Source organism: Condylura cristata, unplaced genomic scaffold (genome assembly GCF_000260355.1).
Source record: "Condylura cristata isolate star-nosed mole 26May11 unplaced genomic scaffold, ConCri1.0 scaffold00031, whole genome shotgun sequence".
Lineage (NCBI taxonomy): Eukaryota > Metazoa > Chordata > Mammalia > Eulipotyphla > Talpidae > Condylura > Condylura cristata.
Window position 1 is genome coordinate 19,225,446 of NW_004567132.1, and position 72,089 is coordinate 19,297,534.

Consider the following 72,089-nt stretch of genomic DNA (forward strand, 5'->3'; position numbering starts at 1 on the left):
CTAACTACACTATTGCCATAGAAAGCTAGCAAGTTAGCAACATTGGCTCAATTCTGTCAAATATTAAATTTGCTATATAGTAGAAACAATGTTGAAGTAATGTGAATGAAAGAGACTAAATATGAATCATTATTTTCAAAAAGATTACACTCTACCAGAAATTACAAACCATCAACATTACAAGTCTAAGACAAAATCTTCTAAGTATTATGGGAAAGTTATCAAAATATAGAGGAGCAGATTACAAGGGAACGTGCAAGGAGATTTTCTCAAGCCTTGTCCATGAGCCCCCTTCTTTATGTTTCCTGCCTTCCCCTGACCCCTCACAAAATAATATGATCACCTTCTTTTCCACAATCTTAGTCATCTTTGTGTTCCTAAATGCTGTCAGGTTTAATGCCACAATTAGCATCAGCAAAATATGGGAACAAGGTAAGATGGTAGGTTCCAGTAATTTTCCAGAAAGTGCCCTGGGAGAGTCTATTCAAGTATTCAAGCCTTGGGGTTGAATTCCATTCCATTTTCACATCAGTGTATTAGTTAGCCAATTCACAGTTTTACTAGTGGGTAAAACTGCTTGACTTTGAAAAAAAAAGTTCACCTTTATCCTTGAGGAACACAGGGACTACTGATAACCCTATCTTGGTTATATATTCTCTAGTCATGCTGTTGCTTTGCTTCTCTCCCTATATTCAGGAATGAACTTCAGTGGCATCAGCCCAGATACCTTCCTCAATCCTTGTCCCCTCCTAGACTGGATTGCTATACTGTTTCTTTAAGAGATGAGTCCCCTGTTTCATAAACTCACAAATTGAAGTTATCTTTACCTTAATTATTTATCGGGACCTCCAACTAATCCTGGCATAAATGTCTTCTCAGTATAAGAAATGAGAGACTATTGGGGTGGATGATGACACTAGGCAGAGCATCTACAGGCAGCATTTTAGATTGCAATCCAGCTAAGATTCTAGCAGAATATCACCTGGAAGAAATTAATTTATCTCTAAACAAAGACTACCAGACAGTGGAAGAAAAGTATCCTCTTTTAATATGTTCCAAGCCTAAATTTTCTCCAAATCTCTATAACATACTACAATTGCATCTGTTCAGCCACCTAGCAAATATTCCGTATTTGCAAGCATTTTGCAAGCAGCTATCAGTGTTTAATCTTAGGATAATGCCTTCTTGATGTGCTAACCCCAAGAGTATTTCAAAATGCCTAAATGTGAATTACTGGTTGTAAAAAGGAAATTTGACTGCTTCAAATCATGCCTTCCTGTAAGTGAAGACATAACAACATTGAAACTTACAAGGTCATGTCTGTGAAATCAAAGCCCATAAGGGTAACTTTGGCTGCAGGAATATCAAGAGGAAAGTGTGTAATAATTAATCAGAAGCTTCCATGATTAAGGAAATATAATTTTGAGATTTATTCTATAAATTTACCATTTGCATAGAATTTGAATTTTCTTAATTTAACTTTCTACGATCTAGCTTTTAAACTTCAGTTTTATTAAAAAGAAGGCAAATAAGTTCATCATGTGAAGTAGTAATTCTATGCCCTTTATCTATGCTTACTAACCTACTATTTGAAAAGTATTTTCACATGCACAGTCTCTATTGAAACTAGTAACAGTATTTTGAAGTAAACAGGGAGATGTTTCCTGGTTCCTTTTCTTTTCTTTTTTTTTTTTTTTTTGTAGGCAGTTTTCTCAACCATAGAGATGACTTATTCCCAAGTGCAATTGATAGCAAGACCATTGACTCAAATATCAAACACTGTAATTCCTAGTTTTACTGCTTATATCATTAAGGATTCCTCTGCTTATAACTGAAAGAAATTCTGACTCACATTGTACTAAACAAACAAACGAACAGAAAAATGAATTGACTCGTAGACCAGAAAATATATAGGGTAGGTCTGAACCTATTTGCAATTAAGGTTCCAAGTAGGTCATGGGAATCCACATCTCAAGTCTCTTTATCAACTTTGTTTGCCATGTCCGTCTTCAAACAATGATCTACTCTGAAACAATTATGTATGTAAGATGGACAGTCCAATGTATAGGTACAACTGGTATTTGAGAAAACTCTTCCCACTCCTGAGACATAGATGGGAATAGGAGAGATAATTAATACTGAGAAACAAAACAAAAATGCCCACTGCATGGCACTCCCTTATCTAGCCCTCTACCCAGGAAAAAGCCCACTGCCAACTACCTGGAGTGAAATTATATGTTTATATATGGACCTATACTTCATAAAAATAGAGCACTAGGCAAAATCAATAACATTGCTGTCCAGTTACATGCAGGGTTGTGTTAATTCCTTCAAAGGTATTCCTGACTACGTAGATGGCTGAGGTCATTGACCCTCAATCAGCAGGCAACTTGTTCACCAAATGTCAATGACATCTTTCTCCAAGCACAGCTTATCAGAAAACTGTCATTATAAAGAAAAATGGAGAAATGTTGGTGATATTACTGACAAGGTGCTTGAGGGTTGGAAGAAGATTAGCTTGCTACCTACTATAAAAATATATTCCGTATTCTACTTGATTTGTCAGGTTTCTTTCACCTTCTTTTCTTTCTCCACTCCTCTTTCTATCACTTACTTCTTTCTTATTTTTCTTCCACCTTTTATAAACTTTACAGAAAGGTATAAAAGTTTCCCTAAGTGTGAATCACTTAACTAACAATGAAGATAAAGTAAGATCTTTGCCTTTAAGAGAAGAGAGAAATAATTATAATATATTCAAATATATATTATGGAAAGAGGATGTCAACTGTTAAATGAAGAGCTTCTCTTCCAGATTTAATGGTCCCTAATCAAGAAAGCCTTGTATTACCTGTTCTCTAATTCTAGTTTGATCAGTGACCACCTTCTGAGTTCCCAAAAAGCCTTGTTCATTCTTCTATTTACCTCACAGTGTTTGAATTATCTCTATCTCTTTGCCAACCATAACCAGCATTAAAACCAATCAGAAACCATGAATGCCTTAAGGACAAGTTATTAAGTATAATTTGCTGTCAAGAAACGGTGTACTTTTTTCCTATAGATTCTCACAGTGATGAGGGACTATTTTGATCCAATAATGCTTTCTCAGAAAGACGAAGATTATTAGAGAGGGGACAAGAGTGAAGTCAGTGGACTAGTGTTCAAGTCAAAAATCCTATACTTATTGAGCAATGTGATCTATAAATAAGTCTTGGTCCTCCCCACACATATTTTATATGCTTTTTCTCTTAAACATACATACCACCAATAATGCATCACCTATTCATGAGCTACTTGGCTAGAAAATCAAACACCAAAACATTAAAATTAAAATAAAGATGGATAATTTGCCAAGAGAGTAGATCTCAAAATTCTCATCACAAAATAAAGCTAAAAAGTAGTAACTTGTGAAATGATGAATGTTAGTTTGATTATCACAACCACTTCACAATGTATATAGTTCTCAAAACATTACACTGTCACTACTGAATATATATAATTTTTTGTCACTTTTACCCCAGTAAAATTAAGGGAGAAAGTTGGAATTTGACTATTTCTAATGACCTTTATTTCACATGTAATTTGAAGAAGTTAGATGACATATTTTCTAAACTCCTATTGAAATCCAGTTATCCCATAACCTGTTTATAAGATTTAATGGTAATGGTCTTGGAAGGAAGGAATATTGATTATGGTTCTAAATTGCATTGAAGTGTTTGCATTTCAGTATATTGCAAATCAAAATCACTCTAAAATCACTAAAGAAGGTATAACTACATTTGCCCATGTCACTCAAATGTGATACATATTTAATTTCTGAGAGAACAATTACAGGAAAATCATATTCCTGTATTCATACTTACACTAAAAGAATAACTATATCTTAACTATGTACAATAGACTTTGCTTCATGCTAATAAATGAACTAAACATTTCTCTTTATAATATACAAGAGTTGCACTTTTTCTTAAGGTGCAAAAGCATATTAATTATCCCAAATCACTCTTAGACTTGTAGCCATCAAGATTTCTTGCTGAACTTGAAATATTTCCATACAGCCTTAGTTTCCACATCAGCCATTTCGAACTACTTTTACTTTTTGTAAAATAACATGTCCTCTTCATTAGCCTATGAGAGTGTTTGTATATACACTGTTCTGACTGCATACAATATCCTATCTTCCCACTTGTCTACTTAATTCTTTCAATATGTTTTCATATGTAATATATAAATGTTTTGTACATTTTTTTCATCTCGGGTATTATCCCCGGGGACTTCCCACCACCAATTCAACCATGTATCATCACCACAGGAGGTATCATGCTTAGTGAAATAAGCCAAAAAGAAAAAGAAAAATAATGGATGGTTTCACTCATAACAGGAAAAAGAAAAAAAAAAGCAATTGTAATAAAGTAAAAATAAAAATCAACAAACAGCTACAAATCAGAGACATTCTACAGGGCTGGAGAGGGGAATAGGTTCAACATATATTTTTATCATAAATATTACATTTTTTAAGACTCCACTGCAGAATCTCCTTATGGATAGTTTTGAAAAGACTTCATAGTATTTTGCTCTTTGCTGTGCTATTAGCTCTTTTTATCAACCTGCCTTAATCTCATGGAGGGAAATATAATTGTGTATCATAGACTTTAGAACAGTGCTTGGTACATCACAGGTATTCCATGGGGATCTGTGACACGTGTGAATAAGTTAAAATGAATAAATGTCATTGGTTAAATACTAATCATATCCAAATGATTTTTTATTCTAGATTACTAACTTACCACCAAAATAAATCATTGGGTAGTGTTTCTCCTTATTTATATTTTAGAACCGGGATGTAGTAAGAGAAAATACAAATATTTCTTTCTATAGTAATGTCTCTTTTCCTTTAAAATAAAATATAGTTTGTATTTTTCCCTTTCTATAGTGAAGCTATTTTTCCAAACCTGCCTTACTAAAGTGTAGAATAGTGCTTCCTTCACTTTGTCCCATAAATCTTATGACATTTTAAATATTGCTACATTATTAATAATTAATAAATAGTTAACAACATAAATATTTGCCTTTATGGGAAAGCATGATAATAAATATTTTGGGATTTAGTAACAAATATTATTATGTGGTTACTTACATTATATTCCATCCATCTAGAATTTTTTATGAAATTAATACATAGCTATTAATACATCGCTATAATGTGAACAGAAAGATTTGCCTTTAACAGCTGTTAATGAATGCCTTGGGCTACTTCAGAAGTATATGCCAATTTTATAAAGGTTTATAATTGTCAAATATTAAATTTGGTAGAAATACATCCTCAAAAAATTCAGCTTTTTCTAACATTAAAAGTCACAGAAAATTACTATTATCAAAATTATCTTTTAGTATGAATATTTATTAACAGAATCTTAGTAAAAACATACCACTTGAGATATAACTATATCTCTGAAGTAGACATCCCATGTTTAATAAAACACACTCATCCATGAAAGAAAAATGGTACATAAAAAAGTTTGCAAGGTAACTAAGTATTTGGGTCTCAAGAGCCAACATATATTAGATCAAATTAATTCCCATCAGACATTCACTAAAGCTCTTGTGTGCCATCTCTTCAAACCTATCTTTTGCATCACTATTGTGTCTTAGAATACTTCCTAAGAAGTATTCTGGTTCATTGATAGGAAAATACTGCCTCCACAAGATTTATTCAAAATTTTTTTAAAGATTTGTTTTTATTTATTTATGCATACAAGAACTGAATGTACGTCAGAGGTGCAGGGATGAATGTACGCCAGAGGTGCAGGGGTATGAGGATTCACCAGAGACAGAACAGAACAGGTTCTACTGAAAAACATTGCTGAAGGGAGCACACCATTGCTCTGGTGAGACACGAGAGGTCTGCTATACCAGGTGGGTTCTCTATGGTCAGGGATTGAACTCAGGCCTCATTGGCTGACAACAGCTTGACATTAATGAAAATTTCACCCCTTTGCCACCAGGGAAGCCCAGATTCATTCAAATTCTATCTGAGGATCAGAGGAAAGATATTAGTTTCTCATGGATAACTGAGGAAATCAATATAACACTTGACCACACTCTATTTTCTTGTAATATAGGTAGTCATTTCATATAAATGTAATTATTATTGGTGGTACATTGTTTAGCATGTATAAAATAAGGCAAATGTATTGAATAGAGTCAAAGGAAACTGTACTTATTAGATTAAAAATGCATACACTAAAGCAAATTGAACCAAGTTGTATCTGAACTTGATTTTCTTGAAAGTTTTCTAATCACCCTTGCACTTTCATTTATTATCGCATTTTATCGCATTTGCTTAGTCTTGACATAGCTTAGGTAATGGTTTCCACCCACTCACAATCCTGACTTCCTTTAAAATTGCTTCTAAATTTACAATAAATCTCCTGGTGAACACGAAATTTATTCTGACCACTGCAATTTTGTATTTCCATAGGACTATATCAAAGTCAGCAAGAGGTGATCCCAGGCTTATTTTAATCATCTCTGTTTAATTAATCATGTCTAAATTTCTTTATAATACATTTATGAAGGTCAATAGATCTCTTTCAATTCTATTATTTATCAAATTCCAAGTACCAAATACCAAATTGTATAAACATCAACAAGAAATCAAATAATTGTTAAATTAATATTTAGTAAATTGTTGAACTGTTTTCAAGAAAATAAACAAGAACAAAAGATGCCAAAACTTGAGCTAGACTCTGACCTGGAGAAGAATTAGAGAAGATAAAGTCAAAGAGGTACTGGGGAATCAGAGGGAGTTCTGGCTTTTTCAGAGCAAAGCAGGCCATGGAACATTGTCTCTACTCTGCTATACCCAGGTAGGCTAACTTACCTAATCTAAATAGCAGTCACTGATGGGGCGAGGTCTCATGAGATGGCAGACTTATTCATTTTGGGTACTGAAGTACCCTTGTGTTCAGGGATCAATGAATCCTATCTGCTGACCACCAGTTAGCCCAGGTATCCCCCCAACATAAGGGAATGGATTCCCTCTTCGTGCATTTTTGTTAGCATATGGGGAAATTTGGCTGATCTTGCTGTCTGGGCTGCTCTACAGTAGCTCTAGTAAAAAGCGGAATTATTTTTTTATATGCAACTAAACGACATTTACACCTCCTTCTCTTATCAAAGACCAAGAGCCTCCCATACCTTCTGAGAGTCAACTCTAAATCCCATTTTCTTGAAACTGTAGGAAAAGATCTGCTTTAGCTTACAGAATCTTATATGTCCAATTGTGGTTAAGATTGATATAGATGAATGTGACATATGCAGATAAAGGGACATTTTTGTTTGCCAAAGGAGCTTGGTGATTAGATATAAAATGTTCAAAATGACAAATAATTGTAAGTGATTTTCTCTGAAGAATATTGAACAGAAGCAGATTTCAGTAAAAATTCAGAATTTGAAAAAATATATATATTTTTAAAGATTATATTGTGAACAAGTAAAAAAGACAAATAACTGCAAAAACATATTCTCCATACATTATAAAAGGTTAAAAAACCTAAAATAGGCCCTCCCTGGTGGCACAGCGGGTTAAAGCACAGCACTGAGAATCTGAAGCCACTTCCGCATGAGTTCGATTCCTGCCTGCCGCCTGCCCCGGAGGAGACCACATGGCGAGCCAGACCTCTCCTGACCCGCCCGCTGCTTCCCTCAGCAGTGTACTTCGTAGATCTGCCTGTTCTGCTTCCCACTCGTCTCTGGTGAAGCCTCTCACCGCCCCTGAGCCTCTGGCTTGTACCCCAGTTCTGTATGCACAAATAAATAAATAAATCTTTAAAAAAAAAAAAAAACTAAAATATAAAGAGGCCCTACAGGTAAAAGAAAGGAACCAACAGAAAGGCAGAGAACTGGATAGTTCATGGAAAGAGTTAATATATGAAAAATTGCTGAGCTTCACTCATAATAAGAGAGCACAAGTGAAAATGATACTGAATTAACCTTGTCCCTATCATATTGGCAATAATTTAAAAATATTTTCACTGGAGTGTTGATAAACAATAAGGTAGAGGGAACAGGACTAAAAGCTTTAATTTTGTGACTATTTGTTGCTTGTGAACTTAACTATATAAACACTTTAATAATTCTAGAAATTAAAAAAGTAAATTTAGAATAAAGAAAAGCAAAACAAATTAATGAGCCTAGTGGTATTTTGGTATTGAAATAGTGACATAATCATATAGATGGGAATGGTATTCCATGAATTTTTGTGTGTGTTTGTGTGTGTGTGTGTGTGTGTGTTTTGAGATCCTTTTTTAAAATTTCATGTGAATTTTAAATACAACAATTTAACTATCTCTAGTAATGTATGTATTATGGATTAAAAATTAAAAAATAATTATTTAAATATATTTTATGTATGCAAAACGTTGGCTGTAATTTCTTCTGAGGCTGTGCTGTGCATTTGTGTGTGTTGTGGAGATGTATTACTTTCCAGTTGCTGCACTCAAGTCTGAGGTTAAAACAGTATTTATTACCTTATATTTTCACAGGGCCAGGAATATGGCAGCAACCTAATTCGATGCCTGTACTGCAAGTTTCTCAAAAAACTTCTAATGAAAGTGCTGCAGGCATTAGGGTCAACTCAAGAATCAACTGTGAAAAGATGTTTCCTAGTTTCCTCACAGATTATGGTAGAATTCAATTTTCCTTAGTCTTTGGGATGAAAACCTCAGTTTCTCTCTCTGTGTGTTGGCAGAGGCATTCCACAGTTCCTTCATACATGAGCCTCACCATAAAGCAGCTCATGATGGTGAATAGAGATTTCTTCATAGCAAGCTAGCAAGAGAACTGAATAAACCTACAAGTATGGAGTCATGCTTTATAATCTGATCTGGAAAGTGATGTTCTTTCACTTTTATTCATTAGAGGTGAGTCACAGGTTCAACCCACATTCAAAAGGATGAGGTAACACTACATGAGTACCAGGAGGTGAAACTTAAAGATATTATGGCTTTTGACTAAAAATATAAAGTAAATGTGCGGTTATGTAGACATCACTGGTATTTGGACTTACAGAAGGAAAAAAGATATAGGCCTAAGGTTAAAGGCTAAGTATTCTGAGAGTATAATCCTATACAGTGTTGTAAATCATTGTTGCTTAAATAAAAAGAAAATTTTAACTGGTCCTGTAATTCAGGTTCCACACTTGAGAAAAAAAAAATATTGACTAAGTCCATTAAAAAATCACTTAAAAATTAAATATCTTGTAGTCCTCAATTTGAATGCAAGTTGCATTTAAAATCATCATTTTGTGGGCCCTGAGTTAGGACTCAGCACTGCAAGCTAGCAGCAGCTGCTTCAGTGTGAGTTCAATCCCTCCCCTGGAGGTGACCCACATGGCACGGCAGATCTCTCCTGTCTTGCCTGCTACTCCTCTGAGCAGTGTACTTTGTGGCTCTGTCTGTTCTGCTCCCCACTGTGTCTCTGGTAAATCCTCTCACCACCCCAGCACCTCTGGCTTGTAACCCATTCCTGTGTGCATAAATAAATAAAATTTTTTTAAAGATTTATTTATTTATTCATAGAGAACTGGGGTACAGGCCAGAGATGCAGAGGGTGGGAGGAGCCACCAGAGACAAAGTGGGGAGCAGAACAGGCAGATCGACAAAGTACACTGCTGAGGGGAGCAGCAGGTGGGTCAGGAGAGGTCTGCCGCGCCATGTGTTCACCTCTGGGGCAGGCGGGGATCGAACTCAGTGGAAGTAGCTTGAGCTTCTTAGTGCTGTGGTTTAACCTGCTGCCACCAGGGAGGGCCAAATAAATAAAAATCGTTAAAAAAATCATTAACTTGCATGAATATTTTCTTTTAAAATCCATCTATCTGTTCTTCAGAAAACTTGAGAATGGAAAGAAAAAAAAAAAAGTATATATCCTACTTTCATATATGAACATTAGGTTAACCCAGTGAACTGGGAGTGATATTTTTGGTTTTGTTTTCACTGGTAATATAAATTGGTAAGGATTCATTCACAATGTTTGCATATGATTCAAAACTCACCCAAAAATTACATATATATTCATATATGCATTAATATATACTAAAGTGCAAGAAAGAAACCTTATAATCATAATGAAATCATCCCCAGCCAGGGAGCTGACCCACATGGCATGGCCTCTTCTATCCCACCTACTGCTCCCCTCAGCAGAATATTTTAGTAGGTCTGCCTGTTCTGCTCCCCACCCTGTCTGTCTTTAAGAAAAAAATATGTATTTTTATTTATGCATACAAGAACTGAGGTGCAGGCCAGAGGTATGGAGGGTGAGAGGATTCACCAGAGACAAAACAGGGAATAGAACAGGTGAGTTAATGGAAATACACTGCTGAGGGGAGCAGCAGGCAGGACAGGAGTTCTGCTATGCCATGTGGGTCAACTCCCTGACTGGGGATCAAACTCATGTTGCCTTGGCTGCAGATAATTTCGTAGTGCTGCACTTTAATTCACTGCACACCAGTGAGGGCCCTAAGAAATTTATCTTAAAAATAAATAAATAAATCAAATTTGGGCAACATCAGAGACACGTATCATTCTCACTAATGGAGGAAGGCTGCTACTGACATCAAATAGGAAGAGGCTGGGGATATTATCAAACACCCTACAGTGCACAGAAAAAAAACAATCCAGTGTAAAAGGATCAATAGTAGCTAAACTGATAAGCCTTAGGATAGCCAAGACTGAAGAGATGAAAATTGTTTTAGTTAATAAACAAAGCAAGGGCACTTAAAGAAAATACCACCCTTTTGCAATCTCTATAAATGTGAATTTTGGTGTTGATCATCAATGACTGCTATGATCACATAAACACGAAAGAACAGAACCATCAACATAGAATATTGTCAATAAATTTAATCCATAGATGTGCTTTGCTAAATCTATACTTTATGAAATGCCACAGGATATCAGTTTTACTGAGAAGTAAATATACCGAAACAATAAAAGACAAAGGAGACATATCAACCAATTACAAGAGATGGGACATTTTTGGATTTGAATTAATACCAATAAGCAGAGAAATTTGAAAAGAAAGCAAATGTTTGACTATGATATGAAGAAGATAGAAATTTTTCTAGGTGAAACAGTGATGTTGTGGTCATAATATTCCAAAGCTTTTTTTTTTTTTTTTTTTCATTGTGGAAACACTGGTTACATATTGCTTGTGCATTAGAGGAATAAGATACTGGTTTTCATGTATCGTTACTACACAACAGCCGCAATCAAAGCATCCACAGTCCATCCCATAGTCCACTGAATCCCCTCCCCACTTTGTTCTTTCCCTCTACTTTATTTTCTTCCCTCCAATAGCATCAGTTCTATCATCAGGTTTCTAGGGTTTGTTGCTAGTTTGGCTGTATCTGAACCCTTGTTTTGCTTCACTAAAAAAAAAAAAAATTCTTGGGCTCTCCCTGGTGGCACTACGGGTTAAAGCACCACATTATGAAGCTCTCTGAAGCCACTGCAGCACAAGTTCGATCCCCATCCTAGAGGTGACCCACATGGCGCGGCAGACCTCTCCTGACCCCGCCCGCTGCTCCCCTCAGCAGTGTACTTTGTCAGTCGGCCTGTTCTGCTCCCCACTCTGTCTCTGGTGAATCCACTCACTGACCCGGCACCTCTGGTCTGTACCCCAGTTCTGTATGCATAAATAAATAAAAATTTGAATATATATATATATATATACACACACATATATTTATAATTCTTATTTTTTAAAGATACAGGTTGAAATTGTTGAGAAATAATGACATGATGCTCTCATTGTTTCAAAATAATCTGGAATAGAAAAAGAGGACATGAATACAGGTGAAATAACTTAAAGGTATGAATTCATTATACCATTCTTTCTACTTTTGTGGTAGTTGAAAAGTTTATCTGATCTATTTATGTATCACTAAGATATTATTAAGAAAATAAAATAACAACAGTGTATTATGCAGTGTATATCAACTTGTAACAAAACTGAGCTCCATATTACTTTAACATAGCATTATAATCATACTGTATATACTATCAAATCTTAATTTTTCACTTTTTATTTATTATAAAATAAGATTTCCCTTAACATCATTCATTTTCAAGAGCTATTTTATTGCTTATTGTTAGTCACTTAATTTACTTTCCAACCCCTACTTACCATTAAATTTTTTCTACATTTTCATATTATAAATATTGCTAAAATGAACACTTTTGCAAGTAATAAAATTTCTTATCCAAACTCATTCATTTTAGGGCATATAGGTCTGGTATAAATACTCTCCTTGGAATAGTTCCCAGAATTTCAATAACTGAATATAAGGTCTCATCATTCTAAAGATTATTGAGACATAAAGAGAGATCACTTTCTGCAGAGATTAAGAAAGCATTTGGCTGCAAAGAATTAAACATTCTATAAAAATTACTTCAACAAGAAATGTTTTGTTTTTCTCACATAAAAGTTCAAGGCTAGTGTACAGAGGCACCAAGGAGTACGTAACATTTTTTTTTTCCCTTTCTGTTGTCTTTAATGCTGCCTCATGGTCAAGATTGCTTTCCTGTGGTATCATAGCTAGGAACCAGGCCTGGAAAGTATGAGAAGGTTAGAGTTCAAGGTTTTTTGGTTTTATTTCCCTTTACCTATAAATGGTCAAGTTGTTCCTGGTAGACTTCTTTTGAATTCTCAGTGTAAACCATGTTGCAAACCCATGCCTAACTATGTGGTGCAGGAAAGTGGGTGTATAATTTTATAGCTTGTAGTTTCCATATTTTTGAGTTGCAGTTTTTACCCATCTTCATTATACAGTGCTTCAGCTCTGGATATTTTGATCTACTCTTTGTGCTTCAAAATTCCTCCAAGAAATCTCTAATATGAGCTAATGTCAGCTCACTACCACTTTTGGTCGGATTTAATACTAAAATATGAATAACAGGCCCTTCCTCTGGTGGAACAACAGGTTAGGCTGCAGCACTGCAAGCTGGCCACAGCCACTTCAGTGCAAGTTCGATCTCCGCCCCCAGAGGTAATCCACTTGGTGCAGCAAGCCTCTCCTAACCCACCTGCTGCTCCCCTCAGCAATGTACTTTGTCGATCTTCCTGTTCTGCTCCCCACTTTGTCTCTGGTGAAGCCTCTCACCGCCCTGCACTTCTGGCTTCTACCCCTGAATAAATAAATTAATCTTAAAAATATATATGAATAATAGACTTGAGGTAATTTAATATTATCCTAAGGGGATATTTTAATTTTAACCAAAACCAGGCCCTTATAAATGTGTACATTTCACAGTGTGTGATCTCTGTTAACAAATTTCTGTTGGAAAAATATTTCATGAAAAAAATACCAAAAATCATCAAATAATAACTTACAGAAGACTGTATAAGTTACTATCCCTTTAATATGAATTTCTTAAGTCTGCTCAACTAAAAATGCATCAGAACAAACAAATATTTTGGGTATTTTCTATAAATGGAATAAATTTCAAATTTAATCACACACACTTTGGGTGAAGTCATACTATATATGGCTATGCCTATGGATGTCAGAAGCAAGTGTTAATGATTCCATTATTAGTGTTAGTTGTTTTTATTAAAATGTCTCAAAGCTCCAGGAGGAGAACTAATATATTCTTTTTTTTATTTTAGATTCTTGATATTTTAAATGGAATATGAAACATCTTTGAATCACAGTGGCAGATTCTTAAGGATGATTAAGCATAGTGTCTATTAAAAACCTATGCGAATTACAAAAAGACCCATGCTAAATAAAACTGCATTCATATCATGAGAAATTTAGCATTTAATAATCTTCATTTATATTTCTTCTACATTTAATATTTTCATTTATATTTCTTTAGTTTATGTTCTTCTTTTATTTGTTCTAAGAACTAAGCATGTTAGTGTTACTGAAACTAAAATGTTTCTGAACACTAAGGATGTTAGAGATATTCCAGTTTTACAGGAAAACTTCTTGTAAGCCCTATCTCTGTCTATTCTCTACATTTTCAGACCTTTTTTATAAATCTTAGCTTAGTCATTTTAGGTTAGTCCATCATTCTGCTTTACAATATTCATGATAGTCGCCAATCAAACCCATTTTTCTTATTTTATTTTAATTCATTGCCTGTTTTCCTACCATTATATTCTTTGGCCTTCAAGCAGCATTCACTTTTTTTTTTTTTGTCCTGGGCTTCCTGGTCATTCCTCTTCTGTGTCTCTCCTTTTAACCTGGTTTACCCATTCTGCTCCTACTTTTGAAACTTTTACTTCTCTACTGATTGAAATTCTTTTTAGACTCAGTCTAAAGTTGCTCAACTTTACACTGTATACTGTTTCTCTAGGTAATCACAGTAATCGTGTGTGTGTGTGTGTGTAAATTGATGCCCATAAGCAGAAACGCAACAAATTTGTATTTTAGATGTCACCTATTTCCACCGCTTCTTTAACAATTTCTGTTGGCTATCTCAAAGGCATTGTTATACACAGTCTATATCTGCTTTCAAATCTTTTTCTGTCTTCTCATTTAATGGAACTTTTCTATATCTAGTTAATTAAGATGGTAATTAAGAGTAAACCACTGCCTTCCCTGGTGACACAATGAGTTAAAGCACAGTCTCTGAAGCTATCGCAGCCACTGCATGAGTTAAATCCCTGGCTAGGGAGGTGACTCACATGGTATGGCAGACCTCTCCTGTTTCGCCTGCTGCTCCCTTCAGCAGTGTATTTGAGTACATCCACCTGTTCTGCTCTCCATTCTGTCTCACCTCCCACACCTCTGGCCTGTACCCCTGTTCTGTATACATAAATAAGTAAATATTAAAAAAAAAATAAGTAACCCAAAATATACATCTTATTTTTCCTATTCATTTGAAATACCTGGTAAATGTCATTCAAGATGACTGATTTCTGAACATTTCTATTGATTATACCTGTTTTTTTTTAATATTTTTAAGGTTTATTTATTTATGCATACAAAAATGGGGTACAAACCAGAGATGCAGGGGCAGTACAATGATTTGCCAGAGACAGAGTGGGGAGCAGACCAGGCAGATCAACGAAGTACATTGCTGAGGGGAGCAGCAGATGGGTGAGGAGGGGTCTGCCACGGAGCAGCAGGTGGGTCAGGAAGGGTCTGCCACTCTATGTGGATTGCCTCCCAGCTGGGGATCTCGCACTGAAGTGGCTGCAGCTATCTTGCAGTGCTGAGTCCTTACCTATTGTGCCACCTGTTGGGGACCGAGGCTGGCATCTGGCGTCTGTCAGCAGTCATAAAAAGGTGAAATGGAGTCCGGATAGAGAAAAACATCCGGGTTGTAAAAGGCATGTGAGAAGAACTCCCTGCCCCCACCTTTTCCTTCTCCTCTTTCTTTTCTCGCCCACCTATAATCAAAACACTGCTCCATTCTCGCCCATTTTCGCCTCTTGCGAGAACCATGTTATCAAACACTGCTACATGTCTAGTGTCCATTGGCTTTCTCCCTTCCCGACTTCTGCATCCCCCATCTCTTGTATTTTATATAAACCAGATAAAAACAAAATAAACTCTCTCTCTCTCTCTCTTTGTTCTGATACACGCGTGTGACTGTTTCTTTTTGTTCGCCGGACCTGGGGCCCTGACTCCCGGGCCTTGCAGGTCAAGGCCCCCCGCAGCCACCAGAGAGGGCGCTGATTATACCCAAGTTATCTCCTGTCCTAAATCAACAACAGAAACCTTCATGGCTATCCACATGAAAATTCCATGATTCCCCTACACGTTGGTCTCCACTTCAGTGAGAGCAATTATTTCATCATATTAATATGATAATGATTTTCAGGGAAAACATTTATAGATGTCCCCTTTCTCTTAAAACACTGTTATCCTTAGCAACCATTCACAGTTGCCATTAACAAGTAGCTAGTAGCTCATATTAATCTGTTGTCATAAGGTCTCATGGCCTTTGCCTCTTCCTAGATCTTGAATTTCCTTTTCATTAATTTCTACTTATTATCAGAACTATTCTATAGTTATCCTGTCTGTTTTCAAAGTCATCAATTTGTATTTCCTTGTAAGACTATAGATGATAAACCCTTGAATCCCATTATTCTTAAGTCCCATAAGGACAGGAACCATGTGTGGTTTTATTCCAGCATCTATCAAAGTAGTTGGGCCTTGTTAGTATCTAAGAATTGTTGGGGGGGGGGGGGAAATAATGCGTTCAAGTGATATATCCTTACCTTAATTCTATCTTAATGGATATATTTTTTTTTTAACTGATGCATTTAATAAGTTAAACGTTTTGCTCTTGGGAACATTCTCATTAAAATGAATATGCATTTTCTAGCACACATAAATAAATGCATGCAGCTATGATCTGACTATCACAATACAAAATAGAGAAAATTCTCCTTAATTGGTTGTTTGTAGTTAAAATTCTTAGAGCATTATGAGATAATTAAGCTCTGTTTTGAAGATGAGTCACCAATGTAAAACAGTTATGTAGATGTTCTGTTGATTTAACACATATTTTCACCTTCAATTATATAATAAGTCTGCCATTCTATACGGACAGAGGGCAGTGAGGAGAACCTTGAAAAGTTTTGGATATGTAATATTTACCTCAACACAGAAACCAAAGCTCACATGAAATGCCTTGCCTGTGGACTACAAATCAATGTTCTAATATTTTATATGCCATAAAAATTTTTCAGAAGTTGCCTAATTTTGACAACTTTTACACTTCTGAGTAATATTAAGACTACCTACAATACTTGTTCAAAACAATGTCATCAGCCAAGAAAGACTTTGTTTCCTTCACCAAAAGAAACAAATTTCAAAAGGACATAACACTTTTGATGAAATAAATACAACATTTGTTAAATTGCGGTGAATGTCCTTTTTATCATTTACCCTTACCTCTTAAAATTGCCATCAGGAAACTGGCCCCCGTACATAATTTGACATTTGGAAATAATTCATATAATATAAGTGAGAAGGCTTCTTAGCTCACAGTAAAATATTTTCTATTCCTATTTTCCAGGACTAGATTCCAAATAATTTTAGTAATGACTGAATATTTAAAACTGAGAAGGAAAGGTGAAGCCATCCTGTGCATTGTCAGTAGGAGACACAGATAAGGCCTTTCATTAATGGACAAATCAGAATAGTAAATGGTAGACATAACTAATGTATGCTGTTAAGCAATGTTTCATCAATGAGAATTGTTAAAAAAAAAAAAAAGCAAATAAAGTTTGCCTTGTGATTAAGTAGAATCCCTTTAATGTCTCTGAATTCATCAGTATGCTCCAGGACTCTGGTGTACTTTTAAGCACATAGTGTGCTGTTTAACAAATATATACTGATTGTAATGGATAACGGGTAGACAATTAGAAAAATAACAAAGCTAAATTCATTCTCTACTGGGTGGGAAAGTGTAACAATGTCATTCTCGAGGTTTGACAGTAATTTTATTTAAAGATTTTTATAAATAACCTAACAGTGGGAGTACACAGTAAATTATCCCAGCTCTTCTAAGCAAAAGAATGCTGAGTCAGTGGGAGTAAAGTGCAGAGAGAACCCATGAATCTGTGTGGGGTGAGACAAATGGCAATTGAGTGCCAGTGTGGGAAAGTGTGAAATAACACATTTAAAGAACAATTCTAGATGTGGAATGATAGAGTATGAGATACCATTTATGATTCCAGAAAATTATCTAAGAATTACAATACACTCTTTCATTCAAAAAGTCTTTGCCAAAACTTCACTCGCGATGGACTCCTTAAACGTTGGCAAATTCTTTAGAGCACTCCAAGAATACAACCTTTCCCCCTTGTATACCAGCCACAGTAATATGCTTCCAAGGCTATGATTTTAATTACCTTACCTAATGGATATCTCTCAATTGTTTTTCCTAATTGTGTTTAGCCAACATTCCATTCTCCCTTTGTAATATGTTTCCTTGAGAGAACCACCACGTTCTCTGTTCTTCACTCAGTGTTTCAGGTGAATTTGGTGCGTATGGAGCTCCACATAGATAATATTAGCCTAAAACAATATGGTACCCAGTCTATGGTTATTGGTTCAGAGAAAAGCAAATAACTCAGCCTAAATAAAGGAGATACAGAAGTATAGTGGGGTTTTTAAAAGTGGAAAAGGCAGAGCCCTCCCTGGTGGCGCAACGGGTTAGAACACAACACTGTGAGCTTACCACAGCTGCTTCAGTGAGCGTTCTATTCCCAGCTCAGAGGTGACCCACGCAGCAGACCTCCCCTGTCTCCCTGCTGCTCCACTCAGCAGTGCACTTTGTTAATCTGCCTATTCTGCTCCCCACCCTGTCTCTGGTGAGTAGTCTCACTGCCCCTGTACCTCTGGCCTGGATCCCAGTTCTGAATGCATAAGTAAATAAATATTTAAATAATAAAAAAAATACATTTCACAAATGTTTTAAAAAAAGAGGAAAAGGGATACCTATATTTCAGTGACATAAAAGAGTAGTCATTGTTTAAGAGAAAACTAAAGACTGATGAGTCTGAAAATGCAACAAGCCCAGAAGAAATACAGACATTATATTTTTGATTCCAAATGAATTTGGATCATAAAATAACTTCATATATCATATAAGTAAAAATTATTTTTTTACATTTTTTGAATTGCTATCAAATGATGACAAATATCATCTAAATATTGGTATATATTGGTGAACTATTTGAAGTGTAAACTCTCTTCTAAAGTCTAACCACATTTTTCAACTGAATGATTACATCTATAGGGGTATTATTTAGTAATATCATAAATTATGCACCAAGAGTGGAAAAAACTGTTTTGTTCCCTACACGACATAGCTTTTCTTATATACTATATTTTCAGAGTAAGAGGTACATCATCTTATAAATAATTACCATTAACTTAGGAGTCATTTTAGCTTCATTCTCACTTAGCCTGACACCTATTCAATTACAAACTCAAAAGTTTTGTTTTCATAATTGTGATTTGTGTACTTTTTATCTCTTCCCATTGTCATTACTTTAATTCAGCTGCTATTATTTCTCATCTCAACCAAATGGCCTTTGCATAATGTGAATGCTACCCTCACTATACTAATTAGTATTTTGACTTTGATAAACTAAAAGTACTATGTTATCACTTCCTTACTAGAAATACTTTAATTTCCAGAATTTTTGAGATAAATTTGAGTTATTTTGCCTAACACGTTGGGATCTTTATTTTCAACTCCTCCCTCGTTCAGTCCAAGTCTTAGGGCCCGTACTCATGCCCATCACTTGATGAGCACCAGAGGGAGTGAACTGATTCAGGTTTCTCAGATAGTCAAGTTTTCTAGTAGAGTGAACATTTGCATTCTAAACTTTTGTTGTTACTCTAATATTTCCATTATTCTATCCACCACAACTCAGTCGTACTGAGTGGATACCTTCTTTGAATCTGACTGATGTTAGATACACCTCTTCCGGGCGTCTATATTCTGTGTACCATGAGATGAGCCTTTTTGTACAGTACATAGGCTCTCTGTCATGCATTTTCAGATTGCAAGTCACAGAACAAATGCTCACTGATACAGAATAAATTCCTCAAAGATGGATGAGTGAATGGGTGTTGTCTTTTTCCAACTAATTGTATTATTATTATACTAAATACCTCAATTAAATATTTTATTTTAATTAAAAGACATGGAAAAATCTAATACTCAAACTCTGGGTACAGAAACCTTATTGGTTTATCTGTTTCTGTTTGATTTTGCTAGACCTGTCTTCCCTAGAAAAAGAGACAATGGAGATAAATGAGGCTTTGTAGGAAAATTTAAGTATCTTAAAATCATGAAGGAAACATTAAATAATCATTAAATTTGCATTTGATGCAGATAAGGAAACATTTTATTAGGAAACAAGTATGCTGACTAATTTGTATCTAGCAAAGGAGTTCAATGTTTTGAAACATGGTTTAATATTCCGCTTTTCCCTAGTTTATATTGTCAATTTATTACCTTTCAATTTATTTATTTTTATGCTTGCAATTTTAAACAAGCATTATATTGGGAACTATTTTTCATAATTTGAGATCTAATTAGCAATCAAAATACTCATTCTATTAATAAACACTCAACCACATATTTTCCCATGTACATACTTCTCCAAAATTCACAGATTTCTAGTGCAAAAAAACTTTGTAATTCATGTGTGAAAACTCCAATAATGTTCATGAAGATAAATCAAGTTAAAGAAAAGTTTTTGTTATATTTTTATGGTAAAATAGATTCAGATTACAGTTAGTCATTTACAATAAAGTATGATTTAAAGCTTGTTACTGTGCCCGCTTCACATTTCCAGTTTTAGATGTGATTTTTTTTTCTTTTTCTTTTTTAAAAATATTTATTTATTTATTCACAAAGAATGGGGGAACAAGCCAGTGGAATAGGGTGGTGAGAGCCTTCACCAGAGACAGAATAGGGAGCAGAACAGGCAGAGATGAAGTACACTGCTGAGGGGAGCAGTGGATAGGTCAGGAGAGGCCTGCCACGCTATGTGGGTCACCTCCGGGGCCAGGGATCGAACTGACACTGAAGCAGATGCGGCTCACTTGCAGTGCTACATCCCAACCCATTGCACCACCAGGGAGGGCCCACATGTGATATTTTTCACCTCTCTAAAGCATTGCCCTTCAAAAAATTGTAGTTACGGCCCTCTCTGGTGGCTCAGCGGGTTAAAGCACTGCACTGAGAATCTAAAGCCGCTTCCTCATGAGTTCAATTCCCGCCTGCCCCAGAGGTGACCACATGGCGTGGCAGACCTCTCCTGACCCGCCCGCTGCTCCCCTCAGCAGTGTACTTCTTCCATCTGCCTGTTCTGTTCCCCGCTCTGTCTCTGGTGAAGCCTCTCACTGCCCCTGAGCCTCTGGCCTGCACCCCAGTTCTGTATGCATAAATAAATAAATCTTAAAAAAAAAAAATTGGTAGTTACATGCCCCACATAAGCATTAGAAAATTAGCTAATCTCTTGCCGTTTTAGGTTGATATCCATTGTTATTTTATATTAATCAATGTGTGAGATATATATTTTGGCAAATAGCATAGGGTACATCCTTTAATATATTTTATTAAAGTTATTAATAAACCTTAACCGTAGACTACCTTCTTTCAGCAAAAAAAATATTTTTAATGAAAATTAGTATAAGGCATTTGTCTTTGTAACAGCCTTCTCACTATAATTTTTAAATAGAGAAAGACAGTGATATTCAGAGATAAACACACATGCAGCACATATCATATATCAAGAAAGGGCTGGTAAGAAGTACTGAAGAGATACTTTAGATAAGGGCAAGAAGTATGTAACTATGATAAAATAAGATTTTTGAATATATATTTATACTTTCTCTGCTTCAAATCTTTGGCTCCTTCAGGAACAAAATATTCCCCAATTTGTCTGTTTTGTTCCCAGAAATTTTTATAGTTCTTGTCAATGGAAACATGGCAATGAGTGACAACTTTGAATTTCTTCTGTCAAATGGGTGATGGGATAGTGTGAAAAAAGTGGGAATGGAAAAACCAGCAGCCAGTATATAATTTTTCAGGTAGGTCAGTTTTGAGAAATAAAACAGGTCGATCTTGAAATTAAATTCTTAAATCTGTCCATGCCATGAGTCTATTTTCTGTGCCACAGAAAGCTATTTAATTGAAGACTGTTGCCATGCATAAGAATTCACTTATTTAATAATGCAAATAGTAGAACATTGATAAAGAGAAAGCTATGAATAAATATATGTTGAGTTAGGAGGCTATAACATTATATTTTGTAGAAGTCAGAACTGGAAAAGATCAAACAATTTCTATAATGCCATCCTGAAATCAAAGCAAGTTCCTGAGTTAAGAGGAAAATTACCTTCTATCTGAAATGCACCAATGTTAACAAATCTAATAACTAAATTTCTAAAAATTAAACAATATACCTAGAAAGTATTCTCATTACAGTGGGAGCAGTACAGTGAGATTATCAACTTAATATCTAATACTTTGATATATTTACTTTTCATATTTAATACTTCATTGCTGTAAAACCTTCAGCTCTTTCACCATCAATTAAGGAAAGCCATGGGAAGCAATAAAAACACCTTGGAAAATTGATTGGCTTCAAGATTTTCAATACATATACCCCAAATAGGATTGAAAGGAAAATTTCCCAGCCATTGTGAATAAAGATACCCCACTGCATAAGTAAAGATACCCCTCTATACCTACCTTCTAGAAGAGACATGATGAGCATCAAAGAAATATTTAGATCTACTTTGACAGAACCTGCTGAAAAATAGCTTTCTAATTAGCATTTCCTCCCTTGTTTGAGCTTCATAGGAAAGGGAAAAAATACTAGATAAGTTTTGAGGTCAGAGTACTTGATTTGGTTGCATCATTTCTATAAGGATCAGGATCTAGATTTCCCTGTACAAAAATATGTTTTTGCAGCATTGAAATTACAAATAATAACCTACTATGTCTAAAGGGAGATCACCCTGTTGAGCTTCCAGAAGGCAAATCACGTACAAAAGTAACCTATAGTGCACACACAAGTGACATACATTTCAGAATTTTAAACAAGAAGTGTGAGTTATGTGGACACTATTAGAGTCCAGATAGAAAAAAGTGTCTTCCAATTGCCATAAAGATAGAGCTGTAACTGGATGGGGATAAGGTAAAGAAAGAAGTTGCAAAAAATACAAAAAAAAAAATAGTCAATAGTGGGCCACTATGATGCTATCAGCAGCCACTGTAGCATGAGTTTGATCCCCTGCCACAGAGCTGACCTATGTGATTCAACAGACCTCTTCTGTCTTGCTCACTGCTCCCAACAACAATGCATTTCAGTAAAGCCACCTGTTTTGCTCCCACTCTGTTTCTGGTGAATCTTCTCACTCCCTGCACCTCTGGGCCTCATCTCCTAGCTCTTATAACCATAAATAAATAAATGTTTAAAAGGAACAAACAAAAAAGTCAATAGTGACCAAACTTTTCATAGGCTTTGTGAGAATTAGAAAATAACAAGCAATTTGGGGAATAAAGAAAGAAAACCATTACCTTATTGTATTAAGAACATAAGGAACTATTTGAATTTATCAACAATTAACTTATTTTGTTTCACCAACAAACAAAAAAGATCAGTGGCAATAGTAGATTATTGAACTGTTATTCAATGTGATACTAAAAGAAAAAAAAACACGATATGTATTTTTATGAACTACTGCCAAGAATGCCTACAGCAGGAACTAAAAATCACTAATAAGCTATGCATCATTCAATAAGGTCAAGTATGTTGCCAAGTAGTAGAGTTACAATACTGACCACACATAAACGGGGGGTCCGAAGCTCTGATGATGATTTTAGTTATTAAGCCAGAATAATTACAATCTAATGACTAGAATTCTAAAACAGGCAAAGTGTCTGTCTATGGTGATTAATGCTCAGTTTTAGAAAACTGTATAAAAAATCATTAACAATATATATAATATCACATATTGTAATGAATACCTAATACAACTGGTTTTATGTAATTATATAATGTCATAAAATATGGAACTAAAATTAAGTCATATTATCAATATTAGGAAGAAGTAAACTAGAAACTCACAAAAAAGAGGTTAATGTACTGTTGAAATTGTTACCTCTAAAAAATATGCACATAAACAAAAATTTATGCTTATTGTGAATTAAATTGGTAAGTCACAGTACACAATATTTATATAATGAAATCTAGCAAAAGAGAAGATAAAGAAACAAAGAAAAAACGTGCAAACATTATGCCTTCAATCCTATCAGGTCTTCATTTTTCCGCTATTCATCCTATATGCAATATCTATTTTCTATATGTAAATGTTATCTATGGGGGCAGTATTTTATTTGCATCACTATGTCATTCAGCTGACTCACTGTACTCTTAAAATACCTAACTACAGATGCCCTCCCTGGTGGCGCAGCGGGTTAAAGCACTGCACTAAGAAGCTAAAGACACATCAGCATAACTTCAATCCCCACCTGCCCCGGAGGGATCCACATGGCGTGGCAGACCTCTCCTGGCCTGCTTGTTACTCCCCTCATCCTCTCCTCAGCAGTGTACTTCATCTATCTGTCTGTTCTGCTCCCCTCTCTGTCTCTGGTGGATCCTCTCACCGCCCCTGAGCCTCTGGCCTATACCCCAGTTCTGTATGCACAAATAAATCTTAAAAAAAAAAAAAAAAATCTACCTACAAAAGCAATGTAACATTTAATCAGCTCTTCATACAACTACAACATAAAGTATTTTTAATCAGCTGAGACACCATGTGAAGTATAGCAACCTAAATATTAACATAAATAATCGATCTATACTAATAACTCATGTCTTGTTAATAAAATTAGAATGAAAATTATGATTATCTGTTTTGACAGTGATCTGATTAGTAAGAACCCAGGGTATAATAATTTTGTGTAGAGTACCAATTTTAATTAAGATGACCTTTCAATAACAGTGGCCTGTTACATTTTCAGTTGGCTAAGTATGATTTTTTTATGAATTTTTGATTGTGCAAGATATTTAGTATAGTTAAAGAAATCGGAAATATCAAAGGTATTTTTAAAACGGAAAAGTTGAGCTTATTAAATATGCCCTTCTGAGCAGGCAAGCATGAGAAATTTTAAATATGCTTTGCCTTTCTCAACAGTTTCATATTATACAGAGAGTCAACCCTCTAATGAACTCTATTTGTTGACTCATGCAAGAAAACAAGGTAATTGTATTATCTCAACCCCACTGACTTTTTAAGTCATGGTGTTAGTGCTATTACACCCAATATTTTAAAAGAAATATATTGAAAAATAACCAAGTTGCTTTGAGGAAATTGGGGCATAACCTTTTCATATAAAAAATGGAAAACTCATTGAATTGGAAAAAGTATACTTGTACTAGGGACATTTAACCCACTAGATAAATGTAAAACATTAGCATCGCTTGTGTAAAGTTATCAAAGTGATTAAAAAGAACATAAAAAGTACATTTTGAAAATTAATTGAATTATCTTTGATAGGAAAATACAAGGCCAGAATATTTAATGAATAACCACGTATTTTTTTTATTTCTATGGTTATTTAATAATATCTCAGGTCCTTTTTTAGTATTCTTGTCTATTCAGTATAATAATGAAATGAATAAGTACATATTTACTGATCATATATACCATTTCCTGTTTATTGTTATTATAAATAGGGTCAGAGGAGAAATTACCAGAGATTATTAAATAATTAAGATCAGGCCTTCCCTGATGAAACAACAGGTTACAGCACAGAGTTGTAGTTTGATCTCCGGAAGTTTAATCCCTAGCCAGGGAGGTGACCCACATGGCCCTGCATACCTCTCCTATCTGGCCTGCTGCTCCCTTTAGCACTGTATTTCAGTAGATCTGCCTGTTCTGCTCCCCACTCTGTTTTGGTGAATCCTGTCACACTCCCACATCAGTTCTTGTATGTATAAATAAAATATCTTTTTAAAAAATAATAACTATAGGGCCCTCCCTGGTGGCACAGAAGGTTAAAGCACAGCACTAAGAAGCTAAAGCCACGTTAGCATGAGTTCAATCCCCATTCCAGAGGTGACCCACATGGCGTGGCAGACCTCCACTGACCCGCCTGCTGCTCCCCTCAGCAGTATATTTCGTTGACTTGCCTGTTGTGCTGCCTGTACTGTCTCTGGTGAATCCTGTCACTGCATTTGGGCCTCTGGCCTATACCCCAGTTCTGTATGCATAAATAAATGAAATCTTTAGTAAATAATAATAATTATTATTACTAATAATTATTAATATTCATGTAAAAGTACTATGATATATAGGTTCTCTAATATGTAGAACAACACTGTTATTAAGTTATTATAGAGTTTTAAACTGATGTCATAGGTAAAGTTATTATGGAGATTTAAACTGATGTCACAAGTATTGTGCAAAAGATAACTCTTGGTAAAATTCTTAAATTGAAGAGGGCTAGAATAAAAAACTGTAATGAATATATTCTTATTTCAGAGCCTATGAAATGTCATTTGCAAAGTGTATCTATGATATATATAAACTATATTGCCAGACTATTAACTGCACAACATTTATGTATTTCAGTAGAGTGGAAAATATTTGTTGCATCAATGAAAATGTCAAAAAAAATCTTGACAAAAATTACATAATACATAAGTTAATAGGGTGGAAACTTGAACTTAAATTCATCATTAAAAAAATACTAACTGGACCTCCCTGGTGGCACAGCGGGTTAAAGCACAGCACAAAGAAGCTTAAGCCACTTCCCCATGAGTTCAATCCCCGCTTGCCCCGGAGGAGATCCACATGGCGAGGGAGACCTCTCCTAACCCGCCCACTGCTCCCCTCAGCAGTGTACTTCGTATATTTACCTGTTCTGTACCCCACTCTGTACCCCAGTTCTGTACGAATAAATAAATAAATCTTAAGAAAAAAAATACTAACTTTGGGGCCCTCTGCGTGGTGCAGCGGGTAAGGACGCAGCACTGCAGGCTAACCTCAGCTGCTTCAGTGCTAGTTTGAAGCCCACGCTGGAGGTGACCCACATGGCGTGGCAGACCTCTCCTGACCTACCTGCTGCTCCCCTCAGGTGTGTACTCCATTGAACTGCCTGTTCTGCTGCCTGATCTGTCTCTGGTGATTCCTGTCACTGAGCCTGGGCCTCTGGCCTGTACCCCAGTTCTGTATGCATAAATAAGTACAAATCTTTTTTAAAAATACTAACTTTTGAAGGTAAGGTAGAAAGAAAATAGATTTTAGAATCTGAAAATGACTTTTTTCCATTTGATGATAATTAAAAATCTATAAATTAAAAAACTAAAGGTTGTTATTGTTATAGGTATAGATAATACACACCCTTTATTTTTTAGTTTTTTAAGGTTTATTTAATTATGCACACAAGAACTGGGGTACAGGTCAGAAATGTGGGTGGGGAGCAGAACAGGCCAGTGAAAACACTGCTGAGAGAAGTAGAGGGCAAGACAGGAGAGGTCTGCTGTCTGAGTAGGTCAGCTGCAGTGGCAAAGGATTGCTTCATAGTTCTGTGCTTTAACCCCTTGCACCACCAGGGAGGCCCCTAAAATACCTACCCTTTAAATAGAATACTTTATTTCAGGAAGCATGAAATATTTTATAAAAGCAGGTCTCATTTATACCAAGGATGCAAGCTCAAACTTTCTGAAAAATATAAATTGCATAGACCCTGTTATGTGGACAGAATGCAAACAGAAGTGGAACTCAAAAAAAAAAAAAACAAAAAAAAAACAGAAAAGAAGTCAAATACCCTTGCCTCCCAATTTCCAATCTCCAATTTGAACGTAAAGAAGAGTACCAGAAGTTACTGGAGGCAGAATAATTCAAACTACATTTGTAGGTTCTTTAGAGTGTGAACACATAAAATGGAGCAGTGTTAAGTTCAAGACCATCAGACTCAGGTTGAAGTGATGTAAAGCTAAGAATTTACTTGAACTTTTAAATTTATCAGGCTCTACCTGTAAGAGGCAATAAAATCAGACCCAAATTGGGAGCGTTACAAAAGAAAAGCTAATTCACCACTTAAAACCTAGAACTCTTATATCAAATGATTTGCAGTGCTAAATTTGTATTTTTCTTCTCTTTCTTCTTTACACTCTCTTCCTCCTCCTTCTACCACATTTGCATGATATTGAATACTATCAAATATGTGAAATAAAGCCAAAGATGGGCACAGTTATAGCTTTATTTATTTTTCTGTTCTCTAACATGAAAAACTGAACACTTGTATTTAAGAACTAAGGAAAAATGTAAACATCTTTGAGGAAGAAACTTAAAAATTATCGAAAGAAAAATATTATTCTAAGAATTACTATTTTCAAAAAGTGTGTCAATTAAGGGCCAAAGCCACCAGAATAAAAATCAAACTACATTTGGAAATGAACAGTACGGTACCTTAGGAAATGTAGCAACTTCCTTAAAATAGCAAAGGAATGGGGCCCTCCCTGGTGGCGCAGCGGATTAAAGCACAGCACTGAGAATCTAAAGCCGCTTCCGCATGAGTTCGATTCCCGCCTGCCCCGGAGGTGACCACATGGCGAGGCAGACCTCTAATGACCTGCCGGCTGCTCCCCTCAGCAGTGTACTTCATCGACCTGCCTGTTTCTGCTCCCTACTCTGTCTCTGGTGAAGCTTCTCACCGCCTCTGAGCCTCTGGTCTGTACCCCAGTTCTGTATGCACAAATAAATAAATCTTTAAAAAAAAAAAAAAAGCAAAGGAATAACAGCAACAGTACTACACTGTGTGTTACCTAAATGCCAGTGTTATTCTACTTTACATATATTATCTCATTTAATCCTCTGAGCAAATCACATGGAAAGCTGTATCACTGTTTCACTTTACAGGTGAACTAGTGGAAATAGGGAAATTTGAAAATTATTTTTAATGTCACATCTGGTACAAAATGAAACAAGCTAGTAGATCCAAAAAAACTATGTTCTTAAAAATACTATTGTACATATGGAAAGTAATATTTACCCTACCAAATAAAAAGTCACTCTGCATTACAATAACTAACAAAGTGGCACTTGCAAAGAAGAGAGGGTTGAAATGGAATATTCTACAAAGAGGCATGACAATGTCTTAAAAATCATATGTGAAAAATAGTATCACCTAGAAGTGTAAAGTCTACTCGCAACAAAATTTAAGAATAAGTTTTTCTTCTAGTACCTACTAAGGATGTGAATATCAGCTACAAAAATAACTTTATTTTGGATACTGATAACCCAGGATGCAATACTAAAAGAACAAACCTCAGTGGCTGCTACCTCTAAGTTTGCAAACCAATACCAGTTCAGAGGTCAAGAATTAACTGATACTGAATTAATTCTTACAGTCAATGCAAATGTAATTTCTATCTAGTGGATGTAGTATCTGATGTAACATATAATTTTCCAAAATCCAAACTATGTGCAGGAAATAGTTTCTTTTAGCTAAGTACAGTGAAGTACACCCAGTGGCTAAGAGCATCTGGCTCTTAGAAGATACTCCAAAAATTATATTTATCACAGTACTAGACATATAGTTGATAATATATGAGCAAAAAATATATATTTCAATGAGCCTCCAAAGCATACTTTTTCCACCTCTTAGAATACAATCAACTAAATGGAAGTTGGACATAGGTTTCCTTGCTTGAATAAGTACAAACTTGTTATTTCTGGTCATTTAGCTAGACAACTGTGATTGCTCATTGTTTTAGTCAATAAGCCATTTAAGAACCATTTGAGGTAGGGATATGAGTCATGGCTATATTTTCTGGAAGCATTCTTCTTGTTCAAAACAAAACAAAACAAAACAAAAAATCAAGGACACAACAGAAGTTATCAACTAGAAAAAAAAAAAAACTAAACTAACCATAACCATATAAGAAAAGACCAAAAAAGGAGAATTATTTTCAGAAATTCTGTACTACTAACACTCTCAATGTCCTAGAGAACAATGAAATATGGAAAGGCATATGGTACAGTAGAGGTGGGTGCTAAATGTGAAGACATTTAAGAAATATCACAACCAATTTAATTCACATGTTTTCCTTCTTGTTTACTGTTAATTTAGACATTGTGAACATCATTGTCTAAAGAGCCTACAATCATTATACCAATAAATAAAATAAATGAGCTCTCAACTATCAAGGAAGCACTATGCCATATTTTCATTGTATTTCTAAGAAGTATATAACATAAGGGTCTTTTAACTTACAGTATTTTGGATTTACTAAATTAAGTAGTTCATGTATTCAGATAGAGCAAGAAGAAATTTTATATATATACTATAGTTCAAAACTGTTCTCCCTTCCAGAAACAAAAAAATCTATTACCAAAAAAGAAGTTTCATGATGATGACATTAGTACTGTATATGTAACTTTCCTCAAAACTAAGCAAATGCCAAGTTCTCTGGAACCAACACTACCCAAAGTCATGAATACATCTGACTATGTGTTAAAGTTCTTCAAACCCCATGCATCAAACATACATAACTCATAGATCAAACATGTGTTAGTATTATCTACAGTTGAAGCCTATGGGAAACTTTACATTCCATTACCCTATCACACTTAGTAGTCAGTGCTTTATGGCAAACAAGATATTCTGAAATGGATGTTAGGTATGACCAGGTCAAGGAAGTCATGGAAGGTATAGGCTTGGGTATAGGTTTTATTGAACCAAATAGTTTTAATACGATGGAAAGAGGGTATGAGGGATTATTCTAGATATTAATATGAACGAATATTAACTGAAAATCTCTAATAGTCATAAACCTAAGTATCATTTTATTCTCTTAATTTCAATAGAAGTTATAATTTGTTGTTGAGGATGACCAGTTGATACTGTCACCACCTCAAATTGGAGGCAATAGTCTTTCGTTGACTCCTGAAACACAATAAGCATTCACTGAACACGTCATAGCTACTTAAATTCTTCTCCTTTTTTGCCTTTTTCTCTTCATTCTTCTCATCATCATTCTTATTCTTACCAGAAATAAAAATCTGCAGAAAAAGGTCCTGAGTCATGAGATTGTAGCTAATAAAAGCACCTTCCAAAGAAAGGTAGTGTGGTTCCATCAGAAAGTGAAAATGAGAAATTGTGTAAAATGGGCTGGGAAGTTAGGTGACAGTCACTCCATCCAGTTTTGTATTCTGTGCTATTTTTCTTTTAATTCTGTGAAAGTATTCAAAAGTAGTCGAAAGGGGACAAATGGTGCCACAGAACATTGATATTCAATAATCTTTTTAGAATCTCTACATACTTTGAAAATACAAATGGATTGTACATACAGCTAATTATTTTATAAAAATTGATAATTTAAATGGAGTTCTTGTAATTTCAGAAACAACCTGTATTTAATTTAAATATTCAATAACTTTTGCCTACATATGTGTGTGTGTGTGTGTACCGTATATATTTAACGTAAAACTTAGTGCTAAGTTTCAAATGCTATCTTGGTTGCATCATATAATTCTTCTTTTGTAGGAAGATGTTCTGAGTATTGTAGGCTGTTTTGTGGCATCTCTACCTTTCTAAATATCTGTTGTGCATCCTCTGTCTCCAGACAATGTCATACTCCCCTTTAAGAATCAATTTAACAGGCCCTCTCTGGTGGCACAGTGGTGAAAGCACAGCACTGAGCCACTTCAGCATGACTTCGATAGATCCCTGCCCCAGGGGTGACCCACATGAAATGGCAGACCTCTCCTGACCTGCCCACTTCTCCCCTCGGTAGTGTACTTCCTCTAGCTTCCTGTTCCACACCTCATTCTGTCTCTGGTGAATCCTCTCACCACCCCTGCACCCTGGCTTGTACCCCAATTCTGTATGCATAAATAAATAAATCTTAAAAAAAATCAGTTTAACAATGGTTGCAACTTCTATATTGACTTGAAATGATGATGACAGTATTAACTGATCATCCACAAAAACAAAATTTAATTTGTATTGAAATTAAGAAAATTTTAAAATAGTTTTATTAGTATAGGGAGCTTCAGTTATTCCTGGGGGCAGGGGGAAGGCTAATGTGACCTAGTTCCAAAATGAACTCATACATTTATTTGTTTGTTTCACTAAAATTTGACATCAACCACAGTTTTTCCTTTTATATTTTATTGATATAAAAAGAGTCAGTTTAGACTTTTGTCATAAGAAATCACTTTAAATATGGATAGTTTAAAATCACAATGTCCATGTTATGTGAACTTTCCCCAATAAATGCAATTTCCTCTGTAAAAGTTATCTAGTTACCCCTGTAACCTAGAAAAAATGTACCATTCCATTCTACCACTATAGATAAGTAAAGGAAATAATCACAGAATCTGGAAATTTACAAAGTTGCCAACAATTATGGATACATTTTTGGGAATGAGTTTTAAACTTCCTCTATGAATCAAATAAGTCTTTATGTCATTTGCAAATTTACAGTTCCTCACATATGAATCAATACTAACACGAAGTAAAGTTGAACAGTGAACATAATCTTATGATACAAATAACCATAAAGTGTGCACCAGAGGTAGAAATCATAAGGACTGAGGATTTTTTAATATATATAATAGACAAGAAAGTGCATGTGTATGTGGATATTCACTGGAAAAATTTCACAAGTCATTGGACTTTTAATACTTTATTCATTCTACTGTACTATACTGTATCATTTTTTTGCTATAGTCAGTTCTACTATAACTACTTATTAAAAATGTAAATTTATTGCATGCATATTTGCATATTTATATATATTCATTGTTTAGATCTCTCTATATTATATATGACATAACCAAATACATCTATAAGGGCATACATATATTTGTATAGATATAATTCTATTTTTATGACTAGGAATAGTAAGTTAATACAGAAAAACCTACTAATGGAGTCAGGTAGGAACTTAAATGTTTTTCAGCTAACTCAATTTACTGCATGCTATTAACCACATCCATATACATCTCATGTTCAATTTCAATAATCCTCCTATCATTGCTATCATTGATCCTCCTATCATGTTTCAATCATACTAAAGTCCATTTCCATAATAAGCAAACCAGATATTTTTCAAGGTTATGTTCCATATTTATTGTGGTTTTCTATATTTCTAAACCATTTCACATATATAAAACTTGTGTTATACTTTTTATTAAGTTCCTGTGACTGTTTTACGTAAATAATCTACTTTTTTATTGAAGTAACATTGGTCTACATCATTGTATATGATTTAGGGATAAAGGTTCATACCTCTTTAAATATATTTACCTTTAACAGGTCATTGATGAAGCCTTTGAGTGTTACATCCTAACTCCATTTTCCTGCAGGCCTATGGATTTTATGGCACAATTCTGCATATCCCAGTGGTTTTTAGGAACACATATGTCATGTTATAGCAGGCTTGACTGTAGTTTAATGATACTGAAGACTATTCCTACCATGTTGTTGGATTTAGTTATTTCTACATAAAGATTTTGGTAACTAATGTCAAATGAGGGAATTTTAACATTTAATTAGTAGAATTTTATTTTAAACATTCCCCTTTTATATAAGAAACTGAGGAGGCATCTGTTTAAAGAACAGATTAGATGAGTGAGCCATAGGGGAACTGGGCAACAGTGAAAAAGAAAAAACAAATTATGAAAATATCCCTTTTCCTTGATCATGCGATAATTAATTTTCTATCTACTCTCAAGGGGCTGGGAAGTAGGGCATGTGCCATCGTACACAGAAGGTGGCATTAGCTCTTTTGTCACTGTCAGTAAGATTTTGCATAAGAATCAGCTGCTCTGCTGCAGATACTCAGTGAGTTCTGACCTACTGTCTCACATAGTGTTTCAACCACAGACACCCTCGGGTGAGTGGCACACCTGGCTTCTGGTAGCAATTGGATCTATACTTCAATGATGAAGTTGTCACTCATAATACACACAATATTTGCCTTAGCGTCATCATTAAATTATCCTTTTGCCTGTGACAATAATCACTATCCCTAGGACAAAACAATGTTTATGTTCTATCAGAGTATTCCAATTGTATTGTTAAGAAATAAAAGTATTTTTCAAGTAACTCTGTTTTCCATATAGTGTGCATTTTGAAATTACCATTCCCTAATATCTAATTATCTAATATAATGAGGAAAGAATTGGAGAAAGAGTTCATGATTTTTATTCTCCTCCTCCTCCTTAGTCTTATGAGTCTTTTTCCATATGAAAAAAAATGGTAATGAAATATGTTCTTAGAGACACATAATAAAGTAAATAATTCAGTATTTATTTATTATCTGCATTGATGTCGTGTAAAGAACGGATCATCTTGGGCTTCTCTTGGGGCTCACAGTCAATAATCACTAATGTAGCATGAAAGTTTGCACTCTTTCTCACACTGGGTGCACTTCTTCCTACTTTTATCTTCAAAGGGCAGAAACTTATTATTTAGAGAGAAGATCTGGCAAACAGAATACAGCAGTCACTGCCCTCAGCACCTCACCACATTATGTCCCCAGTGCATTATCCTTGTTTCACAGGTAGCTGAAGCACAGATGACTTACAAAAAAGACCACGTTTCTTGCCATTTGCTATGCTGCCATTCTGAGTTACATAAACATGATATAATGATGAGTTTCTTATGCTAACAATTGGGAACTTTGATTTTGAGGGACATTATACAAGAAAGATGAAAAAGGAGGGTGTTCTGATTTTAATATCTCATTTTGGTTATTGAATGTCATAGAAATACATAGTGCTCATTTGTAATATATGCTTCATTATTATTTGAATAATATATAATCTTTTGGGAGTTAAATTGGATGGTTGTAACTGTGCATGAGTGGATATGGGAAATACAATCAGGGTGAATTTTGACTTGAAGGGTTGGGAGCATAAGCCTCTCCTTCTCAGAGGTTTCCAAAGACTATAACAAAAGAGGTTAAATGTTTAAGTAATAGTCCCCTATTGGAGAAAGTCAAGTCAATACACTAGTCTCCTTCGATAGTTTCTGTTTTCCTCTATAGGAGAGATACTTGTTTTTCAAAAGCTACCTCATGTCCATAGCCTTCAAAATTGAGTCCAAATGGTAAAGAAAAATTGAGACTTAAAATGAGGAAGGGAAGGCTTCCCTGGTGGTTTAAGGGTTAAGTCTCAGGTATCTTATAGTCTGTAGCTATCACTGCTCCAGCATGAGTTGGATCCATGGCCAAGGAGGTGACCCACATGGTGCAGCAGACCTCTCGTGTCTCACCTACTGCTCCCCTCAACAGTGTATTTCAGTGGATCCACCTGTCCTTCTCCCCACTCTGTCTCTGGAAAATCCTCTTACCTCTCCCACTCCCCACACACCTCTGGCATACACCCCAATTATTTTATGCAAAAAATAAAAATGAATATACAAATACATATAAATAAATAAATGAGGAACAGGAAGTTGGGTATACAGAGTTAAGGAAGTTATATGTGCCTTTTCCATTTAATTGACACTTCCATACTACCTTTCTATAGTCTGCCTAACTGAGGAGAAATAAATCAGATCATTAATAATCTTGGACACTGATCTTTGATTATTACTGAGTATCCAAAAGTAAAAGAACTCATGTCTGCCCTCTCTCCATTTTTATTTCTAACATTCCTATCCTCCAACATGGAGTTTTAATTTTTCTATTTCCTTTGATGGACATTGTGAATGGGCAGACACAAAAGGGAACATGAATCAGCCTCACCAACAACACCATCCCATACACCCAAGAAATAATCACGCACCTCCCTTCACAGTTCCATGTTGTTAAAAGCATAATTGAGTGCATATCTATCTCTGAATCTCCACAGTTGCAAATAACCACAAGTATTCTAAAACTATAATGGTGAGTGAAGGATACCTATATAAGACCTAAATCTAAACAGATTGTTCTAACTCAATGTTTTCCAGAACTCTGGTTCATAGTCAAGGCTTGTAAAGGCTTTTAAATTTTCATGTTATGTGTACATATTTTAAGATCCTATAGAAAGGAGGCATGAATAAGACATCATTAATTTCTACATGTTTGATCATAATCTACTATAACATCATTATAAAAAATCTGTAAGGATTAGCAAAAGTTTTAATCCATATTATGTAAACTTTACATTGTTTATAATTATGAAGTAATAGGTTTTATAAATAAGTTATATAATAGAATTGTAACATTTATTTGATGTATTTTGGGGGTAATGGGATTATAGTCTAGAATGACATAGAACAAGTTGGAATATATAACTTATTTTCAGTTGACACTCATAATAGCTTCATTTTATACCCTAATATTCTTAAGGATTTTGAGGAAATAAATTTGACATAGTGGCACAAAGAAGAAATTGACAGATGTACCATGCCTGTTGAACTAATGTCAGTATTAGCAGACAATTCAAAATGGTTTAAATGAGGTCCTTGGTTTTAAATCCTTTTAAACCAAAACAGTTTAAAAGCTAATCACGTATGATAACTTCTTGGCATTTTATTAAAGCCAATTCAAGAAGCCTTTGTCAAGGAAGTCCTTTAACTGAATAAATTTCAACTTATTGCTCAGTGCTCTGTATGAAATCTGTTATTTAAGAAACCATCAACATTACCTTTGCAATTATAGCCTTCCTCTCCAGATGGAGCTCATGCCCTCCACTTCATTGGGTTCTGAATTTACTGACCTATAACTTTAATATTTAGATTGATGAAAATGTTATTTTCAAAAAATTATGTGGTACGATGCAGGTAGAAAAATGTATGAATAGATTAAGTCAAACAGAATTAATTACACTGGAGCGGACATCTATCTAAATAGACTAGAATAGATGCATTCATTCAACAAAGGTTCAATTTGGCTATTGGTTCTTCAGTTTCAATGGGCATAACAGTTTTCTGAGATATTTATTAGAAATCTGAAGAATTCAGAGCCCCACCTGCATATACTTTCATTAATAGGTTGGTATGGAGCCAAATATCCTTGTTTTTGAGCCAATTGGCCCACAGAACCCTTGAGAATGGGGTGCATGACTTACTAGATAGTTGTGTCTAATTTTGCTAAAGACCATGGGATGGAAAACAGCTAGGGTGTTTTTGCAATTGAGTATTTCAGAAATAGGAAAAAGATATTGAGGTATTTAGATTAATGAACATATATAGCAATTATCCCTACAAATGAAGAAACAAAAGCCCACAGTGCTTAAGAAGAAACTAACTTTTATGCTTCATACTAGAGACAGAGGAATTAAGTATATTAACTCCTGAAGAAATTAACAAGAAAATAAGATAGAAACAAGGGTGATATAGATGAAATAAGCAGGCTATTTAAGTACCCCAGACAAGACATCATTTGAAGGTCTAGAACAGCAATTAGTTTGTAGAGCTCATAAAAGAAGTTGTATGTGGGAAGATGAGGTGGTGGAAGTTTGAAAATCAGGTATTGTCTACAATGAGTTTGTCCTTAGGAGCTATGATCTAGTACTTTTCCTAAACCCAATAAAAACAATATAAGAATATTGTGTGGGAGAATGCTATCACATTTGATTGGAACAAAAGGACAATATAGGCAAAAAAAAAAAATGTTTGATAGGAATCTATTGCTATAAAGCAGACAAGTGAAAGTGAGTATAAAGGCACTAACATTGCTCTAGGATAAGGAGGAAAATTTGACAAGAAAGGTGCTCAGAGAATAAAGCTGACAATGTTGGTGAGTGGTTGGTTATTGAATTGGCTTTAGCTTCTTAGTGCTGTGCTTTAACCCGCTGTGCCACCAAGGAGGTCCCAGGTTGGTTATTGAAATGGTGTGTATGATTAGGTTAGGGGGTGGAGGTTTTACTACAGGCTTGAGGAAGAACATAGAATCCAGCGGAAAGGAGACACAGAGATGCACAGGATACTGACCATCCTGATATTGAAATGCAGAACTACAGTGTTTAAACATAACAGCTGATACAAGAGAGAATGTACCCACTGCAAATTAGATTGAATGATTGTATACTGTAAAAAAAAGAAAAAGAAAAGTAGCTAATTAGCATTAATTGAATCAATTTATTCAAAAATATTCATATATAGAGAAATTCCAAGCTGATTTAAATTCACCATTGGGTTATTAGTTTAGAATGGACAGTATGCGTAGTGTTGAAGAGACAGGAATAGCATTATCTCTGTGGGTTTGAACAATGCTGATTCTATTGGACAGTGTGAAGTTTCACAGGAATATGAAACTACATTGTATTGTGCGTTTAAAAGTTGAAGTAGTGCATTTCAAAATTAAATGTGTGTTTTTTTTGTCTGCCATATCATGCTTTTGGACTACTAGCTAACATAATAACATCAACACAGAATTATCCTGTGTCCAAATTCCTTTGGTTGGTTGGTTGGTTGTTGTGCTTTTTTATTTTTTAATTCAATGGTCATCCACAGGATCAATACTAAATCAGTTACAAGCACCGCTCTTAAGTCTTGCTAAATCTAATAATCAAGTGAATTTTTTAATCAAAATCTATGAGTGTGAAGAACAGTGGCAAGGTTGTTAGTTAGGGACAAGATTATAAAACATTTTTTGGATCAAATTAAAATCACATCATCCTAATTTGTAAAAAAATTAGGCTATATTTTGTTCCTAGATATAATTCTGGCATGAAAATAAGCTATTCACTTCTATCTGAAAAAGCCTGCAATCACCTAATTTTTAATGAAATGATTAGTATCTTAATGAATAACATTTCTAATATATATTTGAATGTGTCTTTTACATGAATAAATGCATTCCTACTTGCAATCTAACAGAGAGTGAGACATAAATAAAGGTCTTCTGGCAGAGAGTAAAAGGAAGATCAGAAATGAGCAATTCTGTAGATAGCTGAATGACTCCTATATAGCACAATGAGAAAGTGAAAGCCATGGTAGCTTGATAGACAGAAATTGAGATAAAACCCCTTTGGAGACTGCATTTCCTGTGGCATCAGGAATAAGATGCTAGAGCAAATGGCTGTTAAAAGCAGAGAGTTGTGCAGCGTTCAAATTCCTTCTTAACTACTCAGCATAGAATTAGCCTCATTTGCATTCATGTCCTCCAAAGACTTTCAACAAAATCAAAAACAGTAACCTCAAATCAATTGTGGATTTTGGCTTTAAATAAGGAGGCCTCTGTTACATTTTTTTGTTGTTGCTATATGTGACTATGTTGTGCAACCAATAAACATATAAAGCCTCTATATTTTGTATAAAGTAAATGATAAAAATTTTGAGATTATTTCTGGTAGTAGAAGTACACCTAATCTTTTTTAAAATATGGTTTTATTTTATAATACCATTATAGATATATCACAAAAAATCATATCCCACAGTTTTCCTGTTTTAAACTTTGAATAAATTGAAATGTTCTGTATATATGTATATATATGCTGCACACATATCTTTATATAAATTTACTTACTTTACTTATTATGCTTTAAAATTCTTTCATGTTGATGTATGTAGCTATTAATTTATTTTTACTTCTGTACAGTTTTCTATTTTATAAGGCAAAATCTAGTTTCCATTCTCCTGTTAATGGTCATTCGTGCTATTTCTAGTTTGGGTTATTAGGTATAATAATATTGTAAATATTTGTGTGAGCATGAACAAGTAGTTTTATGCTCTTGGAGTAGTTCTAGAAGCAGAAATACCAGGTTGTATAGTGATCATTTTTTTGTAATAACTTATATTTTTAAGAAGACAGTCTATCCAATTAATCAAAGTATTGGATTGTTTCTGAATACATCTACAAAGTAAAGAATATGGTTTTATCCTTTAATAGATTTTTTTTCAAATTTGACCATCTCAATGAGCAATATAATTTATGTGGTAATGGGAAGTGGTAGGTCTGAATCAATTTAACATATTTGCAATGGACATTAAAATATTTGAAATTCAATGATATTGAACATAGATGCATTAGAAGCAACTATATGCTTTCTTCTGTATGTGTGATATACATCTTAAGTCCTAATTAAAAAAGAGAAAATTGAGTCTAAAAACAGAACTTATTGTTTTAGTGTACCTATTCCTTCTCTCTCATTGATTATAAATCTTAGGTTAGTAAAGGGTCTAAAATCTTATAGGCTAAAAATGATAACCAACATGAATATTTAGGAAAATTATTGTTTTTCTTTCACAATGAATTATCTTAATGATATGTAATTCCAGAAATATTCTGCAATATAGGGTCACATGCATATTTTAGAATGAGACAGGGCTTGCTTAAAATCAATATATCAACTACAATCTCTGCATGTCAGTTACCTTGTGTTTAGGCAACTGTAATAACACTAGAAGTGTAACAATTCTTTAATTAGATAATGAACAAGCAGTGAATATTAGTCATTTTTCTTTCTTGTTTGTTTCCCTTTTCAGGATTTGAGTCAGCTTCCTCTATTTAAGGACCATGCCACCTAATGATGCAAAGTACTGCTGCGCCTATAGAAACTAAAATACCAGGCTTAGTTCTCAGCCTCTCAATACTAGAGCATAATCATGTGATCTCATCTCTGCCAATTATATACACCCTCCACAGACTTTGAATCAAAACCAGTTATATAAAGCAGCAGGGACTATATCAAATCCATGGTGGAAAAAAATGAGCTACAAGCAGCAGCTACATCTAGTTCCCAGAACCAGTAGTCCTATGTCCAGTGTGCTGTGTTGATGGGATCAGTGTTGCCAATGACAGCTTCTGGTGTTCTGTGTGGCCACAGTGTTATTTCACTGGATCATTTTCTTTGGCAAAATGTGTACACTGTCATTAGCTATGTCACCTCAGAATGTTTTCCAACTCCACTATTAGTGAATTCTGCTTCTACTTAAATTAACCAGTTTCTCTAGCTTCTAGCAATAGACCTATTTAACATACCTAAATAGAACCAAGTCTATAATGATTATGAATACAAACTCCAGGAGGTCAGGAATTATGTTTGCCTCATTCGAAGTTACATTTCCAGCACCATCCTTAGGTTAGTAGACCATGGACTCTGAAATATTTATTGAGTGAAGGTTGCTATTATCGCACAATAATTGTCAGATAATAATTTAGGATGGTGTCATTTATAAATAAAATACAGAGAAATTGATCAAAGGAAAAAAGCAAGCCAGACTTTCTGTTTGTAGTCGTTTTTGTAGTATTACTTTCTAATTCCAGTCCTTTTTGAAAGCTTCATCTAGAGATTAATGTTTCCTGAAGTCATTCCTGGTCCCTCCAATCCCAACCTGTTTTACAAATATATTTAATTTTTTACATGTATCCTAGGTATTGTATTGTTAGATAGACTCTAATCCCCACAAATAGGTGACATAAACTATAAACACTGTGTGTTATATTTTTTAATTTCCCACATCATCTAATCCTGTTCAATGCCTGTAAGAGGTAATCAATAAATATATGTCGATTGATTTTTAGATGCAATCTGAGCATCAATGCTATTCTTCCTGATGAACAGGAAAATTAAACATGAAAGTTCAGTGGACTTGATTAGAGATGAGACTCAGAATACAAAATCAAATGTAGTCCACTTTTGTCTTATTTCCATGCATCAGAGACACTTTTGGGCTTGCTTATTCTTTTATTGTTAACTCTAATTTTCCTTCAGAAGATAATGAGGCTTGAACTACTCCTACTAGTAATCATTCATTTAAAAATTTTAAAGTCTAGATGTTATCACGACACTCTTCTCATAGTTCTTTGCAGTAGGTAGAAAAAGAACTAACTAAACTAATGCAATTTATGTGATGATATTCCTCTGAATACAATCCATAATTCATGTTAATGAAGGGAGAGACAGCCTCAGGTAGAAAGTCTGTATTTAGGCATATAACTGGTCAGAAAGAGCTGGCCATGATGTAAAAGCCCTCCAAGCAAAATTTCAAAGGTCTTTAGTCACAGATGAGTTTATGTTGCTTGAAGATGAAATCCTAGGGTCTCTGGCAAACTTTCACATGGGCTATAGGATGTACAGGGAATGAGGACAGAGGCAAGTGGAGAGTTGGAGACCTACACAAGGGTGAGACATGTTGGGCTCCCCTTGTTAGGTGCTGGGAGTAGTTTTGATTTCATATAACATGCAGTGGAAAACAACCAGGTTTTAATACGAGGATGTTCATCATCCCATGTATAAAAAGTTACCTTTAATTAAAAAAAAAGGCCTACAAAAAATAAAATCAGATAAAAGGAGACCATCTAGAAAGTGATTATGATGATCCACCTAGCATGGAAGCATGGAATAGGATAGTGAAACGGAGTTGTGGAGAAGCTGAACTATTCAGGATATAGTGGATGGAAAAATGAAAATAAAAAGAGTTCCTGATAGATTGGATACAGGGAGTAAAGGAAAAAAAAAAACAAAGTCCAATTATTTAGAAAGTATTTTGCATTTTGTTCTAAGGATATAACAATCTCAACCTCATTGGAATGACTTTCCTAACAAATAGATTCTGTATTTGTAAAAAGGAATTGCAAGGAAGCATGCAAAAACTGCAGCAATAAAAATTGAGAATAATCACCTTAAAGGATCATGTTAGGAGGTGGAGGACAGGCCCATTAGGGAGACCAGATGTGCACTCATTGTGACATTGGACCCCAATTTTAGGAGGGCCCATCACCCAGTTTAATGTGTTGCTGTCACTGTCCTGAAACTCTTAATCATTTTTTTTAAGGATTTTTTTTTTTATTCATACAGAACTGGGGGACAGGCCAGAGATGCAGAGGGTGAGAGGATTCACCAGAGACAGAGCAGGGAGCAGAACAGGCAGATTGATGAAGTACACTGCTGAGGGGATCAGCGGGCGGGTCAGGAGAGGTCTGCCACGCCATGTGGTCACCTCCAGGGCAGGCGGGGATCAAACTCATATGGAAGTGGCTTAAGCTTCTTTGTGCTGCATTTTAACCCGCTGCGCCACCAGGGAGGGCCAAATTCTTAATCATTTTTTAACAACAGGTTCTGTGTTTTCATTTTGCACTGAGTCCTGAAATTATGTAGTTGGTCCCGCCAGAGAATCATACTCAAGAATACAAAGTGATATAGGAGATGAGTAACCAGTAGCTAAAATGATGGCTTTTTCAGCCAAGATTTTATGACTTAGATTCAGTATACCATGGGTCACTGGAAGAGCTAAAATTTATATCTTCACCTTCATAGGCTTTATTCAATGTACTTTTTCACAAAACTAACTGCTTCTTACTGCTGCAACCAAATCTACTGAGATTTCTATGTGACATTGTATATGATCTTTTAGACAAATAAATGCTGCAGGCATATCTGGAAATCATTTTCTGATAATTGGATAGAGAGTTTGACATAGAACTACTAGTCCAAAGTTACTGCTAGTATTATCTAAATCAAACATCCTTAATTTTGTGAATTTTGATATGCTAAAAATATATAAGCATGTTAATATATTTCACTGTAATTTTGGTTTTATCAAATTCTCAAAGTTCTTGATTTTCTAAAAGTGCTGATTCTATGACACTGCCTTATAAAGATTCATGTGTTTTCTATTTTAACTATGGATTATACATTTGGTCCTTATAAAAGAATGATCAATATTATTTGATAGTTGCTTTAAGTCTTGAGTTTTACATGTATTAATATCAACTTAGCAATACTATCTTTTGCATTCTTTGAATTGTAAAATTTCTTTATTCTTTTAGTTTTTATATTTCTGTTATTTGGTTTGGGGTATATCTATTACAAAAAGTATGTTGTTGAATTTTCTTCTTAAATACACTTTAATCAATCCACATTTATTTTGATAGAATTTAATTAATACTTTTATTTATTTATTTATTTTACATTTTGTTTTTCCTTTTTGTTTCTTTCCCCTTACTTTCTTCTAAACTCACCAAATTTCTTAACATTTACCCTCCAGGGAATTTCTCCCCTGGTCCATCTAGTTATCATCTGCTTATCTTTCAGATTTCAATTCAAAATATTTCAGGTACTCAATATACTAGATACCCTCTTTTTTATCTTCTCTCATAACTCTTAATGTCTTCAATGAAAAGCCTTATTATAGTTTGCATGTTTCTGTGAATATGGTAGGAAAATGGGACTCATGATCAATTATATGAAAAAATAATTAAGATAGGAATTTATAAAAGGATACAAGAAAACCTTTGCTTTAATTAAACTTACAATTTATAAAGGTTTCATTTGTCTCCCAATGAAGATTCATGTTCTTGCTTCACAAGAATTTATGCATATTAATCAAAATTTATATACACCCACCAGAGAATATGAAAGTGCAAACTGTCTTTTCTATTTTTCTGCAATTATTTGTAGTTGTCTTACTCATACCTAATTTTATATAGCAATTGTTTGCAGTGATTTGCACTTACCACAATTCCGAAATCATTTGTTTTCATAGAATAAATAGCTCTCAAGATTTATCTAAGATCAATTAAATTGTAACATTACAAGAAAAAGGTTTGGGAACAACTGAACAACATAAAGTTCAGCTGACAAATTTTGAAACTCTTGGTGTTTATTGAAAATAGCTAATTGTCACTGGTCATGATTTATGCTATGATTAGTATCACAAAGAAAAGGAAAGTTTTGTCTTTTTTTTTACACTCCTGTAATTATTGAAATTAAAGAAGGTTAGGAGAGCCAGACTATTAAATAAGTCAAGTTCAGGAAGCATGTTTGTTTTGCTCAAAAAATTATTTCCAATACTTAGATTAGATTCAGACACAAAAGGTACTCCAAAATGTCTGCTGAATGAGTAACAAGTTTTCTTTCTATTTTACTCTGAAAGTTACATGAATCTTTTCATGTAAATTACTATACATATCTAAGCCCAGATACCACAGAGACTTTAAGTACATCAGATATTTACAAAATAGAATTAGTGATATTTGAATACTTTTATTTATGTATGTTTTAACTGGGGATTTTATATTAATTTTTATAAGTATCTCAGTGTCTATTTCAGGTTTAAAATAATAGGAGGTAAAACTCAAAAACATCAGCAAATGTTCTTATATATTCATGCCCTTTTCTCATGTTAATCTGTTGTTCTATTTGATATCTAATTGGCCCAGAAAGGCACTGTGCTCACTACCCACTTTTCTAAAAAGAGGCATTTCTCCAACAGCTCACACTCCCAGCTTAAAGGTAGGTATGTCTACCTCTCACTCCCATTTCACCTCCATACACTTTTCTCCTTTTTATTCCCAAACCTTTGTCTTCCCTTCCTCCTCCCCCTACCACCCCACTCTGTCATTGTATCAGAGTTTCAGTCTCACTAATTGGTTTATTACTGGCTCACCATGGTGTTCTCATCCTTGATCTGTTGAATTACCACCTCTCAGTTCCTTAATATCATAATCGATCTTAATTTTCTCTAATCAAATACAAAAAGAATGCCTAGTTACAACTTTTCCCAAATGTTCTACATTCTCAAACTAAAGTAAATTAACTGTCCATGTTCAAAAGTAAGGTCAATTTGTCCCTTTCTAACTAGTTTCAATCCATTTTTACTCATTCACTTCACTCCTAACATTATCCCCTTCCTCTCAATATTTTCGATCTTCCTCTCAGTGTTAAATAATTTCCACCTACCCACAGACATGTCTTAATGTAATTTAGATCAAGTAGTAACCTCCTATGACTCCATATCTTACATCTGCCAGAACCTCCTTTTGGGGGCTTCTTATAGCAGAATATAAACTCTTTCACTCAGGTAAGGGTCCTTATGGAAGTCACCAATCATCTTCAGGTGTCATCATAGATGTATCTTCACCTTATCTCATCCTGCTCCTTTTAATATTTAACAGTTATTTAACTCCTCCTTCTGAAGTACTTCCTCCTCATCCCTCAACCCACTCTTGTTTGTTGATTCTTAACTCTCTATACAGCTAATTTTATTTCACCTAGAGAACTTAAGCATGCTTTCTTTGCTTCTCTTCCCTTGATGATTTCTTTCTATCCAGTAGCTTTTAAATAGTATCCATATACTAATTAACTTAAAAGCAATGTCCCCATTGTTATCATTCCCCAGAACTGGATATTTTATTAACCAACTACTTAATGTTACCTCAGTCTTAACAAAACCATGTAAATACACTTTCATGCCTTCTTTCTCACCACAAATCTGTTTCTCCCTGAGAGTTTTATACTGAAGTAAATCAGAGTTGTTTGAGCTAAAACTCATCTTGATTTCTTTCTTCCATCATCCCCATCTCCTTAACACACAAATCTAAAAACTCTTCACATTCTGTTCTATTATATCTTGTACCTAATCTGTCTTCTTATCTACAAGTCTAATTCAATCACCTTCACTTCTCAACTGTACTATAGCAAGAACTTCCATACCAACTTCTCAGGCTTGGTGCATTTTCCAAGTAAAAACCAGAATGGCATTTTAAACTATAACGCATACATATTCTTCTCTTTAAAAACACTTAAATCACTTTTCATTCTCCTAAAAAAAAAAATCTTTAAAGGCATATCATGTATTCTAAGCCCTGCTGTATCTTCCTATTGCCCATTGCCTAATTCTAAATTATCACTGTGTCTAATCTTTCGCATCTTCATCAATGTGCTAAACCCACTTGACCTGTTGTTACCACTCCATGAAGCCCATTTCATCCCTGAATTAATGCCTTGGCCTTTTTGTTTCCTCTGCTACAAGAACCTTCCCAAAGATCACCCTGCACCTTCTTCTTATCATCATGCCTCAGCTCAAAGGTCATTTCCTGAAATGCCTTTGCCTTCCCAAATCACCCTGTACTCCTGCCAGTTTTATTGTAGAGTCTGCACTCTAGCTACAGGGCAGACATGGATTTAGAGGAAGGAAGTAGGGGTAGCAGCAGGGAACCTAACTCTATGAAAGCTAAACTAATCCAGGTGAGACAAATGCTAAATCTGTGCCACTGGTGTGAATCCTTAGATTTTTTTTTTTTTTTTAACTAGTCCTTGCATATGGCTGGTGGATTTTCCACCCCTACACAGTGCAGATAGTCAATAATTCTTTTCCAGATTTGAGATTCAAAAGGGGATCTATCAGAGATTATGTCGATCTCTGTTCAAATAGGTCTGGACCAGACAAAGAAATAAAAGGGAAGTTTCAGGGTTTTTCTGTTCTCACTTGCCAGTGTGGAGTACCCAGGGAGCTATAGCCAGAAAGAACAGAGACATAGTGCCTCACCTTTCTGCCAAATCGTTTCTTTTTGTATTTCTCTGAGCAGCAGGCATTAGCAGGGTCAGCGGCACTCTTTAGTGCTGGCACTACTCCCGTCATCTGTTGCCAGCTGTAGCACTGCCCTGCTTTACTTAAAAAGCTATCTTTGCCAAAGTCGACCCAGGAGGCAGCACCGCTGAGGAAGTGTCCCATGAAGCTGACCCCCACTTTTGGTAGAAATCTGGGGGAATAATGAGATCAATTTGTTCTTCCTATTAACTGCCAGAAGGATGCCCTTGGCTCCAGCTTCTGCCCATATAAACAAAAGAAGTGTCAGTGGGATTCACTGGAATAATTCTGACCCCATTTATATCCATGTGGGTCTTTTTGAACTTTGCAGAGCCCAGCTGGATGGGCCATACACCCCTTCTGATGTTCCTTGTTCTATTTTATTTTGAGAAATTCTTCAATATCTTCTACATGACTAATTGCTCTATTACTAGGGGATTTTACTTTGCATCTTTTTGTTTTAATTTCAGTGGAAAACTGAAAATGAAGCAGGAAATTTATACATGCGAGCTCTGATTACTTTCTTAAATATGTACTAAAGTGACCCGTGAGAATAACAATGGGCTACTGACATCATTCTCTGTTTTTGCCTTTTTCATGATGTTGAACCACTTCTGTGGATTTTGTAAAATGCAAACTATATAAAAATTGCTATTTTTACAATTTTGCAACCTATCATAGCCTGCTTTGTTAAGTAACAGCCTAAACCTTTGTTATCTGTGGATCACTTCAAGAGTTAAACATGAAGCATATGTTTGATCATTTTTGGTGATACAGATAAGGTGATAATTTCAGCTGTACCCAAACTCAGAATACCAAAGCTAGGATTTTGTTCAATATTTACAGAAATAGAAACATATCTAACAATTAAGAGCGGTGGAGTTCTTCCATAAAACATTTTTTCAATGAATTTATTTTTAACTAAGGTAATTTTGGGGTACCCTCATCTGGTATTACCACCTATAGTGTACCCACTACTAACTCACACATATTCATGAAATATTTTAAGGGCCCCTGGAAGGAATGCAAATTCAATTTTGTTCTTTTTAATTGTCAGAACTTGATAATGTCCCCCACAAAGTTGCTACTATAAAGTAATGCTACCATATAGGGGTCCCCTGCAAAATATCATAGTGACATCTGTGATATTTATATAAACAATTCACATTAAATACTTTGATGTCAGGCCTAGCTGAAGTTCCAGTGAAATATATTTCAGTAAAAAAGACATGAATTCTTTTTTATTAATATACTTAAAATGCTCTTAGTATATCCATCAGTTTTAGCTAAAAAAAAAAAAGAAGATGAAGAAACCTTACTGCTGAATGATATGGCTTTTGAATAATCATTAATGCTGATGGAATCTAGAATGCTCATGAGTTAATCTTGCCTTTAGCGATGAGACTCTGCCCTGTATTATTCTTAGACACATAATTCTTCTTATTACAATGACCATCTCATCAAGTCCCAATCTATCCTACGATCATGATGAACAACGATAATCCTCACATAACTACATTTCTCTTTCCACTTGAGTGAATTAATTGAAATAATTCCATGTCTACATTCTCCACAGATATACAGAGAGACACAAGAAACACATGGAGGACTGGCTGAACACCAAATGTCTGGATAGCTGCTGAACAAAGTAGATATTCTACACATTTCATATACTGACACCCTGATACTTTCTCATGAATCAAACTAATGTAGAATTCTGCCCATAATCAAAGACAAATTTCAATTTCTCTTTCTTTAAAAGTATATAAATCCCAAATCCAATTCTGTGCAGGACTAATGTCACCTAGCTGGGCGGCAGCAGCAGCATTGGGAACAGCGCAGGATGGAAGAAAAGACACCTCAAAGTCCAAGGAGAGAGAGAGAGACCCAATGGGGCTTGCACCTCTGGAGATGCAGTGCCTATTTCCACAGCCAGTCTCACCTTTATTGGGTATCAGAGTAGGGAAGGTGGGCAAGTGTGTGGGGGGAAGTGCATGGTGTGGATGTGTACTGGGGATGTAGATTGGGGGTACATAAGGTCTAGCACAAGCTAGGGTGGAGTGAATAGGGGCTACTGCCTGGGGAGCTCCATTGTTGCTGCTGACCAAAACATCCTATCTCAGGACGACCCTGGTGGCACAAGGGGTTAAATCTCAGTACTATGACAAAATCTCTAGCCACTGCAACATGAGTTTGATCCATGGCCAGGATGCTGACCCACATGGCACAGCAGACCTCTCCTGTGCAACTCCTCTCAGCAGCGTGTTTCCGTTAATCCGCCTATTCTGTTCCTCACTCTGTCTCTGGTGAATACTCTTTCCGCCAAGCACACCTCTAACCTGTACCCCAGCTCTTGTACGTATAAATAAATAAATCTTTTTAAAAATCCTATCTCTAATTCCTATTGATATTTATCTTTCTGTTAAGGCAGTCTAGCTGGTTATATCTAAGAATAATGTCTGCCTGCTATTTTCAGCAGATACTGGTTTTCCAGTATGTTCTCATATCAAGACTTTTGTCCTGGTGGGAGGACCCCTGCCTAACTATATTTTCATTTGACCAGCAGGAACTGAGGTGCCAAAACAATATACCAAGAATAAGGGAAAGGGGTAGGAAATCCACCAACCAAGACAAAGCTTGGTTTGCTTTATAACTAGTTAAATTACATAGTACTTGTGATGAGGGCTTAAGGTAGAAAAATTGGGGTGGAGGTTTTATAAGTTCAAACACTAGAGATGAGGGTAGAAATGATGAACAAAGTTGTTAAACTGCTATAGAAATTTAAAAAAAAAAAAAAAAAAAAAAAAAAAAAAAAAAAAAAAAAACACGCTCTGGCACAGGAAATCCTCAGGGCATACTGCTTTAAAAAACAACTTGACACATGCACCAGAGTTGGGATAGGGATTGAGGGTCATTACAGAGAATTAGCTGTCCTTATAAACTAATTCCAACCTAGAAGTGATTAAATAATAGTAGAGAATTCTACAAGGAATGAATCGCTCCACAAAAGAACACTATATCGGAACAAGTTCTGCCCTGGCAAAGGGGCAGCTATATCGGCATTGTGTTATGATCTGGTCTTTTCCCTTTTTTCTAGTAAATCTGCCCTTTTTGAATATAAGCAAAATATTCCTCTACTTGGCAAACTTGCTGCATGGTGCTAAAACTCTGCTGAATTTTTCTGAGAGGTAACCTAAGGACCCACTCATCTGAACCCCAACATCTCATCAGAACCTCATCACTGAGTTTACTGTTTTTAGAAAGAAAGAAGCTTTTAGAGCTATTGGTATGATGAAGATGATGATTGTAAACCTCCATTTGTCCCACACAAAGCAAGAAAACTTTTCCTAGGTGGTTTATTTCTTGAAAGCATTTCAGTTTAAATCCTGGCAATCATTTTTTAAAAATAATTTAAATTGACGATCTATATAGTTCATTGACCAAAATAATTATTCACAGGTAATCATGAATGAACTTTATTTTTGAAATGACACAATCACGGACTTAGTTGCACACTGGCTGAAAAGATTAAAAAAAAATACTTAAAGTCTTTGATTTGATGGTTAGCAAGTGCTTTTTGTAGTTCTTTGAGCAACTGTATCTATGTACCAAAGTAACAGAATGCTGAGAAAATAAACTATAAAAAGTCTTAGGAACAAAGTTCCTTTGACTTCTAATAAAGCATTTGCACCCCAGAATTCTGTTCTGACAGTAGGAATTCTAGCCGTTTTCTAACACTCTACCAACTCTAACGTTTTTCTTAAAGATGTACTTACTATACCTATAGAGCTGGAGTGTAGGGCAGAGGTGTAGGGTTGAGAGGATTCACTAGAGACAGAGTGGGAAGCAGAACAGGCAGATCTACTAAAATACACAGCTGAGAGAAGTTGGCAGGATAGGAGAAGTCTGCAGCACCATGTGGGTCAGCTCCCTGGTTGAGGTTTGAACTAATGCCATAGTGACTGCCCATAGCTTCATAGTGCTGACACCTAACCCCTTGCTCCACCAGGGAGGCCGAACTCTCACATTTTTTAAAGTAATGCTTTACCCCACTTAATGCCAGAAATGGGATGTAGGCTAAATTTTAAGAATTTGAAAGTTATTGAGAATTGGGAGGAAAAACTCAAACCACTGTCAAGCATTTTTAGTGAAGCTAAAATTTTGTTTACACATCAATTTATTTTTTACAAACATACACTCACATCTAGAGATATGTGTATGTACACACTTGTACACAAAAATCAGAGTTATATGTACAGCTTTTGAAGTTTTTTATCTGACTTAAAATACGTATTTATGTCTTAAATGTGGAAAAAGATGAGGACTATTATAAAGCACCCAAATAATATCCACTGTTACCATGGATTTTATTTTCTGGTTATTATACATATCCTTATATGCAGAGAAATTTATTCAGATTTAGTACTTGCCAGCAAAACTGGTATTTGGATTTCTCTGGCTCTGCTCATTTGAGTGTGGATTAAATATCTTCCCAGACTTGTAACTGAATGTCCTGCCATGGCAAGGATTAAGAACTTTAGAAGCCACATGGACTAAAATGTCAGCATTCCCCTTTCGCTACCTCTAATTACCTCTATGCAATGAAAAATAAGTATAATACAAAGCTGTAAAGCAGCCAGAAGAAAACCATTTTACTAATGAGGATAACATTGATGGTCATCTTGAAATAACAAGTATCATCTTTTCAAAAAAATGTTGTGTATATTACACTTTTGCTGGGAACCTAAGAAAAACTTCTTCATTTAATACACTATCCTCTGAGGCTTTGGGAAAATTGTCGATCTTTTCACTTCAGCATTCTCTCCTCTGTGGCTGATTTTTGTCTCTCACCCTGGGAGTATCAAATTATACTGAGCAACCAATAGAATGATTTTTCAGTCAATTGCCTCAAATGGCTGACTGAATTGTGCTTCCTTTCTCTGAATTTTTGTTTTATTTTCTGTTTGCATTTAGCAAAAGACTCCTGGATGCTTTTGACTTTTTGTACATATAAATTAACAGCAGTCAGGCCATAAACCCTAAACATTTAAATAAAATGGCATCTTGAATTTGCTGCTTTTAAAAACTGAGTTTCTCTGCCCTCCTCCCCCCCCCCCCCCCCCCGTTATCTACTCACTTAAGCCAGCAGTTCCATGGAACACTTTATTTGATAAGTGTAAATTAAAAGCCCCACCTATTCTGTTCTCACAATATCCTTTGCATTTTTCAACAAAAGCATTTATTGTAAAGATCAGTTATCTTGTTGTCTTCTCCACAGAGAACCATAATGTGAGCATCCCAAGTATATAGCAAAATATTTGACAGAGAGAAGTCATTACCAAAAGAAAACTAATTCTCTCAAAGGAATGATTATTGCTGCAAAAGGAGCACCATCAGCCCAAGCATTCAGAAAGTCTCCCTTACATAGGAATTATTGTGGTGCAGCCCTCTTCCCTGGTAGACATCTGAACAAGCTCAATGGGAAACAGACACCAGGATAATTTAGAGCCCAACCTCCCCCTGACACTTCCTGACCCAGCCCTTCCCTCACCCCTGACATCGCCAATCAGTAAATAATCTCCTGTCTTAACAGAAGGAAACCTTACAAGGAAGTGTTCTAGCATATGGAAATGCACGACTAGCTCACCAGGAAAAAAATAAAAAAATAAAAACAGGTGGCAGGAAGATCTACCAACAGCTCTCTCTTTGATATTCATGCTGTTGCTGTATTCAAAAGATGATGAAATACTCACAAGCAAACACTTTCATATGGAAACAAAGCAGGTCTTGCATCTGCCCTAATTAGCAATCAGCATAGGGAAAAATAAAATCATAAATTGCCTACCTGTGCAGAAATCAATGCACATATAATTTGTAAAATTGTGAGAATAGGCCAATCCTCTTGTTTTAGGAGAGCCTGCAGAAGGGGGAGTGGGTGTTGGGGGTGTGAGGTCAGAAGACAAGGGCAACCTGAATGGAGCAAGGAGGAGCTAGGTAAAGTTCACCATAGGAGAAATAAATAGGGGTAATGAGAGAAGTATTTTGATTGTTAATATTAAATTTAATTATTATGGTTTGATTATATCATCTTAGTAAATAAATAACAACCCCTTGTTTTATGTTATGATATTTTTATGAGTAACTTCTATGCAAACCACAAATACTACACATGAATACATTCTCCATAACCAATAATTTTTTCACAAGTTCTAAAGTACTAAATTCTCAATAGTTTACAGATACCTATATTATAATACAACACTAGAAAATATTATTATTTCTAAGTGCATTTGCATGACTTCCTCCAAAAAATACCCTCCAGAGAACAGTGACTATATTTTATATGAATGAAAGGGCATTATATATCTTTATAGGTCTAAGACTATCTTTTTCTCATTCACAGACCTTGTTTCATTTCCACAAGTTCAATTTCCATTTTACAAGTGGAATAATAAGTAATGAAGTAAATGTACATTTTTTATCACAGTTTCATTGCAGCACCATTCCCAGTGATGTATCTGAGATTATTAGTGAGGCAGGGATTGCACACTGCCTCTGAACAGCACATCTCTGAGTGCTCTACAGACTATAGTGATAAGAGACATAACTGTTTACACTATTTTAGTAAGTTTTGACTGAATTGATGAGTCCAGAGTTACATAGTAAGTAGTATAGGTAAGTGAGAATGTTTTTTAGAGAACATGGATCTGAGATGAGCTTGATGAAATAGTAGAATCAGTGAATAGTAGAGATGGATTCTTGTGGGGAGAGACAGATATGACAAACGTCATGGATGCAGGTTGACAAATAAGATAAGCAAAGTGAGTACCTTGGTCTGGTGTGGCAAGACCCTCATGTGCCATAGTAGCAGAAAGACCCTTATGTGCCATAGTAACATGGTCCTGGGAAGAAAGTCTAGGCAAGCAGTGCAATCATTTCCCAGGTATATGTTAATAAACAAGGCCTCCTATTTAAATGAAGACACAGTGCTATCCAATGGAATTACATGAATCACATATATAATAATTTCAAAATTTGTAGTAAACATGCTAAAAATGGAACATTTAAATGGTGACATTAGTTTAGTAATATGTATAATTTAAACATATACAACATATGATGATTCATGTACCAATATAAAAATTACTAATGTACTATGTCATCTTTTTTGACTAGCCTATAAAACCTAGTACGTACTCTGTGCTTTCAGTCCATCTCAATTTGGACTATCACATTTCAAAGGATTAAGAACCACATGTACTGAACAAGACAGTTCTGATATGAATTGGTCTCGGGCATTTCTACATTTCAGAAACCTCACTGGTGAGACCTGACATTATTGTGGATGACCAAATCCAACTATCCATTCTTGGGGTAACTTATCAAAAGTGTGGCCAATGGATCGCATGTCTCAGAATCTCGGATGCTTAATAAAAGAATTGTCTACAAAGGTTTATTAATTTAGAACCTCTAGGTTGGAAAATAGGAATTCAGCCTATTTCAATTCTTAACAAGCTAATCAAGTATTTCTTATGTACATTAATGTCTGGGGCAAAAAATAACCAGCTTTGGAAGTCCTTCCCAAATTAGGAGAGATGTTACATGAATCCATCACTATTAATAGTGTAATTGATTCTAATAACCCTTTACCTTGAGAGAAAGCATGTTGGGGAAAAAAATAAAACATAATTGTCATAGTCTCAGAATTTCAAAGACTTAATTTTACATCAGAGCTTTTATCACTGGCCCACACTATAACATATACTGTTAATTGTCTCTCTACCATCATTAACATATAATCTTCACAAGGATTGGGACAGATTAATAGCATGCATATAAGATAACACTATTAAAATAGTACCTTCAAAATAGTAGGTGTTCGATAAACATTTGGTTAATGAATGGAAGAAACCTTTACTTCCTTTGGCCAGTTACCAAATTATTTAAGCTAAAAGTCTACACTTTCATAAACTGAAAAAATATGGATTTTGAAAATTGATTATATATACAGGGTCTTCATTAACATAGTAACATCTCCCCAACACTTGTCTGTTTCTTGTGAGGGTAAGGTTACTTATAAAATCACACTCACTAATAATTTGCTGTATTTTTCTCTTAAAAAAATTGGCATTTTAAAAGCAAATTTCTGAAGATCCTCTAATTCATAATGACTTTCCCTAAGTATTGTTATTTTGACTTGTGACCATAGTGGGGACATGGGAAATTCCCTATAATGTTATTATATGGAGAAGCACCTGAGATTATAAAATCTCCCACCTTCCTAAACCTTCAAGAGTCAATCCAATAACATTCAAGTGTTAAACACATTTCTTTTTGCCAAACATTTTGCCTACATGTTGCCACAAAAAACGTTTGCTTACACTATAGAATGGTTCCAATGTTATAATGTGTGTTTGGATTTTGTTCTTTTTTTTCCCTGCAAAATTTCTATGGTTTTCACAGATATTGTATTCTTGGTGTCTGCACTGATTAGGCTGGTATTATAGAACAATATATACAGGCAGCTGGCACCTAAGGTAATGATAAAAGCAGCAGGTGTCTCCAATGCAATATAGACTATTTTTCCTCTGTGACTCTATTTTGTTTAGTGATTATAATCCATTCATAAAACATAACACTTGTCTAACTCAGGCCCTAAGCAGCCATGACTCTTTTTATGTAAGGAGGAGATCTTTGTTTTAGAGAAAAACAACAAGATTTTAACTATGGGATACATTTCTTAAAAATAATAGAATTAAATTCAGATCAGCTCTCCACAGAGCTTCAATTCTGAACAAAGCTTATCAGAAAGGGGCATATGGGGACAGTAAAGGCTTGTAAATTTAATTGGATGGAAGTGAAAAGAACCCTGTTTCTGTAGAATTCTGATTTTTATAAGACCCCAAATTAATTACTTCAGAGGAGTCAGAATTAAATTGGTCTTGGTTACCACTGAGCAAGAAAAAAAAAAAACTAATGAGAATATCTGGCAGCTAAGTATAAGTATTTTGAGTTTTATAACCTCAAAGGTGAGGTTAATGGTCTGGGAGAGATGTCTTAATGTAAAGAAGTACAAGTTGCTGATGCAATTCACTAGAGTCACTTACTAACCAATCTAATCTGTCAACTATTTCATGTTCTAAAGATTTTTTTCATTTTACATTATCATTAGCATGCAAACACTAGCATCATGATTCTTAACCATTGCTTTTCTTTAGCAAAAATTAGCAAAGTCAAATCCATAAGACATCAACACAAGTTTCTTTTCCAACCACTGTTTCTAGAATAACCTGTCTCCAAATAAGAGACTTGGTGCCACAATAAAAATTTGTAAAGCACAGCAACCTTCACTATCTTTTTGTATTAGTGCATTACTGTTACTGAAATTAAACATCAAATATGGGATGTGGGATATGGAGCAACAAAAAAAGAGCATCAGATAAAGTAAACCAGTAACCAATGACTGAAATTTGACAATAGAACTGAGGTGAGGTAGAGAGCAAAATGGGGACCGAACACAATGGACTAAGGTGAAGGGCTTGGGGTGCTCTGGAGGTAACAAAACCTAGAGGGGGAGACCCTATACCTCGAATTCATACCATGAAAACCAATGTTACTTGGATGAAAATGAAAAAGGAAGAAAGAAGGTTGCTTTTTTGTCATTCTGTGGTTTACAGTGGGGAGAGGGAGTGGAATTTTGGGTGGTTAAAAGATGAATCTCAGGAACAGCTTTCAGAGCTCTAGTCCAGTTTGTCTGCAGAGCAGATTTTCTCTTTCTTGAGCATTCTCAGTGTGCAACAGCCATCCTGATATGCAGCAGTAGGCTCTGCTCCCTTCCTGGGCCATGCAGTCAGGCCTCGCCATGTCTTGGGGCATTCAGGAAGGACAGAAGCCATGCTGTTGCTGCTGTAGATTCTTATCCAGCATGGACCATGCTAATGTCATCTAGTCATTTTCTGCATCCCCGAGGTCTCGGAGTGCTTAGATCAAATTCTGCTTTAAAAGATCCAGCAAAGCACACATGTTCATTTTCACATTTTGACTGCCTGTTTGTAGAGTAGAATCTTGCATTCTTCACCACCAAGATAACAGGAAGCTTTGAAAAGCTTCAAAAAGCATTCTAAAAGGATACAATTCAAAGAAATTAGGACCACAAACAGTAAATGGATTATTAATTAGGTGGGGAGTATAGAAATAATATATGGTTTTAAACACAATTAAAATGACATTTTATTCTGAAAATCGTACATTGTTATGAAACAGAAAGTAACAAAGTGATCTTCAGTTTGGACAGAAAGGGAAACAGTAAGACCTTAGAAAAGAAACACATTTCTTGTGCTATAAAATCAATGCAAGCCAACTCTGAAAAAATTTTTTGAATAAATGTCAGAGGTTATTTGATCTGTCATTTCCCCCAATATTTACTTTTGAGTTGTAATCAGAGGCACTTATAAAGTTCTCTATGCCAGGGATGAAAAAGTTATGCCATCTACGTTTCTGTTCATCTACTTATTTTTGCGTTTTGTTTTATTTCACTAGCTTTTCCTTTTGTCTCCAAAATATCTATGGTATTATAAATATTTATCATGGGATATCCTATCAGTCACTGTGCTATTTGTTGTTTTAATTTCCTCTGATTCTTCTCCAGAGAATGAAGGTCAACAGATTGGATATTAACAAAGTAAAGATTTTCATCAAAACTACAATAATTAGCTATATGTTTGGCTAGTACGACTCATTTGCATTCTTCTCTTATCCATGTCCTCATTTGATACATCTTTTCTTTTGTGATGAGTAATGTATTGTGTGATGCTCTTGGGAGGCCTATGAACTGAGATGCATTATTGGAAATGCAAGGGTACATAATACACATACTTAATCCACAAGAAGCTCATAGGTCAGGCAACTTGTTACAATAGTCTTTAAATTGAAATATGCTTAAAACATTTTTGGAACCATCTTCATCTCTTCAAATACTGAGAGCCAGTTAGATCCTGGGTCACCAAAGTCCTTATTGAACTTTGAGCCTCCAGGGTTGGCAGATAGAACACAGGGCTAATTGCATGTAGCTTCGTGACTGCCCAATGGAGTGTCCAGCAGATGCTCTGGGATTATATTTACCCTGTGTTGGGGACTTAAATTCTCACTGGGAGAGTCTGGAAGTCATCACATTCTCTCCTGACTCTCTTCCTTCTGTCCACTGGGGGCCGTGTCTGGTGTCCCACCACTTTTTGCATGCTCAGACTCCCAAAATTCAACATTTATCTCACACAGGTCACATCATCTCTTCTTACAATTGAGAAAGAAGCACGAGGGCTCTATCTCAGTCAATGAGGACATCATTGAAAATGCCTCTTAAGTGGCCACACCTTGAGATTTAATGCTTGAGAATTACCTAGTATTTTGCCAGTTTTGGCCACATTTGTGCAGATATTGAAAATTAAATCAGATCTTCACTTAAGAGTAGCTGAGATGTACCCAATTGGTGCAGATGGTGCCTCACTTACAGAGAACAGAAATTGTTTTTTCAAGTCCAAATTCAACTGTTTTCTTAAAAGGAAGATGGGAATGACAGTAAGAGGGGAAACATAAGCAGGAAAGAGGTTCAACTCCCACCTAAGCATTTATATTTAGAGAAAGTAGTTAGGCTGCAGTGATCTCTAAGTAATGATCTCTAAAATCTGCAGAATCTTGGGCAAAAGAAGCAGTCAGGACTTGCTTCTGAAAGCAAGCGCAGGAGGGAAACCACAGCCCAGACAGAAGCGTCTTTATTTCACAGAAGGCCACTAATAAACTACTCAAACAGAAGCCTGTTTGATAGAGAAAGAGAGAATGTGTCAGAGGGCAGGAAAAAAATCCTACAAAGAATTCAAACTAAAATTTAGTAATAGAGAGCTAATGTACTGACAAAATAAGCTTGCTGCTAACAGTAAAGACGCTGCCAAGAAATAGATGGGAATTAGTGCCAGGTTAACACATAAATCAAAATTTTGCAATTATGCAAATGAGAAAGCAAGAGACTTTATTTCATTTCCATCTGATTCTAGAATAAAAGCCCTAATTTTGATGAATATCTAAAAAAGAGATTTTAAGAAAATCAGATGATGAATTGCAGCAAACTAAAGATATCAATCTCACTTTGGAAATGATTAAAAATGTTATATATGTATATCATATATATTTAAAACATACATATGAGTGTATATATTCCTATAAATGCATGTAGCATTGAAGTTTATGCACATCCAAAGAAACTTCTGTCACTGGTACTTCATACCCTGACATTTTTTACAAAACTCAAAGGTAGAGAGGGTAGATCCAATTATCTCCATTCTTAAGTGATGATTAATTTAATATCAAAATGGAGTAAAACAAAAGTTTATTTATGGAATTGCAGCTAATAACAATAAAAGTATATTCCAGGAAACATAGATTGCACCCAATACTAAAAGGCCTGGCTGGGTCAAACAGGGTAAGAGGTGAATCACTCAGAATCACATTGTATTAATTCTATTAGGCACTTTCCCAGACTAACATAGAATTGCTTGGGAAAGCAGGGGCTTGTGTTTAGGCTGTAGGCAAACAGATTTTTAAAAAGCATAATTTCTGGCAAGCAAGTTGTCTGTCTCATTTACCAACACATCATATAACTAGGTAGAATGTTTCATTCTAAGTGGTTCAACTATTCCCTTAAGAAGGAAGGATTAAGATCCATTTATCCTGGTTTTTGGCATATGGACAAGCAGATGGATGGACATAAGAATTTTGGAAAGCACACCACATTGATGCCAAATATATTGAAAATTACATAAAACAGAGACCAAATGACATAAAGCAAGTGTTTGAAAGCATGAAGTTCTTTTCAAAGGAAGACATACAGATGTCTTTTTTATTTTTAAGATTTATTTTATGTATTTATACATATAAGAGTTGGAGGTGTAGGCCAGAGGTATGGGGTAAGAGGTAAGAGGATTCATCAGAGACTGCATGGGGAGTAGAACAGGCAAACTGACTGAAATACACTGCTGAGGGGAGCAGCAGGCAAGAAAGAAGAGGTCTGCTTTACCATGTGGATTAGTTCCCTGCTGGGGATCAAACTCACTCATGCTAGAGTGGCTATGAATAGCTTCACAGTGCTGAGACTCAATCTTTTGTACCACCAGGGAGGTCCCCAAATGTCTTTTAGGGACAACTGAAATACTAACCCACAAAAAGTCACTTGATTTGACACCCAATGAATCTATGAAGAGTAGAAAAGTGAAGCAACTGAACAAATTGATCCATCCGTTAAGGAGCGGCTGTTTATGACATAATCATAATCGCAATACTTGATTGTTAACAATACATCTCAGTTCTATTAGCTGGATCCTGATCAGAATCAACAACTCATCTGGTGTTTTATAATATGTTTATTAAGTTTTACCTTTATAATTATAGACCACAAAAATTGCACTCCAGGGTCTTAAAATAGAAGCTGATCTTTTTTAAATGTACAAATTTCCCTTCCCATTTAGATTTTATGGATGTGGATACAAGAATGCCAATTGCAAGAAATCCAACGGTTATACTACTTAAGACATTTGCACTGCAGGTCTTTTCCTGAAAGATAATTATAGATATCCATGTGACTTCCTCCCTAACTTTCTTAACATCTTTGTTCAAACACCAGCTTATCAGAGGTCTCTCCTGACTATCTTAGATAATTAACGCACACAACCACCTGCAGCAGTATTCCTAGCCCCTTTACCTAGATTTATTTTTCTACGTAATACCTTTTACACCTGATATATTGGTATGTTTTTGACATGTTCACACACACACACACACACACACACACATTTTCTTTATTTTTATAAATTCTATATTTGCACTAAAACCACAATGAGATACTACCTTATACCAGTAAGAATGGTAGCAACTACACATGTTAGTGAGGATGTGTGAAAAATGAACTCTCCTACTCTGCTGGTCGGAATGCAAACTGGTCCAACCAATATGGAAAACTGTACAGAAGTTCCTCAGTCTACCAAAAATGGAACTACTATATGATACAGAGATTCCACTCCTAGAGATCTACCCAAATGACACAAAAACATTAATTCAGAAGAATACATACACCCCTATGTTTATTGCAGTACTATTTATAATAGGTGAGACCTGGAATCAACCCAAATACCCAAAAATAGATGAGTGCATGGAAAAGATGTGATACACACACACACACACAATGGAATATATTCAGCAATCCAAAAAGATAATTTAATGCCATTCGCAGCAACATGGATGGAGCTTGAAGGAATTATGTTCATGAAATATGAAAATACTATATAGGGTCCTCCCTGGTGGCGCAGCGGGTTAAAGCACAGCACTAAGAAGCTTAAACCACTTCCACATGAGTTCTATTCGCACCTGCCCTGGAGGTGACAACATGGCGTGGCAGACCTCTCCTGACCCACCCACTGCTCCCCTCAGCAGTGTACTTCATCAATCTGCCTGTTCTGATCCCCACTCTGTCTCTGGTGGGTTCTCTCACCCTCCCCATCTCTGGCCTGTAGCCCAGTTCTGTATGAATAAATAAATAAATCTTTTTTTAAAAAAGAAAATACCATATAGTTTCAGTTATAGGAGGAATATAAGGGATCAAGGAAAATATAATAACAAAAAAAAAACACAACACAATAAAAATAGACAAGTATAAATCAGAGATATTCGGCAGGGTTGGGAGAAGGACAGAGATCAAAATGAGGGCAGGAAGAACACAGGGGACTATGGTGTAGTGATGATACGCTAGTGAATTTGTGGTGGTTATTCAATGGGGACTATCCCTGAGAAACAAAAGCAAACATTGTAAGGAAAAAAATAAGCAAATATATTTTGCATTAAAAAAATAAAAATAAAAAATCTATACTTGCAAATGCATCTGCATTAAAAACTATTTATACTCTCAAAATCAATTCTTGCATTGTTTTCAGGGTCATCCACGGGCATGTACAGAGTTCCAAAAAAATGTGTCCCCCCCAGGGAAGGTTCTCATCTGAGGTTGAACTCTTTGCCTTCATGTTTCAGCTTTCATACTACAAACAAGTATCATTTTTGCTGTGTATTTTGTGCCATGTTTTTCGCATTTTGTGCTCTTTGTTGGTGATTTTTTTTGTTTAAAATGGCCTCAAGAGTAGTGCTGAAATGCTGTCAAGTGTCCCTAAGCACAAGAAAGATGTGGTGTGCCTTACAGAGAAAATGCGTGTTGGATGAGCTTTGTTGGAGGCAGGAGTTACAGTGCTGTTGGCTGTGAGCTCAATGTCATGAATCAGCAACATATATTAAATAATGTATCTTTAAGCATAAACACACATAAAACAAGGCTATGTATTGATTAGTTGATGAAAAATTCCAGTGACTGATCAGAGGCTCAGAGGAACCTACCCCATGTTTCCCCCAGGAGCAATGGCTCTGTGTGTGCTAATTCAGTGTTCCTGGAGACTTTACAAAAACATAAATACTCGGAACAATGAGATTTCACTGTATTTATTCTTTTATTTTATTGCCATATTTCTCTAGAATGTAGGAGATCTTGCAAAAGCAGGACCTTACCTTGTCTATTTTCCTCACTAATGTATCTTCAGTTTTAAACCTCTGCCTGGCAGACAGCAATTGTTCAGTAAAATGTCCAACAAATGAATGTTGTAGAGGACATTACAACCATTTTTACATATAAATAACTTAGAATAAGGAGCTTAATCACTTGCATAGTTACTCACTGGTAATTGTCAGAGTTAAAAGTGAAACCAAGTGCTCAATTTGAAGCTGGTGTAAGGCTCTCTGGTTGAAGGATGAAATGAAGAAAGGAAAAAATGCATTAATTAAACAACTACACTTCAGCCATATATAATTCTAAATTTAAATTCTCACCTATCATAGTAAAGTTCATACTGTTAGAGGGCAAGGAGAGAGGGGCGCCCTTGAACCCTCAAATCTGCCTGCCCTAAATAGGTTCTGCCATCCGCTGCATTAAAACAAGACATAAAAGCTTTAATGGGAAGGAAATTTAATACAACGAAGACAAAGAATACAATTTCTAAATCAAACACTTGAAGTTAGCCATCCCCTCGTGGGCAAAAGTCAACCCAAAAGGGATTAGTCCAAAGCAAGGCCTGAAAGCTGCCACAAGACTAAAGCACCTTCTGGCTGGGACCCATAGAAAAGGACCCATAGAAAAGGGACCAGACAAATCTGGGAGGAAAAGAGCACAATCAAAATCAATATAATCACTGCCATAGTCATCCTCCCCACAGGTCGCTCACCCACATCGGTTTCAACCAGCAAAGGGTCAAGAAACAAGCACAGTTTCTTCATCACATGCTCTCTGCTCCATGTGGCTTCCTTAGGTCTTCTGGCTCTCCATCCTGCTTCCATCTTCTTCAGATTCCTTCTCTACTTTGCTCAGCTCCACCCTCCTTCTGGGTGGGGCAGGGAACTTGGAACTTCCCCTTTTCCTGGGGACCACACTGTTATAATACCACTGGCTGTGATATAAAGATTAGCTTTATTCCTAAATTAAATACTAAATAAAGACACTGACCTAAACCACAAAGCTGTCTAAAGAAGAAAAGAGATTGAGGATGCAGACTCAGAGCATCTTCACTCCTCTATCAGGGTATATTTTTCTGTACTTTATAATCACACACATCCTATCTTTATCATCAAATCGCTAACTTAAAATTCAGATTTTTCTTTGGTATATACAGTCTTAATCAAATAAATTATAAGCCAGGGGGATGAGGTGCCCCAGTCCTGTTTGAGTGGGTGGACTAAATCACAGATGGGTAGCTATGCCCAACAGCTTGGCCTTGTATACTGAATATGGGGCGTCATGACAAATAAAAGCATCAGCTCCTGACTAATGATTATCTCACAATTCCTGGAAAGGAAAGATGAGAGCCACATGTGCAGTTGGAAAGTAACCCATCTGGGCTGGGAGCAGCCCAACCAGAAGCTATGATGCTGAGATGCTGCAGCTTGCTCTCTGACTGGAGGACCTACCTTTTAAATATCTCTTTACATCTCCCTTTGGGAGCCAAGCTATATTCTCCTTTCCCACACTGGCTCCCTCATGCATGAGTCTCTCTAATAAAGCCTTGGTTGGCTCAAGGACACACAGCACTCTCTGGCGAATTTTCCCCAGAGGGCAAAGGAAAGAACTTCTAGGTCCAGGCCTAAAATAAAAGCATATCTTCCTTGGCAGCTTTTTTCTGCATTGTTCAAGGAGTGAAGGAGGGTAATGAATGTAAAAGTAACTTGGAACGGACTAAAGGTATGAAATATTACTAAAACAATGACCAAACATCTTACAATATTAACCATTCTTCTATGCATTTTAAAAAACATTTATTAAAGAATTCCTAAAGAGGTCATTTTAGAATAAATATGCTTATTGTAACAACAACAACAACAAATGTAAAAACCAAAGACAAACAAATTAACACCATTCAGACACAAGAATTTTGCTTTCCCTTCAGGCTAATGGGATTGATTATATGCACAGTGCTCACCTGATAGCTCTATTAGTCCCTTTTTTTTTTTTCTTTCTAGAAATGAGTGGACTGATGTACAAGTAAAATCAAATAAAGAAAGGACCATTGACCTGATTGCTGCTTGACAACTGTGACACTGAACACCTACCACCACAGACCTTGAGCTTTACTTTTCGCCTCATGAGACCTTCTGGGCTGTCACTTTGACTTAATTGTTTCTTTGGGGAGTAAGAACTGAGAGTTGACCATGATTTGTGTTGATTTTCAATAAAGTTACTGCCAGGGGTATTTAAGCCGAAACATCTGCCTGACAGCTTTATTGGCACGAGTGTATGTGACACTAATAAAGAAATGAAAAAGAGATTTCTTCCTATTGTGCATTTTCTCCACTTTCTTTGGCAGGTGGAATTCTAAGCACTACAACGCTAGCCAAGCCTGCTTGTGTGTCATTCTTACAAATAACCATTTACGCAATTAGTGCTGGCAATTTAGAAAGTGTTCTTTCTTACTTCCCTCCCATAGAATGCAAGCCAGGTGTACTTGTCTGCTTTGTCCTTAGCTTATTATCATCTCTCATTGATATTACATTGAAAGGCAAATATAATTTTTGTGTGATCTGGGTCAATGATGCAGGAAGAAAATATCAACCATGGGATCCACTTTAAGTGTTCATGTGTATGTGTTTTAATTTTTGAAGAAAGAAAATTATTTTAAAATTAACACAAAGGAAGGGATAGTTTAACACAGGGAAAAAGGTCCCACACTGGCCTATTGAAATGCACTATATTGTGATTAAGAGTCAGAGATACTTTTTTCCAAGGGTTGCAGTGATTGTTTTTGACTAAAGTATATTGTCTTTGACAACCACTGATTTTTTCATACTGCATTCATTACACAATTATAAGGGATGAAGACAGAGCAAAGGAGGGAGGTCACAAAGAAGCAAAAGGCAATAAGTATATTTTGAGATATTTGTCTGGAGCTATAACTATTTACATAGGGATAAATTATTATAAGTTATCACTTTCCAACTCTTGCTTTATTGCCTTCACAATTATGTCTTTCTGACAAAACCAAATTGTCAATTCTTATATGATTCATTTAGTTAGTCACAGAAGGCTCTTTCAGTGGAAACCTCTTAATAGGAGTGGCTCTTCAATGTCAAGACTAAGCTTGGAATAGAAGCAATATGATAGTTAGGTTTGCTTAAAACTTAAAAAGTCAAAATCAACAAGTAAAATACTCAGAAGTTAAACCTGGTAACAAACTGCTAAAAATATATATAACACCCTAGCTTCTCATGAATCTTCTTTTTACTTTATAATGGCTCCACATTGACCTATGAAATGCACTGTGCTGTCATTAAGAGTCAAATTTACTTTTTTCCAAGGGTAGTGGTGAATGCTTTTGATTAAAGATATTGTCTTTGACAACCACTTATTTTTTCATACTGCATTCATTACACAATTACAAACGCACAATCTGCTAGAATCTCAAATAATCAACATACATTTTGGTAATATGTATGCTATTAAGCTCTCATAATATAGTTGTTGAGGGCCAGGAAGCATCATTGCATAACATGAAATTGCTTATCCAGCTGCTTTCCAAAAGTCCTAATTCTGTTTTGTAAAGCAAGTTTAAGTTGGGGAATAGGAAGGTTCAGCATGTTACAAATGACTTCATTGTGTGAAAAGCAGACATACGGACCAAGAAAAATATGTAACCAGGAGAGATGTACTCTTATGACAAAACAACTTCTTTCAAAATGTAAAAATAAAATAAAATAAAATAAAAATAAAGAGCAAGAAAGAAAGAAAAGAAAAATTACCCTTTCCCTAATATACCAAGTGCCAAGTGTGCATTGCTGAGCAAGCTACTCCACTTCACACCTATAAAGAAGCACAGGTGGTGTTGATTTTACAACTCAGTTCATTCATAAGCAACAAATTTAGTTTAATTTGGGGAATGTATTTCTCCATTCAGGAAAAAAAAGTCAAACTTGTACAAACAGCCTACTACGTCATTTTGATAGCCTAGTGCATATCACCAAATACAAAAGTTATAATGAAGAATGCCTAGGCTATTTGTCACAAAGCTTGTCAATTTTGAATGGGCATGTAGTATTTTACTTAAGGAATAAATAGTTACCTAATATAAAATATTTTCCTATATATAGAAAATTTCTTCATTCAAGGTAAAAACAAAAGATTGTTTTAGGTCAATTACACATACACACATTACTTCTTAGTAAATAATATGCATGTTTTAAGATTTTTGATATATGATTTTGAAACTATCTTTTAGAAAGGTATACCCATTCTCCATCCACATTACAGTTCAATAATCTTTAACATATTTATTAATCTGAAAAGGAAAGTAACAAAATAATTTTAGTGTGATTTTCATGCCTTTTATTTATGTGAACTTGAGTGATTTTAAATCTTGGCAATTTATGCTTCTTCTTTCTCAGTTGCCTGCTCATATCCCTTGGGTTTTTCTTAATGAAAAAGTAGGTCATTTTAAGTTTGATTGGTTTATGGCTTACTTTTTGTATTTAATAAAGTAACTTTTTCTAGCATAGTATCATAGTATATACTATATATAGTAGCTATGCTTTTATTTCCTTATGTTATGATTTTATAGTATACAAGAAAAAAAATTTTCTAAAGATTTATTTATTTATACAGAACTGGGGTACAGGCCAGAGATGCGGAGGGTGAGAGGGTTCACCAGGAATATAGTGGGGAGCAGAACAGGCAGATCTACGAAGTACACTGCTGAGGGGAGCAGTGGGTGGGAAGGAGAGGTCTGCCGTGCCATGTGGATCTCCTCCGGGGCAGGCAGGGATTGAACTCATGAGGAAGTGGCTGAAGCTTTTTAGTGCAGTGCTTTAACCCGCTACACCACCAGGAAGGGCCACAAGAAAAATTTTTTTATATTTTTAATTTGATCAATATTTACCTTCTAACAGACATTGTAAAACTGAATGAAAATAATAGAATCTTTCCTCAAGATGAAAAAAAAAAGTTTAAAGAAACTTTTTTCAGTAAGGGGAAATTACTCAGAAAACTTTGCTTACATGTGATAGGGACACTCATGAATTCCATGCAAAAAAAAAAAAAATTCCTTCCATACTCTCCTCTCTCCCATTCAGGTTTATATCAACATCCACCTTAATATGTTCTGGTCCTTTGATTATTTCATTTATTTATATATGTTCTTTACTCAAATAGTATTGCTACTGTTATATGATATGAATGATATGAATAAATTATCATTATCTTTCTAAAACAGTTAACCAATTACTCCAGTTTCACTGAACTAATATTCTCTTTTCTTAGTAAGAGTAAACATCAATGATTATGTGTAAGTGTCACAAACTTATTACTTTTGTTTTAAGTGTATTTTCCTACTTTTCAGGGGCAAAAATTTGTAATATATCTGTCTCAGTCTTTGACGAACCAAACTTGTAAATAAATAAGATGACCAAGAAATGAGACAATATTATTGGTAGGCTATTTAGAACTACATATCTACAAAACAAAGACTACACCTTTTGAAATTTTTAATTATTTTTGGTGATAATCACTTTTTGCAAGCAACAGTCTGAGGGAACAAAGTAAACTTTATTACATTTTACCAGAAAGTTAAGTGAATGATCACTTCTTTAAGGCGCAATGTTATAGATAATTTTTTTTTCTTAAACTTAGAAGTATGTTATCAATTTTTCAAAAAGGCCACCTAAAAACAAAGTAAAAGTAAATACAGTTGACATGGAATAATTTATTCTGAAGAGGTGTGTGTTTCTTTGATTTTTACCCACAAATTGATGAAAGGATGGTAAATGTTAACCTCAATAGGAGTGTTTCACTAGGTTTCTAATATACTTCTCCAAAAAATGTTGGGAAGAGTGGAGGGGAACAAGAGCAAGAAAGGGAGAAAGGCAAGGGGGAGACTAGTATAGAACAGTATAGAACATCCAATAGTCACCTTTAGCATCAAGATGCAATTGTTTCTAAAACCCCTTGTTTTAGAAAATAAAGATCCACCATAAAACATAACAGTAATTACTAAGCTACATCACAACAATCCTAGGGATATATGGAAATTCCCATAGCAAAACCAGTGAAACTCTGGACAGGCCCATTCGTATTCTGATTTCAACAAGCTGTAGTGTTACAGGGCACCCCAATGTGAATTGGGTTGCCTGTCTGTGGGTCCTCATCCGTGCGCTTAAGATTCAGTTGTACAGTGGACACACACAAAGGTTCAATAATGGGTCTATTTACAAAGGGGAAAGGAAAAGGAACAACCCCGGGAGAGAGAGAGAGAGGGAAATACAAGTTAACTAGAGCATCCTACCAATTCTGTCGACTTGGAACCCCAGTAGCACACTGAAAGCTGATCAGGAGCCAAAAAACCAGCCACTTACCATGAGGTCAAGGAAGAGAGACTAGCAGTGAATCACCAGGCCAAGAGAACCTCAAAGCCTACATGTCTGGATTTTATCCCAACCTGGCTGCTCAGAAATACCCTCAGGTTCCAGTGTGCTTCTCATTGGTTATTGAGGGGATTTGTAGTTCCAGTATCTGGGGGGGACTGTGGAGTCCATGAAATCTGTATCTATTACAGCAGGAGAGACTTGGCACAGCAGTGGTCCTATTTTGTAGCGTTAACCTTTGATTTCAAATTCTTCCATAAGTACAATGGAAAGCTCTGCTCCCTTTATATACTTTTTTAAAGAAAAATACATTTCTTTTGAGAAGCATATCTATATGATATAGAACTTAAAATTATTAACATATTATTACTCATTGAACAACCACATTAGGCTGGTTTATTAATTCCATCTTATCATTAAGGGAGTCAGGAACACAGATGTTCAATATCTCCTTCAAGGTTTCTCAGATTCTAAATTGCCAGATTAATTAAATTAAAATTCAATTTTGGCAATCTTGAAATCCACTGCTTTTCCTTCTATTATTTGCTGCATCCTCCAAGTATTTGTTTCCTCCTCTATTTTCTTTTGTATGTCATATATTACCAAATTTGAGCAGGACTTTTATAGCAATAGCAGAAACACAAATTCAAACTTCACTCGAAAATCACCTGCTTTTCACTGTTAATTCACTATTACCACAAGGCCTAAGTTTGATCCTGGCTGGGGAGCTGACCCACGTGCCACAGCAGACTTCTCCTTTCTTGCCTGCTGCTCCTCTCATCAATGTATTTCAGTAGATCCACCTATTATTTCCTCTACTCTGTTTCTAGTAAATACTGTCTCCCCCTGCACCTCTGGCCTAAACCCCAGTTCTTCTATGCAAAAAAATAAATATGCAATTTAAAATAAAAAATACTTAAGTGTAATTTTATCTTTACAGCTATGCAAATATCATTCTAGACACAGATCATCTTCAACATTTTCAGAATGAATGCCCTAACAAATATGAATGCCTTAGTTGTCTCTTTAAATTATTAGAGATCTCAAAGGTTATTCAGAAAACTTTACATATATAAACATATAGTATTCTACATAAACAACTAGTATTTTAAATATTTCATGTATTTTTCTGGATTCCTTAAAGGAAGAAACTTTGTTTCTGTAAGAACTTAGTTCAGTGCTAAACAACTTTCACACTTTCCACAGAAGTCCCTTGATTGAGAGGTATTAGTCTCTACATGTACAATAGCATTTACATACAAACTACCTTCCTGAATATAACCTGGGTTTCTAAGATATCTAGTTACAGAAAATGAACTTCTATCCGTTCATGTCATATCAGAGGCACTATTTCTAAAGGCCTGTAAGTGGTCTCCAGTGTGAAGAAACTGTCACCTTAAAATTGCTGCATGAGTTTAAAATTTTTATCTTTTCTACAAACAAGGGACTAGTTCTATCGGTCCTGTACAATGTGGGATTTTATGTAATTGAGTATTTATTCTTATATAAGGATTTTTCTGTCTCTTAAGCAATTAGGTCCCTTGTTGACCTTTTCATTAATGTCACTGTCTGATTATTTTTATGCGAAAGTAAATGTGAGATTCTTTTAATGGGCTCTCTAACATCCATCATAAAAATGTATAGGAGGTGAGATCCAGAAATGAATAATTTTCTGTTAACAAAATATAACAGACAAAAAAATAAAATAAAATAAAACAGACAAAAAAAAAAAAAAGGCAGTGCACATTGCAAAAAAGCTCCAGCAGTTTCAAAAAAGCAAGCCTTCAGAGTTTACTGGAGAGTAAGCACCTTAGCAGGACACTAATCTCTACAGACTCCTAAACAAAGATAGCAGGCAGCTGTTTTTGACAAGGAGAATGATGTAACCTGCAGGAATAGACAGCACATCACTGCCCTGTAAGTTGTCCCTGGCACAGAGGGGCTCAGAGGGGGAGCCCTGCTCTCTCTCTCATGGTTCCCTGTACCTCTTCAGAATGATTACACACTTCATTTCCTCACACAGATGCAGACCACTCAGAGTTCACAATTAGAGACAGTGGAAAAATCCAAATACACAGAGACAAATATATTTCAGGTAGGACAGCAGGTTTTTCCATCTAAGGTGTCGCTTCACCATGACTGCAGCTGACCTGTGCAAATCATGGAAATGGAGCCTTTATGCAGAAGAAGAAAGTGAACTTCCCGGAATCCAGTGCGTGACCTGTGCTGAAGTTGGAATTTGGTGTCAGGGAGAACAGAGTCTGCCTCAGCCCACTTTCTTTCTTTAAACTGCATGGCTTCTGATTATCAACCTCAGTAATTCCAGCCTAATCAGTGAGGTTAACGTTTGTGCATATCTGTTTTAGAGAGGAAATTATCAAGTATAAGGACCTGAGCACAGAACAAAGACAGAACTCTCACAAGGTATCTACAGCACTATTGCCTGGCAGCAGGTTATTTTCAGATAATTCTAAAGGTGTTCACTCTTCCTTAGAGATGCTTTGTGCTAATTCTTGTCCTATTTTCCCAACAGTAGAGTGTATTTCTTCTATTTTAATATGTTAGCAAATGCAAAGAGAGCACAGCCATGGAAAATCAGCAGCTGCCTCACCCAGGGTTAATGCCTCCTTGCTCATTGGACACTTGTTCAATTCACCATTGAGAAGGCAAGCAGGCTCAAGCAAATCAATTAATGTAACATTTCAATTCCTAGATAGATCTCTCTCTGCCTACTCCATACTGCCACTATTAATAAAGCAAGCAAATTAAGCACTGGCAGCAGCAGGGGGTAAAAAGAAAGTGCAGCCATAAAAACTCACAATTTACAAAATGAATAACCCATATGAGTCATTCAACAGTCCTCTCAGCACTCTGACACTTAAAACTTCTTGCATGTGGCTGTTTTAGGAGTGTGTATGCTTGTGTATGTGAGGGAGAACCACAGATAGAGACTGAGAACAAGGGCAGAGAGACAGGCAGACACACAGAAAGTCAAATTGCAACAGCTCTTGGTGCAAGCCTCTCTCTTTCTTAACAGTTGAATTCTCCATGTGAATTGAAACCAAGGGTCACCAAATCACCCAACACAATACACAATCTCTGATACAGTCTTGATATAAAGTAAGGTTGTCAGGATATGAGCTGTATGTAAATATAGTAATCTTCACACCTGTATTCATTCTCTCTAAACAATCTCAACTCTTCCACTTATATATTTCATCCATTTTCTACTTGGTGGCATCTCAGAAAAAGAGGAGCATGAATATTAACTGACACTATTGAGCAAATTCCCAGTGACATCCCTACACTGAATCGATGTGTATGTTCACACATTGATTTGTTTCACAACTA